Source organism: Xiphias gladius, chromosome 6 (assembly GCF_016859285.1).
Source record: "Xiphias gladius isolate SHS-SW01 ecotype Sanya breed wild chromosome 6, ASM1685928v1, whole genome shotgun sequence".
Classification (NCBI taxonomy): domain Eukaryota; kingdom Metazoa; phylum Chordata; class Actinopteri; order Istiophoriformes; family Xiphiidae; genus Xiphias; species Xiphias gladius.
The window spans coordinates 794,328-860,759 of NC_053405.1; the positions used below are offsets into that span (position 1 = coordinate 794,328).

A 66,432-nucleotide genomic window follows, 5' to 3' on the forward strand; every position below is an offset into this window, starting at 1 on the left:
AGCTCTTTTTTATTTCAGTCCAAACACCTGTCCTGGGGTTTTTTAATGGGCAGACGAAGTTCATGGCGTGTGCATTAAACGTCACCCCTGCAGTTCCATCCCTGCAGCGGTAGGCAAATAGCGGCTCGTGTGCCAAATGTGGCCCTCCAGCAAAAATATCCAGTCTCCTGACAGGAGCCGCAGTCTTCTCATACAGGGGGTCGTTTCTGTAACTGTAAGCTTGTAAATTTTGCTCCCCCAGGCAGTCGGGCTGATGGTTAGATGGTTAGAGGTCACAGGTTTGACACGGGAACTTTTTCCCCAACACAAGTATCCATTAAGTACGTTTGATAGATTTACAGTAGTTTACAGTAAGAGCTTGTTGGGTAAACAGCCCCGGCAGTGAGTCATGTAGGTGTGTGGGACACAAATAGAGGATTTCACTTTCTCACTCTGACACTGACTCCGAGCGTCGCTGTTTAGATTTGAGGCTCTCTGCAAACAAGGCTGGTGCTGATTCCTGGGATCACCCTGCGCAGCCAGCTTCACCGTTCTGATTCAAACCCCTCGGTGGGACGTTAGTCATTTCTGTCGTAAGACAGAAGCCCTGCAGCAGTCATCACAAACTGCTTCATATCATTTTGGACAACTCCCGGGAGGTTTCTAGGAAGGGAATGAAGCTTTAACGGCGGTAAAGTCTCATTTCACCAAATGTCTTGGCTCAGGAAGAGTCGAGTTGATAACACAGATGACACATCTGCTCCTTCTCATTCCCTTTAACATCCAAACAGGTTTTTCTAATTGGTGTTTTAGTCGCTGCTGAAGTCAAATAGTCCCAAACAAAAATTTAACAGTTAAAATGTGTATTTCAGACGCAGTGAACTCGGGGTCTGTTAAAATGAGAGGGTTGTAGTTTTCTGTAAACTTCTGTTGCTCCCGTTCAGGCGTTTGGCTCCGGGGACAGTTGCACCAGTCGGTCTGTCGGTTCAACACTCTGGTCCAGAGTCACAGATCTTTACATTAACAGAAGCACAGATGTTTAGATGCTGATGCTGCGTCCATGCTATGGGGTGGATGGTAAAAATAATCGGGGCTCCTACGTTTTGAGAGGGTTCACATCGCCAGACAGCTGAAGACGATCATGATTTGGTCGTGAGAGGGCTGAGAGTCTAACACCCTGTGTTCTGTTCAGTTTGGGTTTCATTACTTTGTCTTTTCAGGCACTTTGATCAAAGTCGGAGTTTTCGGCTGTGATTAAAACTTGATGTAAAAGCTATTCAGAAATAACTGCGATTACAATAACGTTAGACGGCTGATCTCTATGCATGCTGAACCTTCATACGTATGTAAGCCTAGCTGACAGTTTGTCCCAGTGGTCGCGCGCAGCAAAGAAAAAATCTCCTGCAGCTCAAAAATAGACTTTTGTTATGAAAGACTCGTCTGTAAAACAGTTTCAGGACACCTCCAAACTGCAGCCTCGGTTATTTCTCTTTGTATGAAATCTTAACCACCTTAGCCCCCCCCTCATACAGCAAAATGTGCCGGGGTCCTCGGCCAGAGCCTGGCCCATATACTCCCCCATCTGGGGTGATTCTGGCTGTTATCGTGCAGAGTTGGCTGCCAGTCGGGAAGATTTTCTGTGTGTGCACCAGAAGTGGTCCAGATGTGACAGTCATGCTGTATGTGGGACGGACTTGGGCCGGTAACCCGGCCGTATATTGACGGCACTGGGTCCTGGATGCATTGTTACGGCTTGTGGACTCGGCCACTGGTCAGGGCTTGTTTAAAGGTCGATCGTAGTGCAGTCACCAGGCACATGTGCACCAGCAGAGTCCAGAACACTGTCCACCTCCACTGCATTCACAATCAGTGTGTTTCTGTTGAAATAAAACTCAATGCTGTTAGGTAGGTTCTTCATTTATTCCTGCGTGTTTGTTCAGAATCAATAAACAGGATTATTGAGGAGATTGCTGGGAGTCACGCAGCAGCATTTTTTTGGTGAAAGTCTGAAACATTATGTAACAGTCAGACAGAGGCAGAGTGAACGTCTGGTGGCTCAGACAATGTTTGTCTGCCCAGATGTTAGAAATCCGTTGTTTATCTGGACTGAAGAGAGTCATAGAAAGTCCTCTGTTGTTCAGACAGTAAAGGAAGATGCTGTGTGTGTGATTAAAACAGAGTTAGAGTTCCGGTCTGGGTCTCTGTTGTGTCTGTCGGTCCTGGGTTTTCCCCTCTGACTCACTGTTACTCCTCTCTCTGAAGCTCTGCGGCTCCTCAGAATCACCTCAGGAATTCCTCAACGTGAATCTGACTCATTCAAAATCTCTCTGAATGAATACAATTCTTGTTTCTAAGGTTTTTCTCGTTTTTGTTTTATGTAGAAATTCAAAAGTAGTTGAGAATCCGCAGGTTTTCATTACAAATCATGTGAGAAGTGAAAATGAAGTCCTGCACAGCTCTTTTACTGTTTATTTAAAAACATTTAGTTTTCCGTGTGCAAAGCAATGAGGTTGTTTCAGTGATCCGGGAATGCAGCGGTGAAAGTGCTTCGCTGCTGGTGAAACTCTCCTGCTTCAGTCATCAGAACAAAAGATGCTCAACCGTGGTAGAAAATATCTGAAGAAGCCTGAAGACGTGAAAACGGAAGGGGAGAAGTCAACTACGACTCCCAGGGTGCATTTCACCGACAAACAACCAATCCCAGAGCCTCACATTCTGAGCTGAAGCTAGAGATCACACTCTGCAGAAACCTGAAGAAACATGCAGCAGTTTAAATCACCTCACGGTCTAATTCTCGTCACTTCTCCATAGCAACTGCAGCTGAGGCTCATGGGTAATGTAGTATTTAGAATCATCCATCAAACTGACAGAAAAAAACCCGATTTGTCAGAAACTAAGGGTAAATAATTCACAGCATTGCTCCAACAGAAACCTATAGTCTGGTCACATTAACCGGGAGAGTTTTTGTGTTGATGAACGTTGTAAAGAACCAAACAGGAAAATTTTTAATGGGAATTTACTGTGAGGAAAAATACCAGAGGAACCAGAGGCTCCTCACACTGATGGGTTTTTTTCTTGGTTCTCTTTTTACTCCAATGTAAAGACACATTTCCTTGCAAAGCTGAAACCAGAACAGCTCCTCTGGTGAGTGATGCGAGGAGCAAAAAGCAGGGAAGAAGAAGGCCGAGCAACTGGTTAGCAGTCAGAGAACCAAACAGCGCTGGCCCAGAGAGAAAAATACGGCCGAGTGGCTCAGCAGATGATGCTACAATGGTCATTTATATAACACGTGGCTGATCAGGAGGGAATGAGGGGCAGGTGAGGATCTGGACCTGAGTCTGAACAACAAGACACATTTATCAGCGACTTCCTTCCAGCTCACTCTCACGCTGATCACATGACTGATCAGATAGGGAATAACCAATCAGAGATACAGATCGACCCGACATCCGCCATGTTGAACATTCGCTTAAAGAATCCTACAGGTCATTCAGTGGTTTGTTTTTCTAAAACAACACGTGGAATTATCAATTTTAAAAAGTTCCTGTTCTGAGTGTGAAATCTCTAAATCTGCAGGAATAAACAACAACAGTCTGATTGATCTATAAGGTGTAAATATAGAAACGGGGACGAAACCACAGGAAACCAAACTCTGCTGAGACACGTTCTGCTGCCGGTGGACGAGGTTTTGTCAGAGAAACCAGATCACGAGGAGAATTTAGCTCCACGCTGACGAGAGCAGACAGAGGAGACGATCGGAGACTGAATCAGGTCAGATTTATTCTGCTCGTTTGTTCGCAGCTGCTAAATGAAAAAGAGACAAAGAGAAGTTGTGTAACGTCGTATCAAATTATTATTGATATACATTATTGAAGACAATTCTTATTGTCTTCATTATTGTGATCAGACCGTCTCTGTGTCCTGGAGGATCTGCTCTGAACCAGCTCCAGACTCTGCAGCTCTCTGACATTTCTCAGACTTTTAGAGTCAAAACTAGTTTGATCAGTAGTTTTTTATTCTGGCGTTTCTGAGTCAAATGAAGGATTTTCCAGACTTGGTTTTTAGCAGTCGGATAAATACGGACCCTGGTGACCGGCGAATGTTGGGACTTTTGTCCAGAGAAGGTTTAGTCTGGTTGTACCTTCTTCTTCTCAGGCACTTTGACTTGTCTCAGCTGATAACTCACAGGTGTGACTGATAACGATGGCTCTGTTGCATTCAGGTGACGCAGTAAACCATGACGCCACGGAAGCGAGTCAGCACGAACAACACCGGGATCCTGGAACTGAATTCAGACTGCATTCATTTTATTATGTACATCTGTGAGTTTACCACTGTCATATGTGAAAAAAGGCACAGGATGTAGAACAGCTACCAGAAAAGAACTACAAAGAAAAACTAAGACTTTCATGATGAGGCTTTTCTGGCATCTGAATCTTTTACAACGCTAACTATCTACAGACTTCACATTTATTTATAAAAATCCGTGTCAGCATTTAGTGGGTCCTGAGACTCCAAACCAGTTCAGTCCTTCACTCATGCTCTTGTAGACCGACCCCATCGCCAGACAGGAACATCAGTAGTGGACGGTTCTGTGAGATTTATCTTTAGAAATCTCCCTTTTTCTACAATATCCGCCCACGGAAACTGCAGTAGGATGTTATAATTGATAAAGAAACATTGATTGCTGGTCTGTGACGGGACGTGAACTCTCCTGCTTGAGAGTCAGACGTCCGTCCACCATCCTGACTGTGCGCCGCTCGCTGGAGCAGCCTGAGTCTGAATCTTCAGCCTTCTTTATCATCCAGTAATGAGGTCACGTGTTCATGGGGAAACGGAGCTGCTGGTTTCATTACCCGTCCCTCATCATCTGTTGAACTCTGCTGAACCGACAGTACGGACAGCTGGACGAGGAGTTAATTTCTTTATTTCTTTTCCTTCAGTTGTTTTGGAATTGCCCCTCTTCCCCTTTTTATACGTACTGTAAGCCCTGCCTTCCTAACTCTCCTGCACAGGCTGTGTTTACACTGCAGATTTGAATGCCTCTGTGTGCGACGCTTATCTTTTACATAAATGTCTTTTTTGAAAGTGCAGAGTAACACAATTAGCTTCAGCACGTCTCCTGCTGCCGAAAGCAAGAACCGGGTTGCTGTGACTCAGTTGTTTCTTCAGTTTGGTTTCAGGTGTTCAATCCACTTCATCCTCAGTGGAGACAAAGGTGGAGACGTACAGAGAATGAGAGGAATTAGGAATGTGTTACCTTATGCAAATGAGATGCAAACGGCATGCAAACGAGCGGATTAATGACAGCGTGCTGAGCCGGAGAGAAGGGAGAGAAACAGTGTTAACCTGCAGCAGATTTGCATCAGGCTGCAGAGACGAGTCCGAGCAGGACCAGACTCTCTCCTCGTGCTCGCTGCCGGGTATCAAGGATGCATCTATAAATTAAATGGGTGTAGTTATGTCATCTTCACATAGATGCAAGACTATTTAAAAAGCAGAGGATCTTTGTAAGGGCAAGAAAAAAACATTTTTGACTTGGATCCAAATGTCGTCTATTTAAAAAAAAAAATCATAATAACACATTTTTGTGGCTTGGAGTCAGCGTGCAGGTGTTACTCTTTATAAATGTTTGGTCTTCTCTGTCCGTCCAACACTTTGGTCCAGAGCGAAACATCTTCAGCATCTAACGACCAGATTTCCGTAAATGTGACTCCATAAACAGCAGGATTCTGACCTCGTCGACACATTTCTGTTTCCTGGTTGGGTCAGGAAAGACTGCGGAGCGAGTAATGGTTTCATACACGCTCTACGCTCGATTTCTAATTTTATTACTTGACTTAAATGTTGCTAAAGAGTCCCGACATCTTCTGAGGGTGAGATCCTGAAGCCCTGGATCAGCCAGAGACGATGTGGATCAGAACCTTTACAGACTTGAAACACTCCCCGGGAACAAGAAAACCAAAAAAAACCAACAAAACAGTTTCATTAAAGTCCTATCAAGTCTCAGCCTATCAGACCAAGCTGTGGTCGTTTGTTCCACCTCAGCTCCGCAGTGACTCCGCCCGTCTCTGCCTAAATGAGGCTTCTCTGGCTCCAGACATGTGGTAAACCCAAACTGCAGACTTTAATCCGTCTCTACAGAAACCAGAGGGGGACCACACAGTGTCTGCAGACTGGTTGCATACAGTCTGACTCCTACACAACATTTACAGACAGTGATTCAAGCGTCTGAGAGGTGTTTCCACTACCAGACCTCACTCAGAAATCAGTCGCTTTTATAATATTTTCATTTCTCAGACTCTGCAGTTTTCCCCGAACTTCCCCTTGTGTTTGTACAGATTCCAGAGTCAATTTTTCTGTCTGCAGATTTCCCTCCTTTTCCCTGCAGGGCTGCTGCTAACCAAATGGCAAACACAGTGTCCACATCACAGGCTGCAGGCTTCATCAACCATCAAACCTTTTCCATAAATGGATATTCTTGTCATGGCCAGGCTGCAGTCGCCCGGTCAAGCAGAGGCTGCTGCTGCCGGACGGTTTTCTGGGTGTTGCCGCTGCGCTGCATTCCTGCGTCCTGAGCAGCCGGAGAGGAACGTGAGGAATGCTGCAGGCATGTGACAACACTGACAGTTCGGCCCACGCAGACACGCAGCAGGGGATTAAAACCGTGTCAGATAGATGTGTCACACTCCTCTTCTGAATCTGTGCAACGCAAACAACAACCTGCGGCTCGGGGCCCGCAGAGGGGTCACAGGCTAAGTCAGTGCTTATCAAATCCCAACAAGTCAACAATTCTTGCACTGAACACGATGTAACTACATTTTTACTCAAGTGCTGCACTTAGGTACAGTCTGGAGGTCTCCACCTCCCGCTGCTTCATACTTCTATTCCGCGGTAAATGACACGGGAAACACAGGGAATGGCTTTTTTTAAGGGAAACCGGGCATGGCTGCTCAATGAACCTGTTAGGCCTCAATCATACTCCCCTGCGGACGCGCACACGGACAGCTGCGGGCACCACGGACGCACGGTTGTTGTTATTGTACTTCTTTCCAGTCCGCTCGGAGCAGCACACGCGCAGTTGGTGTTCTTGTGGTGGCGGCCGCGTGGACACGCCACATTGGAGGGTACACACGCGTCCGCACAGAGCCTCGCGTACAATGAATTACCAGTAAGTTCTAGTAGTAGCAGTTGCGTAGTTTAACTCCACAAAATATTTTTTAAGAAAATACAAAATTGGAATATGCTGTTTGCAAAAGTATTCAGCCGCTTTCACCCTCAGAAGCAGCTGGGTGGAACCGGTAGGAGATAACAACCTGAGACCAAAACAAGTTTGAGACAGTTCAGTGGGAGCAATAAGAGAAAGTGTGCATGAGTCACGTTCTCTGAATTCTGCACCAGTACGGCCAACACGGCATGACGGCAAAACCCATCGAAGATCTGAGTGGCATCTGGCCCAAGGTACCACGCTCAGAAATAATCACAACACAGTTCATCGCCAATGTAGCCCAATCCCAAGAGTGAAGGGTGGGTTTATAGTCCAGCAGTGATCCAGTTCAAGCCAGGTTTAGAGGGTTATGAAGGGTCTGTGCCGAGACTTGGAAGATGCCGTCTACTAGTGAAGTCCACGTTACTCACTGGATCAAAAACTGAGATTCAGCTCGTGCATAACAATGCACATACTGTGGATCGGTCCAGGGCGACGCTTTTCTAAATTGGACTTGCACACCCCCAAACTGCCCCACTCATGACTGCTGCCCCGTCGTACGTCTGTGCCGCACATCTCTACTGACCAAATCTCTTCTTTACCAGGCGATTCTCAGTTGCAGCGGCTAATGATGTAGCATCAAAATGTGTCACCTCCGTGAGGGCTGGGACCCTCGCTTGTGACCGGATGGATTCATGCTTTAGAAACAAGCTCAGTGTCTTTCTCCAGCTCTTGACGCCACCATTCACACATACCAGTGCTTCAGTTCACCGTCCGTAAATCTACTGTAAATAAAAAATGTACCATGAAGCCCAATTCTATCAGAACAAGAACCACTGTGACCACTTTACTGTAAGTAAACTAATAACGTGCATCATTTAGCTCGTTAGCTCTTTTAGCGTGCGAGCGGACGAGCTAAGAGAGCTAACGTTGGCCTTCACTCTCTGAGCTAGCTACATAGCAAACTAGCTACATCAGCTAAGATTCCTCGACACTATTCACACCATGGAACTACAACCAGACACGTCTTGAGGTTCAGTAATAGCGGCCGATGCGACCCAACGTTCTCGCTCAACATTTCAACTTACTTGTGTTGAAATTCACTAACGCCACCCACTTCTTCTTCTCCCTTGGTTTTACCGGCGTTAAAGGTCCATGCTGCCACCTACTGTACCGTAGCGTGTAACATGATGACTTCATAAGGAATACTGGTTATTACAGCTGGTTAAATAAAGCTATTGGAACATTGCTTGGCTGTCCTGGTTTTCGTTGCCCCCCCTCCGTAGGAACCCTCAGCAGTAGCTGTAGTAGCGTCTGTAAACCTCCTGACTCACTCTCTCTCTCACAGGTTTTCTATATCTGTGACAGCCGGCAGCCTCAGACCGGCCAGAAACATTTCACTGAAACCTCCACATGTTCTTCCAGGGTTTTACTTCGATTGTGTTTAGTCTTCTTTCCACACAGCGGACACTCAGACACTGAGACGTCCAGCGGTTTGTTGTAATTATGGAGCTCTTTCACTCAATTTGTTCCCATGAAAATCCGATGTCTGTCTAGTTTAGTTCTCCTGAAGTCTGTGGTTTAATTCTTAAGAAATCTCTTTACTCTGGGTTTTTACTCTCGACTTAAAGGCTCTAAATCTTTGCTGGGTTGCATGTGTTATGTGTTTTGAACCTTTTCTATTTATAGGTTTTTACTTGGCTTCTCTGTGTAGCCTCAACATGTGACTCAGGTAAAATATTCCAGTACAAGTGACCTCTGCTATGTTGGAGAGGACAGCTCTGATAATGCTTCTTCCAGCTGACCTGCTGACCCCTCTGCCCCCCCCCAGCAGGGTCAGCAGCTGGAGGCAAATTCACACCTTGAGTCCTTCAGAGCTCGAGAAACTATAAACACAGAGGCGTCGACTCTGAAACATCCACAGTGAATGTTTCCGGCATCTTGACTGAAACCCAATGATGAGGAGATCCTCTGTTCTGATCCCCTGAAAATGCTGCTCCAGCAGTTTTAATGTCCAGTCGACTAAATTTAACAAGCTCTTTCACTTTCGGGAAGAAAGGTTTCACTTTGATCAAATGTAGAGAAAACGAAGAGAAAATATTGTCATCAGCTATTAAACACGTGTCACACTCTTGTCTGAACCCTCTTCATCTGCTTCTCCGTGCACATGCGACTCTACCAACTCCACCTGCATTTTTCCGACTGGCCAAATGAAAGGAGAATTGGGATTTATGAACGCAGAAGCAGAATATTTCTTTCTGATACAATTAAAAGACAAAAGAGACACTTCTCAGTCAAACCACCACAAACTCAAAGCCTCTTAGTTATAATAATGATAATGATGATGACGATGTCAGAGCATGTAGAGGGGAAAGCGCTTCACACAAGGCAGCCAAATGAAAAAACGAATAAAATAAATAAAAGCAAATGCAAAAACCTGTGTAAAAGTGAAGGACATTAACCTGAACCAGAGTAAAACGAGGTCAAAATAATTCCTCTTAGTGAGGAGCCAAAAGAGACTTAAAGCGCCGGTCGTACATCAACAGTCGTGGGTGAGTGTGACCACAGGGATGGGTTTTTCTGGCGAGAAAATCAAGGATATTTAAAGGAGAAACTTGTGTTTTCATGAAGGCAACAGGGTAGAAATGACCTGATGTTCCTCTAGTATCGTCTGTACTTCTGTTTGGCAGGGATCCACTCACATTTATCTCTGTTTTCCACATCAGGATTTAAAAAATACGTTCTTTAAAAAATGTCTGAAGGTTTGATGGTTTAAGCTCATGATAGTTACACCTGCAGTACAGAACAGTTTGCTGAGGGTTTTATTATCTGCATCAGCTGATTACAATTGATATTTTACACCAGTGGTAGGAAAATAGTGGCCTGTGGAACAAAATTATTTGACCCCCCCCAACAAAAACTGACGTTTTCCATTTCATAGTTAGCATCAAAACTTTTGCATCAATTTTTCCATAAATCTACTGAAGGTAATAATAGATACGATCAATCATTTGTGTGTCAAACACAACTTTAGCAGTCTAACAGACACGGAGTGATGGGAACATTCTTTCAAAGGCAACAAAATGCTTTTCTCAGTCAAACATTAACAGAACATTTACTGTTTATTAAGTGATATAACTTATCAAGTGTATCTCAGTGTAAATGAGTTAGAGCTGAAACAATAAGCTGAATAATCAATTAGTCAATCCACAGAAAATGAATCTGAATATATTGTGTTAATCAATAATCAGTTTAGTCACGACAAACAGCTCATCAACTGTCTGAGTTTGTCTATGTCACATTTGACTGAACTATTTTGGGTTCTGGACAGTTGGTCAGACAAAACAAGTCATTTGAAGACGTCACCTTGGAAATTCTAAACATCATCTTCACTTCTCATTTTATAGACAAAGCTATGAATTGAGTTGAGAAAACAATCAGCAGCTTAATCAGTTCCTGGTCTCTTTTTAAATGATTGGCCATTAGTGCTGGGCAGGTCTGTTGGCCCACGGCTGAGCCCTGATTTCCATGATTCTCTCAAACTAACTCTGTGAATAATCATTTAGCTGAGATGGCCGAGGCAGTTTCCCGCCATGCTACGCCGATTAACCAGCTGACAGGGCATGGACTCTGTGTGTGTGTGTGTGTGTGTGTGTGTGTGTGTGTTAGACAGTGACAGCTGAGCGGTGTACGCTCAGCATGCTGGGAGTTCTGGGGGTCCCGACCTCTCTGACCTGCCTGCTGTCTCTGACTGTTTCACACCTCCTCAGGTAAACGAGCACAGGTGTTCAGTCTGAACGCCGAGAGGTCACGTCCCACAGACGACACAGCGTTGTCGCAAATCAGGGAAACCAGTCCTCAAAGCTATACTATACTTAACCTCAGTACTTGAGTAAATTTACTTAGTTAGGTACCACCTCGGATTTTCCCCCAGTAATAACTCCCCAGTCACCAGTACAGAGATTTGAGATTTTACCAGTGAATTTGGTTTCCCGACTTAAAATCTGAGGTTCTGTTTGATTTTAGGATTCATTTAGAAAAGATTAAAAAAATTAAAAGTCTGTTCAAAAGAAAACAACAGTTTCACCACCTGAAACATTTGGAAAAATAACTAAAACAAATATGTAATCGTTTAGTTAACAGGAGCAATGAACAATACATTTACAGTTGTGCCAGATAAAACTAAAAATTCATGTTCATCTGTAATTTTCATCTGGGCGGAGGCACCAAAAGATAAACGTCAGTTGTGGTGAATTCAAACCTTACACTTTGAAAAACAGACCTGATAACACCTTAATACAACAAGACCAGGTCCAAAAGGTCCAGTATCAGGCTGGACCCTTTATCTGTTTGCTTCTCTCCCACTCTCTGTGCTCACATACACAGTAATTTAATCCATCTGAATTCCCAATAAAGCTGGTTTTCATTTATATGTTTTTCTGTTTCTGTTGTCAGACGACAGAACAAGTATGAAACAGTGACTGAAACGTGGCCCATTGAGACGACGTGTTAACCAGCTGTCACTTCCGAGACGTTTCCAAGCTGCTGCTCTGCTGCTGAGATCCTGGTTTTATAACCACGACGTCGTCTGACAGAGTCACCAGACACACGAGTTAAAGACGACGGCTGAGCTGAGATTTCAGGTGTGATTACCTGTAAAATGATCAGCCAGAGAGAAAGTTGGAAGCTCATTCACGTCTGTGTCAGCTGACGTGAGGTCAGTTGGATGAGACACACAGAGACGTGTGGCTTAGGTGGGAAAGTCCAACCTCACGCTCACAGGTCAGTACTGGCGACTCTTCTACAGAAAGTAGATAAGGTTTGTCCAGAAAGTCGCTGGATTTGTCGCTGGCTGCTTTTTATTAAAAAAGTCACTCAGGGGTCTGAAAAATCGGTAAATCTGGCGACAAAGACGCTAACTTGGCAACACTGCCTGTGAACGGCCCTGATGACGTAATAGAAACTTTTTAGAAAGAGCTACGGCCAATGAGGAAACTCCAACACTCGGCAAGTCGACCAATCGTGTAACTTCATCACCCGGTCAGTCAGTCTGCAACAGAGGTTTGCATTTATCAGGTTAACCCTGCTGTTGTATTCCAACCAAAAATCTCAAATCCAGAGACAAAGGAAGTCAGTATGAATCAACTTCGATAAAGTAATAGTGCAGTAAACACTGGCCCAGAAGTGACATAGTGACAAAATGAAAGAGTCACCATAAACAGTGCTGGTGTAATTTGAGACTGTCCATAAATTCTGATTCGCTGTCAGGCAGCCTGCTTCAGAAGAGATGACCACAGACACCGAGAGCTGCTCCTCTTCCTCCTGACGAATAAAGCAGACGGAGAGGACTGAATGAAGCCTCCCAGCGGCTCAGACGTGTTCAGGCTCTAATCTGCAGCTGAAGCTCACAGTCTGTTCTCTCTGAGGTTTTATTGGCCGTCTGTCTGCTCCAGCACTGCAGACATTTTGGGTGGGCCTGTGTGGGAAAAAAAGCTCTGACTCAGCGCCAAACTCCAGCCGGGATTTATCATTTTTGTTCATGAAGATGACAGTAATTAGTGCGGCTTTACCTGCAGCTCAGGTGAACTCAGTCAGCTCCTCCTCACGCTGCATTTTTCTTCTACCCTGATATTAAAATACCTCTGACATTAAAATACCTGATTGTTCAGCAGGAATCTGCCTTCAGGACACCGCTGCACATTCGTGCAATCATATCTGTAACTCTGATGACTCCAAACTGACATTTAATAAGAACAAAGGCAGATTAAAGTCAATCACAAGGAGCAAGCATCGCTCCATCATTATGCATTAAAGACGTGATAAAATAATAACCAGACATCAAACTGCTTGTTAACACAGCGGTTGTTTGATGAAAATGATTTAACGTGCAATGAACGGTTTGAGAAACGAGCAACAGGAGACTAGTAGGAGGAAACTGCCAAACGGAAAGTGAGAAGGAGTAATGGCAGAGCCAAAATAAACACACAGAAACCTTTATTTTTTACCAACCTGGGGCCACAGGTGAACCGGGACCAAAGCTCGACGCTAACCGGAGCTAGCCACGTTAGCTGAGTGAGCTAGCTGTTTTCAAGACGTTTGGAGAACAAAAAGTCTGTCGAGGTTCATCTGAGGACACGTCATCCCCGTCTCCAGAACAACCTCGGTTTCCTGCCGAGTGTCTCTGGTCCAAACCAAACAATCCGGACCGTGGCAACGTTTTAAAATGTATCGGTACATTTGACATTCATTCATTTGCCTTCTGTCCGATGCGAGAAAATAGCGTCTAGAGGCTCAGTTCTTGTTCCACCTGACACAAAAGACTCAAGGCTGCAGGTGCATGAAGTAGAGCGAATTCTTTGAGACAGAGCCAGAGGAGGATCAAGAGACAGAGAGAGAGAAGGACACATCTCGTCAGAGGCAGAAAGGGACTCAGCCGTCCACCACTGAGGGAGCACGCATTGCTCAACTTTCCTGAAGAACCCTGGAATAAATCCCTGAGCGGAGCACACCCACCTGTAAAGAAGACTGCACCTTGTCCCCCTGACGTTAGCTTATTAGAGACAGCAGTCAGCTGTCTCTAATAGGGAGATTTAGGAATAGATTTAGGAATACAAAAAACCCTTTTGCACCAAGGTTATAGCATTTGTTTGCGACATTACATTTACCTCACTGCCAACTGCTGGTGTTAGCGTGACTCATTTGTTTTGGGAGTAAAAATAGATCAAACATATCAGTCTTGCAAATCTGCGGAGGTGTTCCCAAGAGATGCAAATATTTTTGATGCAGCACGATTGCATAAGTCAATGCAAAGACATGATCAAACGCAAACTAGCTCTGTGAGTTAAAGTGAAATGACATGCAGTACGGCAAGAACGAAGCCTGAATGATCTGTTTTTATCATCTTAAACAGTGTGTAGCTCCGTTTAAATTGCTTCAGTTTGAATAATGGATTTTATTTTAATGTAACTGCTAGTTTGGGCAAATACACCTGCGAGGAAACATAACTTCTGTTTTTCAAGGATCAGTGTGGATGTTTCACAGCAGAGAGCAGAGTTCATGTCCTGAGTCCTACTGGTTGTTTGGACCCTAAAACACTTTAAAGCTCAGGAACGATGGCGGTTTTGGTCCCATGATGAAAAAGTCAACTTGTTGAGTCGCCTAAAGTGAACCACAGAACCGTCATCATGCATTGGTTTGCTATGAGTGGACAGCCTCATTTAAAAATGTGCACTCAGCGTCCAGTTTATTAGGAACACCCCCTAAAACTAAGTCAGTCTTGTAATAAATCCTCCTTCATGAAGGTTCTAATGTTCAGTTCGTGTCCATTCAACTGTGTCATCATCATGGAGGATGTATTTAACCTACCGTCCTCTGAGGGCAGGCCAGATAACAAACTGCAGGGTTCAGGCTGGTGTACCTAATAAAGTCGGAGTTGATATAAAATAATTTCTCCATGCATGTACAGAAACAAGCAGGAGAGTGGAATACAGAAGGAACCAGTGTGACAATGTGTGGTGTGCTGGACTCCCGTCGAGTCCAGACTGCCAGCTCAGCTCTGAGTTTTCCTGCTTCGCCGCCTGCAGACGTAAAGACGCAGCTCCTCCGCTCGGGGTTGTAACGTTGGTTTGTCTGAGGACGCTGACGGTGTCTCTCCTCTCCCTCTGGCGTCACGCCGGTCTGACATTTGGACCCGGGCTATTTAAAGCGGACTGAAACGGGCCGGCTCTGCTCTGAGTCAGGGCTCAGAGCGTCGTCTCTCGGCTGCGTGAGTGCGTGTATCTGCATCTGTCTGCTGCTGGGCAAAGCCTGGAGTCTGCTGTGGGTGTTTTCTGACTTTACACTTGAATGTGTGTGTTCACTCTGCAGACTGACTGGTGAAACCAGCATGAGTCAAACTTGAGGCTGTGTGTGTGTTAAGGTGTGGGATCATATTCCTGCAGCTCTTGTTTGTTCTGGGACATATTTTTGGATGAGATGTTTTGTGTTGCACGCAATCTGCATATTTCCTTCTTCCTTCTGCGCAACACGCCTCGTCATGTGTGCTTTCACAACAAGCTGTGTGTGTGTGTGTGTGTGTGTGTGTGTGCTAGCTGTAACGAGCCGTGAAGCCAGCTCTACAACTCCTTCACACTAAAGCCACAGTCCATATCTCTGCTTGCTTTTCTTGTTTTGGACGTTCTGACACGAAGACTGGCAGAATTTTGTTCTGTCTGGTGTCCCACAGGTTCATGATCTCTACGTGTACGAACAAATCTCTACGAAATGAACTAACTGAGCTGAATCACCACTTTCACTGGCTGAATCAGTGTTTATTAGCTGTGGAATGTTACTTCACAATGAAAACCTTAGTAAAAGACCATGAAAACCACAAAAACAATCATAATCTGATAACTGGGTTCTAAATAATCATGAACAGTGCTGCGAAGGCCAGTTTGTACTGACCTGAACGTAACAGCTTGGACCACAGACTGAATGTCTTACTGAACTGAAGACAGCCAGCGGGAATAATTCGTCCTCCATCTCCTTGCGTCTTGACTGTTGTCATGCGCTTTTTTCTCGTTTAAGCCGAGATGCCACGGCACGTCTGCAATTAATTCAAAGCTACAGCTGCACATTTTCAGACCAAGACTTCCCTTTGTTCTCATAGCAGCCCAGTGCTGGCTTTGTTACACTGGTTTCTTGTTAAATTATGACTGATTTTAGAATCCTTCTCATAACGGTCCACCAGGCCTGTCAGGTCATCAGGACAAGGGCTCCTGATTGTCCTGCTCAAAGTTCAAGACTCGTGGAGACCAAGCTTTTGGCTTTTTGCTCCTGGACTACGGATCAGTCTCCCTCTGGAGAAAGGGATCTTTATACCTTCATCTGCTCCAAGCACAGCTCGGGCTCCGTAAACAGTCTACTTGAGTAGCATTGGAGGCATTTAATGTACTCCAGCATGCAGATTACTGACGGTGCAGGTTTTCTAAACAGTTGTTAGGCGACAGCAGGATTACATTTTACCAGCAACGTTAGCTTTTGTATTTGCTGACAGCAGACGTTTTCCTCTTCAGTCGGCATTTTAGTGCATTTCCCTCATGTACACCTACTAACAGGGGCGTGTATAGAAACATTTTTATGTACGGATTGTGACTGAAAGACTCAATCCACTGTTATTTCACAACAACAACAAGCAGGTAATGGGCGTAATATTTACAGAGCAGAGCCGTCCCGCTGTAATCTTTGTTGCTGTTCGTGCCGTCCACTCTCATATTCTGGATCTGATTTGGGCTCGAACATGTACGGATGGATCTGAGAAGTGGTCATTTGCAACCGATTATGTTCTGTTGTAGTTTTACAGCTTGCTTTCAGAACCTCCACACCAGTAAGAAGAAGAGGCAGTGCTCACAAGCGCCGGTTGTGCTGTCGCTCGGCAGGCTTCCGGGTGTTCTGCCAGCCAGAGGAAAGTGGGCTTCTAAGGAGGCCTGAGCTAATATTGCCTGTTTCAGTCAGAGGCTCAACTGTGGGGCTGCATAACAGGCAGTTTGAGATAAAAAAAAGGCCTTTTTTTAACTGTGAATCATGTGAAGCTACTCTAGTGGATTCCCAGAATAAAAATATAAGGCTGGAAATGAGCATGATAGGTCCCCTATTTTCCTTTCTCTAACTGAATGTAACTGTGCTGCCATTTTGGTCAAAAAAGAGACCCTCCTAAAAAATCTATTTTGGTGACTGGTGTGATGGATGCTTCACTCAGTAGATCCAGGATCTGCTGTGTTGTGCTGTGGTTGGAGCCCCTTCCTCTGAAATGGGAGCAGCGTGCAGGGTGGGGTCTGTGGTGACTGGGGTTTGGTTTGGGACTGGTGGTTTGAGGAGGATCTCCAGGGTTCAGTTAGGAGAGCAGCTGTTGTGTTTGTGGGTCAGCAGGCGGGGGTGTGTGTTGGGATGGGGGTGGGGGCTCTTGTGGTGGTGGTCGGGGGTCTATTTTAGTCTATTTTTAGTTTTGTCTCCCCTCGATGTCCAACCAACAAAAAGAAAATAAAAAGAGGGGCTGACTGTGTGGTGCAGTAGAGGACAGCAGGGTGGGGGGTGGATGGGTGGGGTTCAGTTGAATGATGGTTGGTTGTTTGGGTGAACGATGGACAGATGGGGTCATGACGGTATCTGGGTGGTGTTGGTTTTGGTGTTTTGTCCTCTAAGATGAAACAGTTTGACTCTGATCTAAAGGACCAATATTCTCCAAAACAAACACGGAGCGTGAACACGGAGAGGTTCCCGGTCTACAGTCCACATCTTCATACGATGCGGTCGTACATTTTGGGCTGTGCAGACGTTTGCAGGTGATGAAAGTTATGTCGCATGGACCCTGGCTGTAACGTGGCGCTGCCAAAACAAAAGACAGAAAATCGACACTGCCCCTCGTTTGTTCAAATTCCTGATACGATACATGTCCACACATCCGCTCTCAAGACTGTGACACTCCAGACTGTGGCTAGTGTCTAATGTCACAGAGACAGGTTGGAACGAAGGGAGCGATGGCGGACGTTAGTCGAGCTGGTTTGGGTTTCAGGTAAGGCCTGCATCCTCTTCTTGCTGACTGACAATACGTGGCCTGTTAGCAGAAGGAAGGAAAGCAGAATGACCGACCTAAATATAAAGTGTCCTGCCACTGCTCCCTAATTTTTGCTTGTCTTTGATTTTAAAAAAAGATTTAAATGATTTTTATTGTGTTTTTTAAGGACTTTGTAAAAATTCTGTGTCCTGCTGTGGGTTTCTCTGTGGGTCAGGTGTGTTATTGTCTGCAAGTTGAATGGAGGCGGGACTCCGAATGAAACCAAAGCTTCACCTCGTGAATTAAGCCGCACACCACAGAAGAAGACGCGGGTGTCGTTCCAGCTGGAGAGGACGGACGGACGGATCTGAGCCGTCTTCATCCTGCTGTTAGTTTCTGCGTCTGAAACAAAGAGCCACAGATGGACAGACTGTCTGATTGGCTAACGGTCGCTGACACTGCCGCCATGTCATTAAGTGGGCGGGACCAGGTGGTCTCACTGTTCTCTGGTTAAACCGTCAGCCAGAGCCGTTGTCGGGGGCAACACACAGTTTGGAAACGCAACCACAGACGCAGAGATGAAGGAGGGTGATGCAACTCGACCTGCAGCAGGATGACGGAGGACAGGCGGCGCGCTGTTTTAAACAAACTGGTTGGCTGAACCTTTCTGTTCTTTCGTTTCCATTTTGATGTGTTTAAGGCATCAATCTTGAAGATTTTCTTTTAAATAAATGTCTCTTAAATCAAAATCCATCATTAAAGGAGGTAACACAGTGGTGACTGAGCCTATGGTCCAATGATGGAAATGTTACAGTATTTAAATATTTGCAGTTTTGACAAACTGGGTGTCTGTGGAGATATTCCCAGAAAAGAAGCTGTTACTGCTAATGCAAACCCAACATTTCCTGCTGCTGCAGCTTCACATTAAAAGCATTTAACTGGCGAAACACACTGACTTGACCTTTATTATGAAACGGTCACAGGAAATGCAGTGTGTTTTTCGGTGAGCTCAGCTCTTACCGCTGCTGTTCATTAAACACACGTCTACGAAACAAGGCAACGGTCGTTCTGGTCGTTTCTGGACAGAGGATCAGTTTGAAATGTTGCATGGACTAATGGAAGAAGAAGGAGCTGCCACAGTGGCAGGCTGCTCACCTCCACCTCCAAGCCAGGTAACCAGCTCCTGTCACTGTGCCCTGCAGTTCACAGACTCTCAGAATGATGGAAAACAGCCAGTTTCTGCCTGACGTCTTCATTAGAACCACAGCAGTTTGTTCTGCTGCCCCCAAAATTCTGGTTCCTGAAGTATTAAACCACATCTGCTGTTACCACCAGGAACTACAGGTGTCGTCAAATCGACCAGGACTGAAATCCTCCAGACTGCCACTTTAAGTTTGCCAACTTCTTCTCCAAAGCCTGGAACAGAAGGCCAGATGGGTTGTTCCGTCAGTATCTCTTCTGATGTCTCCAGGACTGCACAGTGTAGGTTTTCGCTGGTCAGCACTTGGTGAATTTTGTTTTTAGACAACGATGGTCTGAAGACTGGATTGTGAAAGATGTTTTGGTCGTTTATTCCATTTTTGGTCCTGGCTTGTATTGGAGCAAACATAGTTGTGACCAGATTACGTTTTCTATTGACGCAATGAGAAAATCTTAAATTATATATAGTGCATATGTACATGCTGTGTACAGTATAATACAGTAAAACGTTCACTGGCATTTTACCACTACTGTACCTGTAGGTACCCAGTATTTACAGAAATACTTAGAGTAGCATTTTTTCCCCTTTCCTTTAAAGTACCCAGTTGTTTCTCTCTTGTTCTCCATAGCCTTGTTTGCTTCCACTGTACCTCCATATGGGACCTGATCAAACAACGCAGTTGGACTGTAAAACGCAGGCTGGATTCCCACGTGTTACCCTTTATTCTTTATGGAGCTTTTTTGTTGATTTTGAAGTAAAGTTTTAAGAGGTTTTAGATACATTTTAAGTTTGCTTGTAAAGTTTAATTTGGTGTTTATAGGTTTTGGATTTCAGTGAGTGTTAGGGAGCTTTTTTTCCCTTTTTTTTAAAGTTTTTAAATGAAGCTTTAGTGTGTTTTGGACTAGTTTTGTTTAAGTTCTTGTTGCAGCTGCAAAGACAAACACTGACTCACACTGAGCCTGCAGGAGTTCAGGTGCAGTTACTGTAAATACAAACACGGTGAGTCAAAGCAAATTCTACCTGCAGGCCGAGCACACACACGCACACACACCCACTGACTGAAATGTCATCAGTGAAACGGCAAGACCACAGGGAAAGCCGTTTCTCCTTCTGACCTCCGACCTCCTCTGGACTCTCTGCCTCTGTCTGACTTTGTCTGCCGTCAGTAACGTGTAACACGATTGATCGGGACGTGTGCAGGGTGTTTTTTATTTATCACGTCTCGTGAGCTGTTTTCGTGGGTTGTTTTGTCGCCTGTGCGAAATTCTCGTGTGTGTGGGTCTGGTGTCATGTCAGCTGCAAGCGGTCCACGTAGTGTTGGCCACTGGATTTCACGCATTAAATCTGAATATCCCCGCTGTCCATCAGCGTGCAGTGAAGCTTTACTGTCCTTCCCAGATCACACAACCAGTGAAGCAGGTTTCTCCTTCATGTCAGCCACAGAACAAGGTCTCAGAATAGAATAGAAGTAGGAAACACCCGCCCGTAGTTTTGTTTCCATGCAATGACAAAGTAGTTTTGTACAAACAGGCCCAAACTTCTCACTAGTCGGTCACTGTCATTTTTATTTTCTTTATGTAATATGTGGTCAGAGGTGGCTACAGCTAAGTAAGACACAAACTAAATTCCATTCACCTCCATTTGATTAGGTGGAGGCAGAAGTCTGCAGCTGCTGTGCATGTTTTCAGGGAGGAGGCTAACGCTATTGGTTCAAACAGCAGGAGGAAGCCTGCAGCCCCCCCCCCCCCCCCCACACACACACACACACACACACACACACACTGAAAGACGTCCCAATCGTTTGCTAATACAGTCCCAACTTTAGCATGTTAGCTTAGCTGCTGATCCTCCAGGCTGACTCGGTGATCCTGCACAGTAATGTTCTGATGTATGTTTTCAGTCCTGTTCCTCCTCTGCGTGTTAACTGCAGAGTGGGATTCAGGATGTGATTAGCTTAGCTTAGCATAAAGCAGGGGGGAACTGTCAGCCTGTCTCCGTCCAAAGTTCAAGTTATCTATATCTGTAAGGACACAAAGCACACATGAGCTATTGCTGTTAAATCCCAGAGCCACTGGGAGATTTAACTGATTCATGACGATACCTGGTCTGTGCCAGATGAGTGTCTGGATTATGCAGAGACACTCCTGTGTGTCCTGCAGGACCCTGGTTCTTAGCTTTAGCCCACAACAGCAGCCAACTCTGAGCATAAAGATTATAATTACAGGGCAACACTTTACTGCAGGTCCCCCTAAGTATAATTTATGATCAGTGTATAAACATGTAATAACTGGTCTATAACAGACTGTAGTTCAGTTCAAACCCAGATATCAGAGCATGTTTCTGAGTTTGTTAACGTCCAGTGTTTGTTCCACATATTTTCTATTATTCCATCCTGTGTTTTATTGTGTTGTCGTTCATCGTCTGTTCATCCAGCAGCCTCCACTGATGGAGGAGTTGGAGCTGGTAACAGAGACGTTAAGAGACACTGAGATCTGGTCACAGCTGCATCAGAGTCTTTTAAAAAACCAGTTATTACGTCTTTATTTTCTGATTATACAGATAAATAGGAGGACTGAAAATAAAGTGTAACCATAATGGTTACTGGTCAGGTTGGGTCTGGAACTGATTTAGAGATAGTTACTGGTGAGGAGGCAGTTTGACACTGGGCTCTGTGGGTTTAGGGCAGGTACAGGTGTGCAAACACCTTAAGGGGCGACGCTTTATCAGCAACATAATGAACATACACTTAACATAACGTATGAAAAAGTGAATTTAGACACTGATGCAAGGGTCAGATCTTCAAACCACCTTTATGTGTGTGCAGCGGCTTCATTGAGCTTAAGACTGACTGTGTCATTATTCCTAACTGTAGAGACACAACTCTTTGCAGCCAAACGTGCACATTACCGAGGGAAAATCGCTGGTTTGTACAGTCGGAGGCTGCGACAAACTCTCTCAGGCAAACGACTCCAAAGCAACAGACGCTCCAATCTAACTGCACTGACTGACCTCTAACTTGGCCTGTTATTATCACTCATGGTCAAAACATACATACAGGCCAATGATAACAATAACACAATGCACATAAATGATGACACAGCAGCTGAGCCGAGCAACAACACGGTCAGCTGCTGGTTTGCTGCTGGTTTTGGGTCAAATGCACCAGGTCCTGCGTTCCTTCTGCCGACAGCTAGCAGTCACGGGTTAGACACATCACAACTAGACTCCTGGTTGGCTGCTGAAACTAACCGCGTCTCCTATCGAGCCGGGTCATGCAGCTAAACTTTCTCTGTGAGCAACCCATCAAAACATGGGGTCAAATGGGGTCGTTTGTGCATGAAATGCATGTGTGCACTTACAGGTATGTCTGTTTTAGTTCGATAAACTTGTTCGATATGCAGGAGTGGTCGCTCCTATTTTTAAACGTGGTTATAATGTTTCAGCGATCTTTCCTTTTTGTTTCAGGTTTGCAGAATGGGGGGCGGGGGCTGTTGTAAACCTAGTCTGCATAAAATGGCCTGGTTTCCAGCAGATATTTTGCACATTGGACGCCAGCTCCTCCCAAATGAATGTCCCGGTGTCCTTCGGCAAAAACCATAAATCTTCCAGTGTGCGTTTGTGTGACCTGAATAGCAGCTGCTCCTCTGTCGGTGTGCCGTGTCCTCGGGATGAAACGGGTATAGAAGTGCCGCGAGGTAGGTTCACAGACCTGCGGTAACATAAAGCCTGTCGCGTGTACGCAGGCAGACAGGTATGGAGGCGTGACGTCACAGATTAGTAATATGGAGGCAGATGACGATAATGTTTGTTAGTGGGCCCACAGACGGGTTTGTGTGTGCGAGAGACTCCCAGCTGCAAACGTCAGTATGAACATGTGAACGCTCGGGCTTCTTTTGAACGACGTGTGTGTGCACAAGATGACAGCAAAGAGAGAGAGTGAGTGACCTCCAGTTACCTGCAGCCGTTTGTGTTTCACACTCACAGAGAGACATCATGTTCACTCTCAGTCTGATGCAGATGTCAGAGGACAGCTGAGCCCGGCCGGATGTAAACAGACTGTCTCTCTCTCTGATCCGGGTCCAGATCCCAGAGGCCTGTTGCATACCAGGAGGCCTTGTTTCCCAGAAGTCTGCAGGGCTGAGGGGCTGCAGAAGGCACAGACTGTCCACAGGAAACAAGCAGAAGATTCTCACCACAACACAGAAACTGAAGCAGCGCAGCCCAGCGTTTGAGAGTGTGCAGTGTTTCAAAAATGCGAGAAACTTTAAGCATTAAAAAAAATCAGGTATTATGAAACGTGTTTGGACCTGCAACAAGATCAAGACTTTCAGCGTAAAATCCTGCCAGGGTCCCGCAGACTGTGGCTCGGAACAACCACTTCTTAAGCCCTCGGCATGCTCCGCGTGGAGACCCATGCGCCATCTGCTCTGCCGGCGTGTGAGCGGCTGTGAGCGGCCGTCCGAGGTGATGATGGCTCAGCTCTCTGGCTTTGTGACCACGGCAACCTTTAATGCGAACATGCTCTCGTGAGCCGTCGGCGGAGGAGTTGTCACTGCTCTCTGCTGTAGTGGGTTCACACAGGGAGGCTGCTGCAGAAGAAAGCAGGAAACGCTGCACGTGAAAGTTCCTAGTTGAACCCACTGTATAGCGTGTACAGGTTGTTTTCTGTTTGCTTTGATTGATCGACTGGTTTTCTCATTACCACTGGGTCTTGGATGGAGGCGCAGCCGCAGACTGAAGAAGTGTTTCAAATCTCAAGAGGCACGCCCCACGTCTGTGGGAAGGTTTATGGGTGCGGACATGTTTTTTAGAGCCTGCCACGAGAGGCATTCATGGGCCTTACCTGAATGTGCAAAGTCTGTCCTGAGGGTGGCGCTAGAGGAAACATCATGGAGCCATGAAAAGCTAAAGGGTTCATCCTGTGGAGAGCAGGACAGAGATCTGGATAATTCATAGAAACCTGCACTGCAGCTGTTAAACACCACTTCTCTGGAGAAACTGAACATGATCATTTTTATGTTTACAGTTTACAAGGACTAAAAACGATGATGGATTATTGAGGTCACGGCTGGAAAAAATGTCTGGAATATATTGATGATTGAATGCTGTGAAAGCAGCAACTGTGAGGAAAATAGTTATTAACGATTGTTTTCGCAATTGCTGCATAAAATTAAGTGGCCAAAAAGTAAATGTGCGTGGGAAAAGGACATAGCAGTAGTAAATTTAATATTTGTTGTGTATAAGTATTCATTGAACCCAGTTCTCTCTCTTCCACTCAGTTAATTGTGGTTTTATGTGTCCTGGTTTGAAGGAATCTGTCTCTGAGATTTCTGTCTCCACAACAATACAATGGAGGCGAAAGGAGTTTAGTTTGTGCTGCTCACATCGTTTAATGTCGGTTACATTTAAATCAACAACATCTCTCTCGGAAGCAGAGTCCCTGTTACTCTGAAAGCCCGCAGATCACACTGGAGACTGTTTTCATATGAACTAGTTCCTACTGAGGAAATCGTCTCTATAAAAACTGTTGAATGTAAACAGACAGGTGTTTTGGTGCTTTTCACACGTATCAGACGACAAACATGACATTTCATTTTCTCCTGGTAAGTTGGATTTTCCTGTGAGATCAGGATGGAAATGGTGTAAAATGTGTGTGTCTAGTTTGTAACAGAGAATAGGAATAAAACAATGCTGTGAATGTTTAACATTGGATGTCAGCCAGCGTCTATTCATTCCTCCTGTTGAAAATGAAAAGTGATAAGACGATTAAGTAATACCACATTTCAGGCTGCAGCTCATTGTCTGCTTCCAGGCGTTTTGACTTTTGTCCTCTGGTTTTTCTCCCCGTTTGTCAGCAGTTCGTTTGTGCTGCGACATCTGGACGATAAGGACACGGAGGAGGAGAGGAAGTGTCCACTGTTTCCAGGACAAAAGACTATTGTGACTCCTGAGTCGACCTGAGAAAGTCTGCGACGAGCGGCGGTGAGCGTTCACATCAGGACAACAATGCACCGCCTGAGCAGCAGCGTCGGCAGACCGCGAAGAGAATAGACGAGAACAGAGCACGAGGAGAGATCAGAGTCGGAGTCAAGGCTGCCGCACTCTCGTGTGTAACCAGGACAAAGGCAGGAAGACGTTAAGACCTGAGACAGAGCTGGGAGAACTGGGAGAGTTTTGTCTCTCACCAGTATCGTGACACACCTGGGCAATTAGTGGGTCAGACATTAGAGTCAAAGTCACAGTCAGAACTTGGTCAGACATTTGCCAAAACATATGTTAACTCTGCTGGGCCGTCTGTGGTAATATGGGATTTAAATGTTGGTTTCGTCCCATGCAAACATCTATCTGAGTGAACAGAAGACGACCCGCTGCTGGGACACTGAAAAGTCACACCGGTGAAACCGGTATGTTCCTGCAGCGCACTGAGGTTGTTTCCTCGACTGCGCCGTTTTGGTGAAGTGGAGGGTGTGGAGACGCAAATCCAGCAGCGCGCTGCAAAAGCACACATGAAATAACACCCAAACACCGAGGGGTTGAAGATTAAAACGTATAATGTAGAATATGGAGACAATATCTTCCAGAAGTCAGAGGAAAAGTAGACGGGGGATGTTGGGCCTCTGTAAATAATATCGTAAAGATCACAGTCTGGACCTGCTCTATATGAAAAGTGCCCTGAGAAAACTTGACTTAAATGGATTCCACTATTTATAGTATTCCATCAAAAAGAGTTCACACACGATTGGTTCTCTGTGGCTTATATTAGAAAGTCGACCAATGGAAAACTGCCAGACCCTAGAAAGAGTCAAGGTCAACATCGACACCAGCCTTCATGGTCACCTCAAGCACAGGACACCAGTCCTGGGGGGCTCATTCTCAAGAACGTGCTGAGGATGCAGTATTTTTAGAGCAATAAAAATACTAAATAAAGGGATTAAGGATGAGTAAGCCTATGGTGAAACTGCAACTTAGTTTAAAAAATTAAGGTCTCTTAAAGGTATATAGTGAGGGATGGCTTTCATGGTTTTTTATTTTGGTTTTAAGGGGTTTCTACTTCCTTAAAGGCCCTTAAACGGTGCAGATAATGATTTTTACATCAATACCTCAATGTATCATATTCTTGTCATTTATCAACGAATTATCCCCATTAAAATCCTTTAATTACAACATAATTAATGGGTAAATTAAGATAAAAATCAAGGGATGCAGAACATGTCCCCCAGTGACACAGTTTGTGGAAACAGTGGAGCTCTTGGGCTCAGAGGGATCAGATCCATCAGGTTGAGGATACACAAACAGTACTTGTTAGTAGAAGATATTCAGTCTTGATTTGGGATTTGATGACAAACCTTTTCCTGTGAGCCATCTGGAGTCTGACCACTTTCTATTTATGCACCGGGAGAGAACAGGAAGCTGTCAGCAGCCAAAACATCGACCTCTGGATGTCACGACGGTTCCCAGGAGGAGGAAGAGGAGGAATCCAGTCAAACACCACCACACGTTTCAGTGAGTGGAGGATATAGCGTCAGCTAATGTAGAGAAACGACTCTCTTAGCATCAGAAGACCCCGACCCAGTCTGTAGTTCTGCACGGTCAGGGAATTTCACACAAATCAATGATGAGATTTAGCTGTAGTTTTTACAAGAGAAAAGCTGTAACTATGACTTTAGTTGCAAAATGTCTGTCTTCCTTTTCCCTCTACAGCTCTGTCACGAAAATCAGACAAAAATTGGATGTTTATTATACTGTTGACATTGTTTTTTAGGTGCTCTGGTAGGAGACTGAACTGAAACTTTACTTGCTACACTTTCTACACTCGGACTTAGAATTGATTTTCAGTTGAGCCGCAGCTCATCTTCTGTCGGCAGCAGATGGTTGAAGGAGTGAAAGGCTGAAGAATAAAATCACCTCCGGCATGTTTATCCTATTTGGTGATAATGAGGGAGGTCAGGACTGTACAGGACTGATGGGAAACATGGTCTTAATATATAGAGACATTAACGATGACAATACAACCAGCGGCTCTCGCCGTCACGCTCTGATTGGCTTGCAGGCCGAAGCTGGAACATTAAACCGACAGATGTTAAAGATGAAACTCGGAGCGGATTCCAAACTCTTCCTGACCACTCGCAGCTCTGCAGTCTGTCATCAACACGCTGATCCCAGCTGGTTAATTAAAAACAGACGATTGGCTGCTAATTGGGCGTCTTCAGCCTCCACCCCCCCATCCCTCCACCCCCCCCAGCTCGTCAAAGTCTGCCGAGCCTCGCTGGACCAGCTGCTGCCTGTCTGAGACTCCCACAGCCTGAACACATGGAGCATCAACAGCAGTGAAGTTTCCCTGGAGAACAATGACAGTGACACTATGATTACTGACTGCTATTTTATTTTGTTGTATGTAATTTATTATCGTCTCTTTGGTGCACTGTGCTGTTTTGTCAGCTATGTATTGTATTTGACCGAAACTGTGTGTGGGACTGTAGCCAAAGTCAAATTTCCCTCTGGGACAATAAAGTATATTTTATCTTATCGTAGTTATTATTACATTATTCAGCGCTGAACAAATTCACAGCCTTACCAGACTGCAAAGCTGCAGCTCTGTGCTTCCGTAAATTTCCACCATCTTTACAAAAAGTGTCACAGTAAAACTAGAGGGGCGTTCAGCAGAGCGCAGACCTCCGACATGAGGAGCTCTATCAGAACTTAAAAACCATAGGAATAAGGACTCAAATGCACAGATCAATAGACAGTTCAAGTTTTAAAAAAAAATCAAGGTCTTCACTTGGCAAAAGGTTCGGTGCAGATCAGGCAAACAAAACCAAAACAGCGCACGGCAGAGGGGAGGTCAAAAAAGGAGAGAAACTAATCCAAAACCAGGAAAATGCTGGAACACTCGACTGAAGGGACAAAGACGAACTGGCACCATGGAGGGGGACCGCAGAGACTAAATACACGAGGAAGGAGAAGACAATGAGACACAGGTGAAACCAATCAGGGAGGGGCAGACAATCACAGTGGCAGGAAACACACAAGGGCAGGAAGTGGGGATCTGAAACGAGAGGAGAGGTGAGCAAACATAAAAAGAACAGAGGAAGTACTGCAACATATGAAAAATAAAGAAAAAAAGACCCTGGAAGCTGAGTGAGACATGACCAGTGCGACCAGTTAAACATAGGTCTGTTGTGGGCCATAAATGTGATTTTGTTTCTGTTCCCCTTGAACAAGGGGGTGATATGGATAAAATGAAAATGAATAAACCCGAGTCACATTTTACATTCGATGATTTTACTGCAAAAGAAAAGTGTATATGTTTCAAATAATAGTTACTACATTTACTAAAACGAGTTATCTATTTATTAGGGTTTTAGAACAATGACCCCTCAAAAACAGTTGCCCCAAGGTAGGGTCAAAAATGAACAGCGGTGGAGCAGCATTTCCTGATGCATCGACAGCACAAATCAGTGTAATAGTCTCTCCTCGCTCGGCCGATGTCACAAGACAAGACAGGACAGTTGTCTCGTCCATGTGGTAGATCACGTGGACGGAAACTGTATCTTATATACACCATAAAACACATTCCTTCATGAAATCAATGATTTAGCTCAGTTTAGCCGCTGAAACAGTTTGAGTGAGGTTAGCTAAAAGCTCAGGCTAACAGCTAGAATAGCTTGTTTCGGGTCAGCTAGGGGCAAATTTTACCGCTAAGGCTACAAAACAGCTTGATTTAGCAAAAAGAATTTGGTTCGGGTTAATTAATGGTTGCTCAATTAAACAATAAAACTCTTCCTTTAATTACACTTTCATCTACGCTGGGAAACTCCCAATTAACAGTAAAAGTGTTGACCGGAGTTTTTCAATTTAAACTCAAACAACCTCCTCACCTTTACTTCTTACTGTGTTTCTGTCCTATTCACAATTTCTTTCCTTTCACATTCCCTGCACTGAGCTTCTTATTTTCTTCTACAGACATTAAATTGAAATAATGACAGAAGAAAAAGATTTAAGATGTTTAGACTGAGAGAGAGACAGGTTTTTATTCATAGGTTATTAATCACTGTTGACTGGACTGGTTAAAGGTGAACCAATCAAGTTAGTAGTGAACTAATTAGGTCTGGTGGGGTTGTACTGGAGCAGGTCTCAGGTCTGTGTGTCAGCATGTCTAATAGAGTTGATCCGAGCCGACCGCCTCTCATCTGCAGATGCTGCTTCATCATTATCATAAATGGCAGACGGGGAGTGTGAACTGTGAAGTGCCGGGGAAAAAACGGTCTTTTCTGGATCAGCTCTGATTATTTGGAGCTCAAGTCATGCATATTGAGTTTGGGTGGATGGATATGGATACCCACTTCACCAGATCTGTGAAATGCAACCCGCAATTTACTGCACACAAACTTTGTTTAATCAGGCCGTCTTGGTGAATTAATAAAAACCATTACAAAAGTCACAAAAAAACACCAGATAATAAATCAAATAAAATTAATAAGGTGAATGAGCAAATCTACCTTGAACGCAGTTCATTTAAAAGTCGCAGAGCCAAGATTAGAGATTACATGTGGGACATCAGAGGTTAAGAAGTTACTGAACCGTGTATCATAGTTACAAGGTTTAAATGGAAGAAGAAGTGTGAGGTAGATTCTCCTCTGACTGAACACCTTTTCTTTGTAAAGAACAAACTGCTCACCTGGACTTTTTATCTATCTATCTGATCAAGTGCAGATATTAAAGTCGACTGAACAATAGTTTTAAAGACTTAAAACGCAAACAGCCTTTAATTCTCTACAGGAGGTATAGTTTGATTTTTAAGTTTTGAGTTAAATGTTGAATACGAATGACTGTCTGCTGTCATGATGGTGTCTGCAGCACAGTCAGACACAGTGGTGGATAAAACCGTATCATCTGCATAGAAATACACAATGAAGTACTGATTAGGAAACAATAATGTCTTGTATGTAGAATGTAAACAGAAATGGACCAAGCATAGACCCCGGTGGCACTGGATTGCTGATGTTAAGTGGCCCTTTTTGGTGATATACTTATACCCATGCATTAGGACATGGAGGGTTGTAAATTTATCTGCATATTTCTCAAGCGACACTTGTGGTTTTAGACCCGTGAAGACTTGTGCTTCAGCTCTCTGCAGACATTCTGGGTGCACTCATCCAAACAAAAAAATAAACTAAAAAAATGAAAAAACATGGAGGAACTTTAACTATATTTTACTAATCAACTCCTACTGAACTTTCACTGTTAACACTGGGTCGCAGCAGAAAGTTTAACACTGTCCTCTTCATTAATCATTTTTTCTGTCCATTTGCTTTTGTATTTTAAAGTTTTATGACTGTATTTCCTTTTTAATGTTTTGAGTACGTTATGCACAGCAATTTGAATTGCCCGGATAGATTATATGGTCCGCACTACATTTCCCACGAGGCCACAGATGAACGAACAGACTAACTGTTGAAGCGTCTCCTCCAGTTTTGCAGCTTGTTGCATCAGTGCAGGAATGTCTCTGCGCGACAGTCTGAAACTTTTCGAACCCTCCCTCTCCTCCCTCCTCCCCCCTTTCTCCTTCATATTTCCAGCCTTTAAGAGGAAATCCTCTCCCTCTCTTTCTCTCCGTCTTCCCGCCGCTCTCCCTTTGCCGTCTCTCTTTTTCTCTCCGCCTTGTAAACAAACTGTAACTGAAACCTGCAACCTCCTTGTCCTTCATGTCTGTCTACCAACAGTTTGAAAAGTGAAATGAGCTGAAGCTTCTGCACAACACTCCGGAGCACGGTTGAGCCACTCGGACCTCTGATATTATGTGCTGTACACCTCACAGTCAACATGCGTGGCGGCTCCTGCCCCTGCTCTGGCAAACAGCAGCCAGTCTGCACTGATCTGGTGATTTACAAGTCACAAGGTGTTTAGACATCCAGGTTAAAAGTGATCTGTCAGGATGGTTCGATGCTGGTCAATGACATGTATTTTAATGCTGGTTAAACTGCACCAAGCTTCCAGTTCACATGACTAATCAGCGTAAACAAGCACGGAGGTAAAATAGGTCCCGCCTGCTTTCAATACACCATAAATGGTGATGAGATTTCCATCTCGTGTCTCACAGACTGATGCTCTGATCTGATTCTCTGTTTCCCAGCATTCAGTTCCTACAAAAACAGAGTACAGTGAAGACGTGTATGGTTCTTGGTTAAAGGAAAAAGTCGACAGTGTCCGTGGTGGCATTTGCATCATGGGTTATTATTCCTCATGCTGCAGGGTTACGGTCATAGGGTGGGGGACGTCTCGGGGACGTCTGGTGGTCTCCCCATCTCTTCCTGCAGGAGTCATTGGCGGCTGCAGCTGGGAGTTGTGTTGGCTGCTCTCATATTAGCTCAGAGCACTGGATTCCTGTCTGATGACATGATGGTTTTCCAGGACAAACAGTCCTCAGGTTGGTGTTTCACAGGAACACACAGAGCTATGGAGAGGCAGGAAAGGGCGGGAGAGACACTAGAGGAAAGGTCGTGGCGGGAAGAGTGTGCGTGTGTGTGTGTGTGTGTGTGTGTGTGTGTGTGTGTGCGTGTGTGTGTGTGTGTGTGCATGCATGTCTGTGTGTGTGTGTGTGTGTGTGTGTGTGTGTGTGTGTGTGTGTGTGTGTGTGTGTGTGTGTGTGTGTGCATGCATGTCTGTGTGTGTGTGTGTGTGTGTGTGTGTGTCTGTGTGTGTGTGTGTGTGTGTGTGTGTGTGTGTGTGTGTGTGCAGGACCAGAGCAGCACATCCCGCGCTCTCGGCCTGATCTAGGTCTCTGTACGCCTCTGACTCGTGCCTTTTGAATCCACAATTGGCTGCTAGTGTTTCCCAGACAGTGTCATCATCCTTGCCCATATATGGAGTTGTTGCTTTACGGTTTTTTCTTCCACAGTTTTCAGTAACTCCTCTGGTTTCAGTCTTTCCACCAGATGCTGAGCCTGCTGCAGAGGTTTGCTCCCACTCAGACAGAGGAGGTCCAGCACTGATGCTGGTGATCAGGTCTGATCAAAGACGTTGGATGGGGGCTGAGGTCAAGTCCCTCCACACCAAACTGGGAAAATCATTTCCCGGTGGAGCTGTCTTTGCGCACGGGGACACGGTCTTGTTGAAACGGGAAAGGCTCAAACACGAACTGTTGGAAGATCAGTTCAGAATCAGAAACTGTCATTGTACACTGCAGCCTCCAGGCAGAACGCACCCGGTCCGAAAGTACACTGTCCACATATATTTGTCCATGTATTATCTTTATATTAGGAGTCGGACTGGGAACGTTTCTGATGTTTATACACTCATGTAGCTGCAACTCCCCGGGACAAGCTGCAACAACGAATGTGCAAAAAGGCCTGACCTTTGGTGTAGTGCTAAAACAGCACAAAACCCCCCCACACACCTAAAAATGCATTTCAGCAGCTCGAGACCAGCTGAAGGTGAAAAACATTCCCCATTATACAGTTAATCGTGCCAAACGTTGGGTGAGCATGTCCGTGGAAGCCCAAGCCCGACAAAGACCTCAAAGTTGTACCTTTAAAAACAGAACCTGAGTAAATGTACACGGTTACTTCCCACCACTGATATGAATACTGAGCCAACAGGGAGGAATCAAATGATCTTGTTTGGTCTTATCTTAACACATAGTGTTCCATTTACAGTAGAGTGACAGTTGTTCTAAAATACATCAATATCAAGGAATAGAAAACAGAAATGAAAGTCTGATGAACAGTGGGGAAAACAGAGGGAGAGCGAGGCAGACAGAAATAGAAAGGAGAGAGAGAGAGAGAGTTAGGGGAAGTCCTAATTCCAGAGAATCATGTTCACTTCATTCCTGACATTCCTGAGTTGTTTGACCTCGTCTCCAACAGCCTTTGTTTCAGCCTCCCTCTCTGCTCTGTGAGGATCTTTCCAGTAAAACATTGTCTCGTCCAAAACACACTTTCCAGAAGCAAAACACACACACACACACTGAGCCAACAAGCTGTTTCCTTATTTGGTCACTTAGAGAATGACCAGTAACTGATAAAAAAGTGGAAAAAGCATCTCAGTTGCCGATTAAAAAAGGGGTCATTTTGTTTTCTGCTCAAACGACCTTTAAATCCAGGAACACACAGGTTCTTTTTACGCAGTGGAAACAGCTCAGGATGTAACTACGAACATTTTTTAGTAAAGTTGGATGAAAAGGACAAAGAGTTTTTCTTTTGACCTCATATGTTGTCTGGGTGATGACATCTGACCTTTTCATGCGTCCTTCTTATCTGGACTTTGAATCTGTTTATTCCAGTTTTGTTAACCGTCCGATCTTGAGATTGAGATGTTGTCGGAGATAAAAGACCTTCCTGTGCTAACACTCATAGTTCCTCAGTGCTGAAAAACTCCCAAAGCTTCCCAGCCCGCAGTAAGCTAAGGGGGTCAAACTTGCGGTGTAAAAATTCCGCGGTCGGCAGCAGGGTTAACTGTGCTGTTTGTTGTTGAACAAATCAGAGCGCGGAGAATTCAGCCTGGTGGCTGCTAGTACGTAGCTTAGCTCTGCCGATGACCAGCTACGCTACGCATTCAGTCCGAGGGCTGGTGGTCCGGACCTTAGCTCTGTTGATAACGAGCCGTGGTCCGTATTGACGAGCTATCGAGCGACTGTACCGATGAATTACGTAATTCATCAAAGGGTCCGATAAATCTGGAGCCCCCCATCCCAACTTGTTTGTTGTGTCATCTTCCTGTTTGTTCTGTTGAAGTGACTCACTACCGCCCCCCACTGCTGCGGAGTCGGTGGTGAAAGTGTTCTCACCCAACTATTTTAGAAAAAGTAGGATTTTGCAGCTGAAAGGAAAGTGACGCGGCTTTGGTACATTATTTCTGAAAGTCCAACTTTTGTGTTTTATGAGAAAAAAAAGGTGCATTGGGGCAAGAAGTACCCAATCACAGAGCTTGAAATGCTGTCACGTGAGCCGTGGAGGATATGGTTTAAAGAAAAGCTGGGAAGGTGAAACCCGAATGAGGAAAACCACGTCACAACTCTACCGCAACACGGCCTCGTCCACTCGTTCCCTCCTCCCTCGAGCAACAGCAGCCGGTAGTTTACTCACTGCTGAGAGCGAACGAGGTCTCAGCAGGTCTCACACCTGCTGATGGTCATCATTTAGCGTCGGCTGTAGGATCCAGGCCATGGACGCCACTCTGTTTGGTTCCACTGGAAGTTTGGGGGGCAGGGGCGGGATGGTAAGTTTGAGTTGTGGCAACAGTAACTAGGGGGGGGCGGGGCTTAGTGAACGGTCAGTCGGCGTCACTTTTACAGTAATGAACTCTGTGTGTATGTTTGACTGCAGCCTCTGGCTCTCACTGTAGGGGATACGCAATACACAGGGCCGCGTGTGTGTGTGTGTGTGTGTGTGTGTGTGAGTTGGGTTACATTAGCAACCGGACTGTGTCGTCTCCCATGGCAATGGAGCGTTATTTGGGAATCCCCAGTCTGTTGCTGCTGATGGAGGCCAGCGGAGGGAGGGAGGGAGGGGGCCTGCCGCCATGGGACGACCCGGGCTGGGGGGGGGGGCTGTAAAAAAACCCTTTAAAAACACCTTCAAAGTGTCTGGGTGTTGCTGAGTCATGAGGAGAACTGCTGCCGTTTTTACTGTTTCCATCAGTTTCTCCTCTTCACACACACACACACACACACACACGAGAAAACATGTTGCCTCGTTGCCATGCCAACTAACAGAGCAGCTCTCGTTTTTGACCTGTAAAAAAAAACCCTCCGGACTCTTATTTTGGTGACTCTCTGGTTACAAACGCTGACAGGTTCTGACCTGCGGGACGCGTCTGTCCAACGCGGCGGTCCTCAGACAGACATGTCGAGGTCCAGCGGTCAGACCCTCAGTAAATGTCTTCATCTCCTTCCTGCTCTGCAGAGGATGGACCCTTCAGATTTTTATGACTTGTTGTGTTAATACTTTGTGATGTTGAAGTGTTTGTTTTTACTCTTAGACCAGCGAGCACTTTGGAGAAGCTGATGGGGAGTAAAGATTAAAGGATATGAAATGAAATATTTCATTTAATTTTACTTTAAATATCAGATGTTAACAGATTCATCTCCACGACAGCTGAGCAAACTCCATCTGCTAATGAACATCATGCGATATGGTTGAAAGAGGGTCCAGAGACGGCCAGTAAGTGGACCTTGAGTTGGGGTTTCATTTCAAGATGAACTGAAATGAAACGCTGACTCTTTGACACGTAAACAAATATCAAGACATCAACTCTTTAATTTAAAGTCAACCAGTTTTAGAGGCTGAAAAGTTTCACTCAGTACATAAATAAAATAAATCACACAATAACTCATGCATGTCTGTGAAAAATGATGCCACGGTAAAGGAACCGTGCTTAGAAAAACTTCAATTATACTAAGTTTCAAAACGGAAACTTTTCATGACTAAACATAAATAACTTTTAAATATCGACAATCTTAAATCTATCCCCTTCCCATTGAAGCGTTTAAAAACAACTTCCCAAATAATGATCGTTAATGAGCCTTGAAAAAATCCATTCGAGATGTGAAGTGAACAAGTGTCTCAGCGGCTGAGAGACTTAATGACACGAACCAGTTTAATCCTCCAGTGAACAGTGAAAGAAGCCAAACTGTCTGAACACACTGCTGTCAGAGCAGACACACACCAGATGTCTGAGCAGATTAACGCACACACACGCACACACACACACACACACACACACACATGGGGGACGCTAACTGAACTCATTAATCCACACGACGACTCTCTGATTTGATAAAAGGACGCGTTAAAGACGAGTCAGGATGAGTTTAACGAGACGCGTCAGCAGAACTTTCTGTTTTGGTTTCTGATGAAAACTTTAAGTTTGTTATCACACTGTTAATGACACGAGGCTACTCTGCACTTTATCACTGCAACATTCAAACAGGATCAGGATCTGGTGCAAGGCCAAAGGTCACGTGGACATTACTAAATCAACATTTTGTAATCACTTTTTCAACTGTATTTTATTGTTTTTATCGTTAAACCTATTTCATTCTCTTTACTCTACATTTGATTTATACATTGTTGATTTTTTTAATCTTGATTATCTTTTATAAAGCACTTTGTAGCTTTGTTTTGAAAAGTGCTTTATGAATAAAGTTCATTATTTTTATTTATCATTTTTTCCATCTTTGTCAGGTTCTGCACCAATCAAGGCTTCATATACATTTATTTGAGCGGGAAAACCCAGATGTTTGAGGAAACACGTCTTTAAGCACCTTCAAGTGAGGCGTTATTTGCATGTACCAACACAACAGTCAGTCCACAAACCACCTCTTGAATAAGCTGTCTTGGATGATCTTGGCCAGATGTCTTGTATCACTTCAATGTGGACAATGTCAGACAATCATCACAAGGCACATCGCCACCACACTCTGAACCTGACTCAACAATCACCATCCAAACGTGTAGAAAATGTGGCTCATGAATGTAGGTGGTGACAGGAGATGCGGAAGGTCTTATTTGATGTTGTTTGCAATGCATTCTTTGTATCTTGGCTCCCTGATTATCTGGAACTATCAAGATCCTACAGGCAAAATGTTTTATTGCCAGAAAGAAACTGGCCACTCACTCGGGAGTTCCAAAAATACTGGGATGCTTCAAGTTACCCAACTCGTTTGGTAATTCACGATTGAGAAACTCAGCTTCTTCATGGCAACTAATACACAAATGAATATATGTTGTTTTGCTTTGTTGCTTCTAATGGTTATGAATGTTTTTTTTATATTGGGGGGGGTACTACGGAGTAGGACGTCTTTTTCTGTTTTGCGCTGTTTTGCTTTGATCTTATGTGAATTATCTCCTTCGGAAAAATAGAAAATCAATGAATACATTCAGTCACAAAACCAGACCAGAACCTTAGAATCAACCTTCACGATAACATCTTTTTTAACAACTGTCTTTCAGACTTCAGCACTGAGCCTCGTTGTTTTCTGTGTTTCTGTGATCAGACAGTGGCTGGTATTTAAAGGACAGTTCAGTAGTTTTTAATTGCAGCCTGTGGGTGAGTTCATGTGTCAGTTAACTGTTTGTGTCCAGCCCGTTTCTATTTTTAAACCAGAATAAACACTATGGGCTAAATCTGTTCTCTGACTCTTTAACTTCTGAAAAACAGCTTCAGGGGACAAAGTGACTGCTGATTGGCTCTGATAGCCTTTCTTCTGTTCACACACACACACACACACACACACACACAATGACAGGCATTGATGGGACTGCATGTGACACTGTGACTAACCAATCACATGCATTACATAATGTCAACGTCCCGTCCTATTTTCACGGTCCGGCTCCTGACCTGTGACTCCTGACTCAGAGCCTCTGCAGGGACTCGAACTGTGGACTCGGGCTGAGAAGATGTTTTTTGTCTCATATTTTAACCATCTCTCCAAAGCCTCACCTGCGAAGTTAATGACACAGTGGGCCTCATGCTCAAAGCATTCCTCTCCCAAACCTGACTTTTTTCTGTGAGGTTTGTTCATTTGTTTGAGTGTTCCAAGTCAGATTCAAAGTCTGTGCACAAACTTGTCTTAAATTACTATTTTATCCTGATGAAATCCACCTGTCATGGATGGATTATCAGAAAATGGGCCCCTGGGCACAGACAAGTAAAGGACAACACACCCCTCCTATATCAGGACGCCCAGACTGAAAGAGACACTAAAGAGGCTCTTCGTTGACATTTTGAGTGTAATCGCGGTCGCTTTGTGTCTCTTTGTGGTCGTTTTGAGTCCCTTTTTCGGGGTTTTGTGGTGGTTTTACATGTCTTTGTGGTTGTTTGGAGTAGTTTTGCGGCTCTGTTGTCGTATGGCGTCAATTTGTGGTCGTGTTGCATCTCTTTCTAGTTGTATTGTGTCTCTCAACTGAGCTCTGTGAATTTCACACAACAAATTATTAACAATCATTTCAATCAGAGGAACAGTAGGCCTGTTTGGTGACCCATCAATGCCAACTCTTCATGAGGAGATTTGATCGTTAACATAATCAACAGCCACTTCCCTACACATCCCAAATCATTTTTCGTGCTGATCACTGTAGGCTGCAGAAACCGAGGTCCTCCGGTGGCGAGATCAGCTCAAAAATGCTGTTGATCTGTATCAGAACATACAGAACTAAAGAAGCAAAAGCCAGGATCTGGTCCAGATTATATCCCTGTTCAGAGACACACTTCAGCACATGACTGTTCTGATCTGGTGCTTGAATAGTAAATGCATCAGTTCTCATCTATTAACCTCTCTGCTTAATGAAAATGAAAGACTGTCAGATGGACATTGCAATGTACTACTTATATGCAGACGACACCACTTTATACGCCGCTGCCTCTTCTCCTAATGCTGATGAAACAAAATGTTTGCCTATCCTGCCTGCAGGAAGCAGATAAAACACATTTGATGTCTGGTCTCAAGGATTTTAATTTTTCTCCTTCTGTGAGGTTTTTGTTGTCTTTATCTTGTTGTGTTGTTTGATTCATCTGAGATCTGCACTTTGTGAATGGTGTTTTATGCGTTTTACCTTCCTTTGGTAGTATGACTAGTATTTTCTATGTTGGTTTCATGTCACAATATGCAAACCAGAACAGATTTCATTATTCAAATTAAATAATTCAAAATGATTAATTCATTTAGTTCATTTCTTGAGAAGTAATCAGTATCAATGTTAAAGAAAAATACATCTCAGGACTAAGAGCAAATCTAAAAATAACTGAAAAGAGCTTCTAGGGGGCTAGGAGGCTGCGTCTGAGAGTTGGATCCAAAAACAAGTTAGTCAGAGAAAACTATCAAAGTCAGAGACCATAAAAATGATCAGAACAAAGACAGTGACCCACAGAGTCTCAGTGTCTGTCAGAGTCATGAGACCATGTGACTCAGTGCAGAGTTAACCTCATTAATGTAACACAGGCACACACAGACACACAGCTCTGTGTTCATGCAGCCAGGGGTTAACGTGTGTACGTTTTCAGATCACATGACGGCTCCTTCGTGTTGCTGTGGAGCTGCTGTTGTCACCAACAGTCGCTCACTGTCTCGCCGCTCAATAAAGCATTTCAGCCCGACAGCCGGTCCCTGCAGAGCAACGCCCCCACAAAGCCGCCTTGCTCCCCCGACACCGACGCTGCCTGCCCCCCTGAGCTGTTCTGAGGTCAGCGGTAATGTCATCCCGCTCTGAGGTGTTTCCCTCTGCAAAGAAACGCACGGCGACCGCGAAGGAGGCGGAGGAGGAGGAAGTCCCGTTGCTGCATAACCACGTCGCCGAGCACCAAGCGAGGTCCAAGCCGTCGGAGGATTCGGTCCGGCTCCGAGGGGAACAGCAACACGTGCAGCGTCCAGCTGGGACACATCTGTGCTGAGCAAATATTTCTGCCTGCCCAGCAACCGCAGCCCGGGAGGGGAAAGTTTGAAAAGAAAAAAAATGATTGGATGCCATGGACTTTCCTAGAGCAACATGCTGATAAACGGCATGTCTCAGCAGAGATGGAATTCGTTGCAGGTTTCTCCTGAGTCACGGCTGTTATATTTCTGCCCTTTTGTGTTTTTGTATGTGTGCATTTCTTGCCGAGTCTCCACTTCTTACACTCGTGCAGGAAGAATCCCAGACAGTGAACATGTGTCAGAGTCAGAGGGTTTTATTCACGGAGTTCAGTGAAGTCGGAGCTGACTCAGCCGATATGGCAGGAGCAGTGAGTGGACCTAACAGCGGGGTTTCCACGTCCTGCATCCACTGTGCGCCCTGCCGTCCCTGCTGCCGCGGGACGACTGCTGACTGCCGTTCACGAGTGAAAGCAGACTTGTCCTGCAACGAGCAGTGACTGCAGAAGGTCCGGATAATAAAGCAGTGAGAGAACAAGACCAACGGCCAAACACACGAATAGAGATGAAGACACGATGAATCAGCCCATAATGAGTTCAGTCGGATTTTTGTCTGCAGCAACAAGTTTACCGCTGCTGTCTGAAACACACTCCTTATAGGGTTATTTCGACATCCTGTCAGTGTGTGTGTCTGCGTGGTGATTCATCAAGGAGAAAGCCCTCAGACGATGACATCACCAGCAACATCTGGAGACGGGAGAGAAAGTGTGTGTGTGTGTGTGCAACGAGACGGCGTTATTACAGAATCTGTCTGTCTGGTTTCACTGAGGTGTATTTTGGGACTGTAATCACGTCTGTTCTCTGTGTGTGTATTTATTGTAGGGTTTTTTTTGAGAAGCTTAACTTTTTCTTGTGCAGTTTTGGCCCATTAACTACAAACTGTGCTGATTCGTTTCGGCATAAGAAATAACAAATGATGTTGTCACCCTCATGTTTATTTGTAAATCAAAGACGAACAGATAAAGAAAGAGCATCTCTGTGCAGCCCAGTGTATCGAGGAATCACACGCGTATTGGACGATTCAGCAGCTTATGATGCAACTAGTGTGTCCTGGCGTAGCGAGGCGGACACTGAGGGTGCGGAGGCACAGCTGGCTTTCATGCTGGACACCGCTGTGAATGTCCCGTCTGAATCCGACCTACGTTTGCTTCTTCAACCGTAACAACAATAACCAGATTGTACCAATAATTGTAAAAAAAGAGAGTTTTTCAGGAGCGTCTCATATCAACAGTCTCGTGTGATGTGTGTGTATCATCAGACACGTTCCCACGGACGCCTCTTCGATTCTTCAGGTTTCCAACTTTGTGGTGGCAGAAGAAGTTTCCACAGAATCACGGTTGGTCAGAAGAACAGATTCCCATCAACCTCTGCTGCAAATCTTCATCAGCAACATATCCGCCCCACTCAAGTCTAAAACCTGGTTTTTCAACATGTCAGCCTTTCTTCAAATTTCTTTTCGTACTTCCACATGTGCAAACTGAAACTCTATAAAACCGTGTGAGAGGAAACTTCTTCTCCCTGCATGTGTGACTTCACTGAGAGCTGCTGCAGCCTCCTGCACTCGCTGCAGCTCCTCCCACGAGGTTTTTCCTAGAAATCCTTCAGCTGAGCCCCCAGGTACACACCCCAAACACACACACACACACACACGCTGCCCTGCAGCGAGCTGAATGCCTGGGCTTTGTCCCTCCGTCAGCCAGCCCACCCAGGAACCAGGCCTCTGTCTGCTCGCTTCTAGGAACTCCACCTGAACTCTGACTCCTGAGGTGTGTGCGTGTGTGTGAAGAATGTGGCCCACATTTCTGAGGAAGCCTCCCTCTCTGTTGGTGTGGATGAAGCAGAGAGGGAAACCCTCCCGGCCTGTGGTCACACCGGCTCTTTGGCATCTGCAGCCACAGGAGGATCATTGTGTATTCGGACACACGAGGTTATTCACGTGTGGTCCACCGGCAGGGCTCTGCACCAGCCGAGTGGAAGTTCGATCAGAGGTTCAAGCGGAAAGTCGCCAGGAAAGGCGGCGGCAGATGAAAAGCCGCGTTCGCACCAAGTGGAGCGTCGACCTGCTGCTGGCGCGGCAGCTTCGATCTCTAACGGCCCGTGGAAAGTTTGTAGTTTGCTCATTCGTGAGGAGCAGCAGTTGTGGTCGGTTTGGGTTCAGGTCTGTCGTACCCCACTACGTCCGTCTGACAGCGTTAGTTACTCCGGTCACTTCTCAGGTTTTGACCATTAAACACAGATGTTAAGACGGATTCTGACGTATTGTTACTTGCATAAAGCAGTTTGAATGAACTCCCCCTTCATCAGCTGCAACATTAAAGTGACACTAAGGTGAATCCCTCAATGATTATGATTCACTCGATTCCGAAATGGGCCGTCGTGCAGAGCGAGTACTTTTACCCAAGTAAAGTCTTGAAGGCAGGACTTCTTCTAGGGTGTGGTACCGCTACTGCTGCTAAAGTAAAAGTACAAATAGCACAGTGCAAAAATACTCCATTACAAGTAAAAGTCCTGCATCTCAGTTTCTACTTGGGTAAAATTATTTTCAATGTTGGCCTTTTACACGAAATGGAGTATTTTTACAGTGTGGTGAAAATACTTCTATTACTTAAGTAAAAGATCTGAGTACTTCTTCCACCACTGGTACACACATGCGCACACACATGCAGAACTGCTGTATACACTTTGTGCATTCGGTGACGTGTGGCGAGCAGAAACCAGATGACTCAGAGACGTCACGTTTACCCGCACCGCAGTAACCTGGTTACCGTAAATCCACGTGCACGCAGAAGGTCAGCAAACAGAGTTACACACAACCCCTGACCCGGTCATGGGGGAATGACTCGCTGAGTGTAACTGTAGTCACGGCACAAGGAGACATCACCCCCAGCTCTCATGTGGGCTGACAGCTGGATTTATGTGTCGGGGTAAAGTCGCTGAGCTCCACAGTAGCAGAAACCAGAGCTGGACATTATTTCCTCTCACAGCTGATAAAGGACGCTCAGGGACACACACAGGCACTGACCTGCTGTATTGTGTGCGGTTGCGGAAGGTCCGCCGGTCGTTTCGGTTTTGGCAGATTTGGCAAAAAAAGACAAAGACCTCGTGACGTCGCGCCGAAGACCAAAGTCAACCTCGCGGGAACAAACCAGCAGATACAGTCAACAGCTTCCTGACATCGCGCCGACAGGACGTTACGTGATGTAAACACACACACACACCTGCTGTTGATCTGCTGTTGTTGTAGGACAAAGAATTCTCTCCACTTTATTGCTCATAGATTTCATTTAAGATTGATGTCGTTTACTTCTGACACGTATTAAAAATCACACACTTTTCTTTGTCACTCCAAACTGAGCTCAGGTGCCTCCTGTTGAAATTTCACCGGTCCACCTGTGGCAAATTCAGCTGATGAAGAAGGCACACACACCTGTGTATATAAAGTCCAACAGTCCACAGTGCTCGTCAGACCAAAAACCAAACCATGGAGTCCAGAGAAACTGTCCGCACACCTCAGATGATGAGCCGTATCCTCTGTGGCTCCTCCTCCACGCGTCTTAGCTGTCCTGAGTCCTGTGGGATCTAATCCCTCGCTGGGTACCTGCCAGGTCCTCATTTGATCGATCAGTTGGCCTGGAAATCGCCCGAGATCAGGAAGGCCGCCCCCCTGCCCTTAGTCCTGCTCTGAGGACTGAGGAGGGATCTCTGCTGGACCGACACAGCCCTTCATTGGAAACCTGTTGGCGACTGGATCCCAACATCACTGCAGGTTTCTCCTGAGGTCTAGAACGAACGGAACCAGCTCAAGACCTGTAGATTCGATTTGTTTTCAGATTCACCATCCAGTTCAAAACGTCGGATCTGTAGGTCTGACTGGAAAGAGAAGCATCAAGAAGAGACAACTTTAGATGATCTGTTCTCTCTCCTGTTAATCTGTAACACGAATAACATCAGAGCGAGGAGAGTCTGATTCTTTCAGCACATTAAAACCCATTTTAACTCTTCAATCACATGTGAGGCTGAAAACCCCCCGTTTTAGTTTGATGTGAAAAGATGTGGGCCACAGATTCCAAGACTTTCTAATCACGACCCGGATAATTACATGATACGTTTACAAACAGAACGTCATAAATGCAAATTCAGATGATTATTAAATGGAAAAACATGTTGCTGCCAGTAGAAATGTCTCGTGTGCGAGTCTGAGCAGTGAAGAACATTTTCACACTGTGCTTTGACTGATCTGAGCTCAGAATAAATAATGAACGGAAGGTTTTTATTAATGTGCAAATCTTTGTCAAACAGCATTTGGTATGATTAGTGTTTGGACAGTACGTATACAGACTCCACACCGTCAGAGGTTTGAACACTTTGCCTCAGGTCAGCGGCTCTAGCATGAATGAGCAGCATACGAACATTTAACAGATGATACAAATGAATCCTGTTCGGCATTTGCTCCTATGAAGACACGTTTTCTATTATTCCCGCTGTGTTTGACTGTGTTGTCGTTCATTGTTCATCCAGCAGCCTCCACTGACGAGTGTCCACAGGAGGAGTTGGAGCTGGTAACAAAGACTTTAATAAACGCTGAGATCTGGTCACAGCTGCATCAGAGTCTGTTGGGAACCAGTTATTACGTCTTTATATAACGATTATAGAGGTTAAATAAACCGGTTATTAAGCTGTGTCGTCATCAGGACAGTTCACATGGTCTCATTTCTCTAAAAACATCTGTCCTCACAGTTTCAGTGAACAGGCCTAAGATACAAGGAAAAGACACAAGTGCAGTTAAGGGAACTGGCAAGTGGAGCCAGAGCGGTGGAACTTAATGATGAAACAGTTCCCACGTTCAGGACGCAGAGATTAGATAACCCGACTGACGCGCTGCTGAGGAACTCACAGCCTTACATGCAGAACCTCACTCAGACTTGAGCCAGTTTTATCGCCCCCCTCCCATGATCAGTCGCAGTAAATGTCGGTATAGAAGTAAGATGTCAAAGACGTGTTAGAGGTCATTTAGAAGCAGTGTCTTGCTGACAAGCTGATTTTCATGTCGTAAAAAGTCCCAAACCCTAAGTTCTCATCGAGTCCTCCGAATTAGAAGACATAATACAACGCTTGTCCCCGGTTTTCAGATCTCCAAGATACCTCATTCATGTCACCCCGCAGCTGCCGGTCTAGGACCTGTCAATAGCGTTCACGTCAACATCCAGACAGAACAGCCACTGGGAGGTGTTTCTGAAATCTCGGGTTATTTCCACTTGGGGCTGAATAACAAAAATGAGAGCTTCCGGCTTTGGTCTGCATGTATCTGCAACTCCACTTTATTTTAGTGTCAAGTTTTCCAGACTGAGCAAACAAAGCAGACTTAAAATAGTGAGAAAGTTAGTGTGTGTTAAGTTCAGTTCACACACACCCACACACACACACACACTGGGCTGTGTGTGCTACTGTGCAGTAACACACAGAGTCGGGGGCCGGGGAGGAAAACGTTGGCGCCACAAATGAGCATCCTGCCCTCTGGAGAGAAACTGTGGCTGGATTTGTCCTCCAAGGTAATTTAGTTGTTTAACTACCCCTCAACACACACACACACACACACACATATGCACACACACACGTGCCCGCACGTGCACACACAAGCATGCGCGCACACACAGTCAGCTGATACTACAGAGGAGAAAACAGTTTGTTTCTCTCTCACATGACTGTCATGCAGATTGTGTCATTACCATGGTGTGTGTGTGTGTGTGTGTGTGTGTGTGTGTGTGTGTGTGTGTGTGTGTGTGTGTGTGTGCCAGCTGACTTTTGCAGTAACAGGAAACGTGGTGATTGGTCAATGACAGAGCGGAGCTGCTTCCTCCTTCTGCAGAAGAAGAAAAGTTTCTTTCACAGTCACTTCAGATTTAAAGGCCTCTGTTTTACAGGAATGTTTTGATTTCCCCTAAACGCCGTCCAGACCAACGGCTCGAGGGTCCTGGTAGCGCCCCCCAGAGGCTGCAGTGTGTGTTCTGCACGACAGACAGAACAACCAACCGCCTGATGATTTATCTGTTACTGGAGTCTGAACTTTCCAGGAGCTAAACACGTTCAAGGTCAAGCTCTGTTTTATTGCCGTTGTCACACGTGCATTTATACTGTCACTGAGCACTTTATTAGGAACACCTCTATACCTGCCCATTGATGCAGCATGTGGCAGCAGTGCAGAGCATAACATCCTGCACATACAGGTCAGGAGCTTAACCACCGTGTGGCCGAATGAGCGTGAAGCTGACAAATCAGCAGAAATGACGTGATGCGGTCCTGTCAACATGGACCTGAATCTCAGAAGAAAGTCTCCAACATCAGGTGGAATCCAGGCCACGAAGACCTGCCAGTAGTGGTGAGGTGTTCCTAATAAAGTGCTCCGTGAGGTAAGTAAAATGTTGGTCCTCACGGACACTTTAGACGTGTGGCATCGTGAGGGACTCTGTGTTCGTCTGATTCGGCTGCTGAAGATCATTGTAAGATGAGACTTACAATCTTGAAGTGATCATTGATTCCATTCTGTGCCGTTCTGATGTTTTTGTGTAGTGATTGCAGTGGATGTGACCCCCCCGCCCTCGCTCCTCTGATCTCAGTGCATCATATGGTTCCAGTGGGATTTGATCTTTGGAAATACAACACAGAATTGAGTGTTGTTGTTGATGTGAGAGGAGTCCGAGTCCGTCACTGGAGCCTGAGCTGCAAGCGTCTGAAATCTGAGCTGGGTGGCATTTCCTCGACCGTCTGTTTCCCCGGGGACCCGAACGCAGCACCGGCGTCCACTCACAGTTTCCCGACCAATGACGTCGACTCGCTGCCCTCTGAGATCAGCTCGTAGGCCACGACCGCCACCACGTGACCCCGGTTAACAGGAACCCCGCCCCTCCCTCCACCCGGTCAGGGGGCGCTTGTTTTCCCTCTCTGGCTGTTTTTATTCCAGGCTGCGTTCTGACTCATTGCCGACATTATTAGTCGCCTCAAATACACTGCAACATGAAGCAAAGCTGCTATTGTTTTCCAGGGAATCCCCCCCCACCCCCCACCCCCAGGGCTAACACACACACACACACACACACACACACACACACACACCCTTCACCGTGGTGACTACAGCCTTTGTTTTCCAGTGACTCTCCATTTATTTTTCCATACAAGGAAAATAGCTGGTGTTGAGACTCGGTGACTCAGTTTGTGCTGATTGGTGAATGTGCGCACACACACATAGATGCAGACGCATACACATGCAGGATCCCATCGAGCTTTGTGATTTTTGTGAGTAAAGTCGTCGGAGACTTTTCTGAAATGTTGAGATGCACTTAGTGGTTCTTTTGTTCGTTGTTTTAAAATAAACTCGCTGCACATTGCGTTAGAAAAAAGCATCTCCCCTCGGCTCCACGGAGCTTTACGATCAGTTTGAGCTCGTTTCAGCTAAAGAGTTTCAGCTAAAGTTCCCCTCAGAGCTAAAGGAGCGTCTGGACTCAGACTCATCAGGTGACGCAGACACCAGATCCGGGTGAATCAACTTAAAAGCTAATCGTCTGTCCGTGGTCTCTACGTCAACTACTGGACACCAACATCCGTTAGTGCGGGTCTAGCTTGATGGATCCGCACAAGGTTTTCTCAGACCTGTAGGTGGTGCAGAGACTCCAGCTGCTCTTCTGTTTCTGACAAAGTAGCGGAAAGCACAGGTGTCACCAGATCAACCGGGACTGAATTCCCAGGGATCCTAACTTTACTGCTGTTATTAAAGCACAGCGCCACAGGTGACAAACAGAGGTGCGAGTGAGACGTGTCCTCTACTGTCAGGAACTGGCCGCAGCTTCGGTTCTGTTTCTTTACCCTTCTGTTACTTCAGTTTCTCTGGTTCCCTCTGGAATCATCCGTCAAAGAAAACCTGGTCCTAAACAAGTCCCTCGAGGCCCCTCCACACCCTACCGATCTTAGAATAACTACTGTGGACAGAAACGAGTCCCAGTAACGGTGATAGACGCGTGTTACGTGATCGACAGGTAAACACAAGATTCATTAATGTGTGCGACCATCTGTGGGCGACACGCAACCCCATCTACGCAAATAAACAAATAAACGGATCAACGCAAAGTGCACGAAGCTTTTCGAAAGCAAAATGTATGAACTTGAAGTCGAATGTATTTAAATGTACAATACTGATATTTTTCAAGCTGCATGTGTGTATTTGTTGATTGGACAGTGCATCTGCGAACAACATAATTCCCCCGAGATGGTCACACACACTTATGACTCTTGTGTTTATCAGTAGATCACGTAACACGCGTTTATCACCGTTACCCAGACTCAGTTCTGCACATTAACTACCGTTAACACACACCGTGTCGTGTGACTTTCCATCCATGCAGCTGATTGTGATGCAGGAAGCTGCCGCAGACACAGTCACACGCACACACACACACACACACACAAACACAATGTATGCAACTAACACACTCCGTCCACATGTTGCCAGGTTTTTTTCTTGCAGGATGAGGTCAGTCTTCAAAAATGAAGTCTGACATATGATGTCTCTCTCTCACACACACACACACACACACACACACACACTCAGCCTCTAAGTCAGGTGATGTGTTTACTGGAAGCACAGAGAGTCGTGGGGAACGCGGGGGGGGGTGGGGGGGGGGCTGCTATGGGGGGCAAGGATGATCTCATGTGATTGGTGACTCAGAACCTGATGACATCACCCCCTTCCCTCACACTGCCAGGGGATTGGGTGAGTCAAACAGTGGACCGGGCTCAGCTGACCAATCAGAGGAGGCGGCGGAGGATGAGAGAGAGAGAGAGAGAGAGAGAGAGAGAGAGAGAGAGGGAGCGAGCGAGACAGAGAGAGGGAGGGAGGGAGAGAGAGAAGGGGAGAGAGAGAGAGAGGGAGAGAGAGAGACAGAGAGAGAGAGGGAGGGAGGGAGAGAGGGGATGATCAAATGATGTCACTCTCACTTTGCTCTGCATTAGAAAAGAATAAAAACACATCAGTCATTTGTATTCATGCGTTTCACATGTGACACTGTCTGTCAGCTGCTGTTTCTATGATGCTCAGTATTGACTGATTCAATGTGACTCAGGCAAAACAACAGACACAAAACACAAGGGTTCACATATTAACAACAGAAAGTGTATCTGCTGCCAAGTGGCTGACATTTTAAAAAATGTGACTGACTGCCCAAAGGTTGGTGCAGCTGGTAACGTAGGAGAAAGACAGAAAGAGAGACCCGAAAAGCCTTGAAGTGTGAAGTCAGACTTGTCTTGTGACCTGTGTCAGTGTCTTAACAGCTCAAGGCTCTGGACAGAAAATGGGACAATGCATCAACAACAATCGTGCTGTGAAAGCAAAATCAAACTCCTTAGCTAGAAGTGAGCGGAGCACAGTCAGCTCACCTGTGGTTCAGGTGAGCTCTCGTCTGTCTGAGAAGCTCTGGTCTGTTCCGGGGAACCTGAAGCTCCTGAGCTCGGGAAAACAAAGACTGACAACAACCAGATTTCAGTGTTTACAGGACAAATACAAGAAGAAAAGAAAGTGAAATTCCCCCCCTCGCAGGTCCGAGTCAAACCTGGCGAGAGTACGGCGTGAAGCCGGCGGTGTCATGTTGCCGTTCGCTCGGCGCTCCCTGAGGAAGCTAACAGCGGCAGCAGCGCTAGCTCCTCCTCTGACCGAGCCCCCATCGCCGTCGTCGTCATCATCATCGACGGATCCAGGCCTCTGTGTCAGGACCGGCTGTGCTGATCCCGATGACGCCCGTTTACTGCGCCTGAGACAAATATAGCGAACAGAGCGTATCAACGCACGAGCACAGCTCTGATGACAGCAAAACATCATAGGAGTATTTCTAAATTTGATGAGTGTCGAGGATATTCAGCGGAATGACTTCACAAGTGAATGAACTCTACCAGGTTATTATCGGAGGATCCGGATCGCTCAGCCGCAGGTTCGGCTCCGACGCGGTCAGAGATGCGTTCGCTCCACCGGACCTTTACTGCTGAGGCCGTAGCCAGTGCGGCCACGATGGTAAAGACACGGTGCAGTGCAACACCACCACCGACTACAACCTCCGTAACGAACACTATGGCTGTGACTGTGGTTTCAGTTCGAGCTGAGACCAGAGCAGTTGTAGCGGACTGCATTAGACTGTGCTGGTCTACCTAATAAAGTGGCCTCTGCACGTACATACGCATGGGCTCACAACCACACAGTTCATCACCTGATTTCATGTGTGTTCACATTAGTTGTTCTTCATAGACACTTCCTGACTCGTCACGCTGACTGATCCAGTCTCTGAATCTGGCTTCAGTGTGACCCGCTGCAGCTGTGAAGGGCGACGGTCTCGGGTTTGAACACGATGAGACGACACGCCGTCGGCCCGTGCGCCTGGTGTGCGTTGCAGCTCCTGTCTGAGGGCCGAAGGAAAAGGTTCGGTTTCAGCTGCTCCCAGACAGAAGCTGGATTTATTAAGAACAGACTGCTGGCTGCTGCTGCCGTCTGCAGCTTTGCATTTCTGGCCGACAGCGAGCCGGACCGAGCCAGGACACACACACACACACACACACACACACACACACACAGTAACATACAAACTGTCTGACAAACTGGGTTCAGACTGGTGTTGTGTTGTGAACTGTACTGTCTGGACAGGGGTGGAGTCCTGACCTACTGACTGTCTGGGAAAGTCCTGCTGGATCTGAACCACCCAGGACCTGATGAGTTACAGTCCTTCTAAATTATATTTTCCTGGTTCCAGACTGAAGCATCTCAGCAACTGTTGGACGGACTGTGATGACATGTGGTTCAGACGTTCAAGTTCCCCTCAGGATGAACTGGAATATCCTCTGACTTTTCCTCTAGCGCCACCATCAGGTCAAATTTAATTTGTCCAATACTTTGATTTATGAGCAAATACCTGCAGAACTAATGACGTTCCCATCAGCCTCAGCGGGGTGCTGTGTTTACAGCTAATTGGCTAATGTTAGCATGCTAACAAGCTAATCTAAAATGGTGAAGATTATACCTGCGGCATTGTCACCGTTAGCGTGTTAGCATGCTGATGTTAGCATTTGGCTGGTGGCTGTGAGGGAGACTGATATTGTCTATGGTTGGTATGTTTTTTCTTCAGCAGCCGTTTAACGTATTCACACGAGCTAATTTCCTTCCTGCGACGTACTCTTCACCGTTGCGTGCTTGGTCCGCAAACTGCTTACTCTAAACAATTAAGCCTCTAGGTTAGCGGTGCTGTTTGCAACTTTTACTCATTAATATCAGCTCGGCTCTTCACTGAAAAAGCTCCTCCTCTTCCCCCTGCAGTTAAATTTGCCGTGTCACGTTACTGGAAGCCGAACCCTTCCTACTGCTGCCACTTCACAGAACAACAGGACGGCCTTCATCGTAAAGAAGCTGCAGGAAGCGAACCATATTTGTCTCTGAGTCTAGTTTTGCATTTATATCATAGTTATGACTAGAAAGCGCGTCTTAAAGCTCTGATATGTCCGACCCGGTGACATGGGCGCCTCACATCAGCCGGATCCCGCTGTTCGTCGTCGTTGTAATCCTCAGTCGCCTCAGTGCTGCTCACAAGTCATAGACCTGGAGCCTTTCCATCTCTACCATCCAGCCCATACAAAGTGAACCTGGCATAAAAAGAAGCAGTCATTTTCTGCACTTTTCTCCAGGGGACCAGTTTCATATATTCGACCCGACGCCGGATGAAGACTTTGGACTGTTGTCTCAGACAACATTTTTTTAAGTCCAGTGCAAAGTTTTTGTCGTGTCTTATCGTGTTTTTTGTCATTGACGTATTAGACACTGACCCCCCCACCCCTAATCTCATCAGTCTTTTCCTGACAGATAAACCCCCCCCACTCCTTCCTGCAGATCACTTCAGTTTCACAAAGACAGACTTTGAATGTGGCTTAGATCAGTCAGACTCCAGATAAGACGTGTAAATTGATCTGCAGTTTTCTTGATCTTTCGCTCAGTGAGAATAATTTGATATGAATTCTGGGTAAATTAAGACTTTTTCCTCCAGGTCAAAACCCAGTATCTGTCTGGGCCCTTTATCTGTTTGCTTCTCTCCCACTCGCTGTGCTCACATACACAGTAATTTAATCCATCTGAATTCCCAATAAAGCTGGTTTTCATTTATATGTTTTTCTGTTTCTGTTGTCAGACGACGGAACCGGCATGAAACAGTGACTGAAACGTGGCCCATTGAGACGACGTGTTAACCAGCAGTCACTTCCAAGCTGCTGCTCTGCTGCTAAAATCCTGGTTTTATAACCACGACGTCGTCTGACAGAATCACCAGACACACGAGTTAAAGACGACGGCTGAGCTGAGATTTCAGGTGTGATTACCTGTAAAATGATCAGCCAGAGAGAAAGTTAGAAGCTCATTCACGTCTGTGTCAGCTGACGTGAGGTCAGTTGGATGAGACACACAGAGACGTGTGGCTTAGGTGGGAAAGTCCAACCTCACGCTCACAGGTCAGTACTGGCGACTCTTCTACAGAAAGTAGATAAGGTTTGTCCAGAAAGTCGCTGGATTTGTCGCTGGCTGCTATTATTAAAAAAGTCACTCAGGGGTCTGAAAAATCGGTAAATCTGGCGACAAAGACGCTAACTTGGCAACACTGCCTGTGAACGGCCCCTGATTAACGATATAAATATGGCTGACTGCATCAAACCACTCAGCTCCGCTCACTCCAGCAGAAAACTTTTGCCTTCTGGAAAAATTCAACAGCCACAAGGATTTTTTTTGTTTTGATTCGGAAAAAAAACGGTGACGGTTGTAAATAACAGTAGAATATTTCCACCCCCATGCTTAAGAGTTGGCAAAGGGAGGTGGGGTCCCTGGCTTAGGGCGCCTAAACCTTTGTAGACATCTGTAGCTGTACTGATTAAAATAGAGGCAAAGTGTATCTTCTGCAAATGATGTACGTGAGACATAACAATGAGTGTCAATTCTAACTTCAAGAGAAATTCTTTAATCAACATATTTTACAACCGGCTCCTGAACCTATTAAAGGCTCAGGGCCCAGAGGTGGTTTGCGATTATGGATGTAGTCTCTGGACACTCTCCAGTTCCAGTTTGTGCTTTCAGGTGAGATGCAGGTTGTTGGGGGGGGGGTCAGTTTCTGGAGATGATGTTTCGTGTTTCAGGTTTGTGTTCGTGGTTTTAGTTTTTGTCGTCAGTGGTTTAACTTGTGTTGAACAGATTTAGTTCTGACACTGTTCTCTGTTATTTATGACGGAGGGACACTCCCCGCTGTTTGTTCCCAGGCCCCTCTCTCTCTCTCTCTTCTCAGTGTCTGTCAGGCTCTCTCGCCCCCACTGTGGCTCTCTCTCTTGTGTTTTTCTCACTGTCTCTCTTGGTGTCTCTCGTCCTGTCTTCCTACTTTCTCACAGTCAACCCCCCCCCCCCACCCTGTCATGTGATACTGGGCACCCTGCCTGCTCCCACACACACCCACACACCCACACACACACACACGCACACACACACACACACACACACACACACACACACACACACACACACACACACACACGAACACACACTAACACACAGTAAAAGCTCCTGCCGCAGGCAGTTTGAGAGGTTTTGGGAAAAGTCTGTCTCACAAATCACTCTGTCTCTCTCTCTCTCACACACACACACACACACACACACACACACTCACACACGCACACACACGCACACACACACATGCACACACACACTCAGACTGTGTGTGTTTGTTCTTCCCAGTCGGTGTCGGGTTTCCCTGCTGCAGCAGCTTCATATTTGTTGTGTGAAGATCGGACTGACTGACTGCTGCTGCTGGGAAACTCACACACTCATTTATAACCTTCTCAGAGAAGAAGTACAAGGAGCAGCAGTAGAATTTCAATTTGCAGTAGCAGTAATTTTTCATCCTCAAGTGGTCACAACAACAACAACAGTCCTTATTTACTACAAATAACATGAGTGTACTAAGAATGCATGCATGTGTGTGGTATATGATACACACATGTACATGTCAGTGTCACCAGATTTGACTAACCTAATTTCAAAGCCTCAATCCTGCCCCATCACAAAATTAGCCTAGTTTTTACCGTTTACTGCTCCGGTTCACTCTCGCCGCTCTCGCAGCGATGTTTTCGGTGAAACAGCTGTAAACAGCCACCGTCCACAACCTGGTCAGCAGCAAACAGCAGACGGACACAGTCAGAGACCAGCTGGTGAACACGGTGGAGCATTTAGCAGCTAAAGAGCCAGATGTTTCCTTCGGGAGCTGGTGGAGACCAAAACCAGAGCTAAAAGAGAGGGAGTGCTGGACTTAGATTCACCAGGTGGGACAGACACCAGATCCAGATGAAGGATCATGTTGCTCTGTAGCTGCTGGACGTGGAGATAAACGGCTGGTTGATCACGAGTTGAAGGTGATGATATATCAGTGCTGTGTCCCCTACTTGTTCCTGCTGAAAACAATGTGGAGAAAAACATCAGTTATTTGGTGTGTGTGGAACCTATTGAACTCTGCACAGGGCCCAAATCAACACAAGCCAATCAAACCACTTTTTAGCTGCCAAGTCAAATAAAACGTACTCAGCTTGGTTGGAAAAACAGGCAGTTTAGCAACACTGAGGCGACGTACCAGCATCAGAGTAAATGACAAACATACAGCATGTTCTGTATTCATGAATTTCTCATGTTCTCTCCTTTTACTGAAATGCATTTCATTTTGAAATTGTCGTAACTCTGAGTTTTAAGATTTTTGCTCTCTCTGATTTTGCACACGTTCTGAATATTTGATGGTTGTAAATATTTATTTGCTTTAAATTTTACTTGTGATTTTGTATGAAAATAAACATTTGGCAGCTCGGCAGATCCATCTATTAGAAACGATTCCTCATTATGCTGAAAAGAAGAAAAACCGTAATGTTGGTCACACTGCATTTCACACAAACTGTGTCTGCTGCTGCAGATTAGAAGCATCAGTCCAAACCAGCTTCTAGGAGACGGGGCCTGTGTGTAAACTCCCTCATCTCCTCCTCCCTCGGTAACTGCCATAACATTGAGCAGAGACGTCAGACAATTATTCACGAATCGTCATTATTCTGTGTCATCGCTGTCACAGTCATAGAACAGTAAATTTTGCACCTGTGAAATGTGGCGAATTGCACTGTGGGACTGTGATGAGAAAACAGTGCAGATGTTGGACTCAGGTAAACACAGGCAGAGACTCCAGTTGCAGACAGGTCCGATCAGGCAGAAGGAGTGAAAACACCTGTGCGAGTGTGCAGAGCCTGTTAGGTGGGATAAAGTTCAGGTGTGAAAGTCTTGATGCATTTCAGTGGCCAAAGGAATAGAAGGGAGTTGGGTCTCTGTGTTCAGAGGATCCTGTTGTGATGCCCCGAAGGAAGAAGGTCAAACGTCTTCTGAAGTGATCACAGTTACGACAGTTAGCGTCAGTTGAGCCTTAGCGATGATGATGACGTCCCGAAGCCGGGCTGTCTGCACCTCGGCGGCAGCAGGACATGTAGACAGTGGTGGAGGAGGCACCCAGATCTTCTTCTTAGTTAAAGTAGCAACAACCACAGTGTGAACATACAAAAACAGTAAAAGTCATGTTTACTTAGGCAAAAATACGAAGGCCGCGAGCGTAGAACCACGATAATAGAGTTAAAGTACCAAAGGTAAAAGTACTGATTGGGCAGAAAGGCCCAATTATTGTATTGATTGGAGGCGTCAGTGTTGGAGAAAGGGGGAGGACGGGTAAGAAGGATCTGCTAGTTTTCCTCCGCTTCCTGCTGCAGACCTGATGTGAGTTCAGAAGAGGTGAAACCTGCGGGAGGAGCCGATGATCAGGACAAACCAGAGGGACGAGCTGGACCGAGAGGACACTCACAGAGGGGTGAATAGAAAGAGAAAGGGATGGAGGGATGGAGGAATCTGCCTGGGGCTGCAACAGTAAACGGAGGACTGTAAGGAGACAATCAGACAGGATGTGAGAGTACAGGAGCCTGCAGGGATCAGTTTCAACCGGCTGCTGTTACCTGCAGGAACAAGCTTCGAAACATGTCAACTCAACAGATTCTCTTTGCACTGTTTTCATATGAAGTATTTCTAAAGTGTATGCTGCAGCTCTTTAACCTAAAAATATGAGACTAAAAAGTGACTTTCAGATGTTTTAATGGGAAACTGCTTCCATACAAATCATTTATAGAATTAGACGTGTGTTGAAAGTGTAGACAACGCTGAGTTGTCGGCACATAAACAATGTTTGTGTTTTTCTACATAATCCTATTTACTTATACAGATTTTTTCATTTTTAATTCTACGTTTTGTTTATGCAGTTTTAGTGTGAAATACGGTAAATCTGGGTTTTATTTTGGTCCCTAGCTTTACAGGCCACATCCTGTATGCAAAGCATGTCAAGCAAGACCTCAGTATTTTAGGGATTATGTTTGGTTTTTAAGTCTTAGAGTCATCTGCAGTTCACTGTCTTTTAATTCATGATGCACGGTGATGCCAAACACACGTTTTCAACATTTGGTATAACGAAGTTACAGATCAAACCAACTCAGCTACTGGAGGCTCTTTTACGCCGTGCGATTTTTGGCAGGTGACAGAGATAAAAAAAACTTTGGGCGTTCCTCCAAAAGGCTTCGACCTGGATCTCACAGTGAGACGTCTAGGGACAGACGTGTCTCCCGGAGTCAGAAACTTAGGATCAAATTCTTGCAGTGTGACTGCTGCCACCACCCGCCATTACAAACCGACCAATCAGAAAGGAAACTAGAAGGGCACTCGGTGGAGCGCGTACCTCCGACAAGGTGAAAAATGCTCCAACCTAACGGGAAGCGATTAAAAAAAGAAAACCTCTGGGATTCATCGCTGATGGGTTCTTCCCTGGGCCCTGCTCCATCCCTCCACCAAGTCTGGTGCAAACCGGTTCACAAATTTTTATGTAATCCTGCTGACAAACCAGCAAAGAACCAAACAGAACGTCCTCGGCGGAGACACCGACCAATTCTGTAAAAGCCATTTTTGAATAAGGTTGAGGGGAAAAAGGCCTTTGGTATCAGGGCGTCTAGGGTTTATAAATGTAGGAAAAACCGGACAAGGCTGTGTTCTCAGAGCAGCGATGCAGATCATCAACAGGTGGAACCATTTTACTACAGTAGAGGGATGTTACAGAATCTGGTTATTCACCAGCAAATGTTTGTTCTTCCTCATAAAGTTCAGTGTATTTTGTAGAAAACCCAGCTGTAATTTCTGAGTAATGACTCTTCTGGAGTTGCTTAAGTTTTTTGACCTTTTTCTGACTCTGGTGCAGCTCACAGTCTTATCACCAAGTGCTCCGTGGTTGTTGAGCTTCCGCCGTGTGTCTGTTGGGAGTTTGTGGTCGTTCCCCGTTAGCACCCGAAGACGTGGTCATTAACTCTCTGACCGGTGGAAACAAGCAGCAGCTGAGGAAAAACATCTCTCGCTTCATTTCTGTGCAGAAGAAAGGGCCAAAACATTTTTTACTGCGTGACTCACTGGAAGAGTTGAAGAGTTTCTTTTCTGTTAAATAAACTGTGTCACGGTTCGTTCTGATTATCAGGCTGTGAAACGTTTACATCTTCAAACACAGAACATATCTGGAGTCATCAAAGTCTTTAAAAGGAACATTTTCATCCTCAGGTCAAACAAACTTGCAGCCACAAACCTGTACTTTAATCACTTATCAGTAGATATCATTGTGAAATCCCACATCTGTCAGCAGCTGCACTTGTCTCTGCAGAACATGACTCATTGACAAACAGGGCGAGTGTGTGGTGTAGAGGAGCAGCAGACCTCCTCCCTAGAAAAACACTCCGGGAGCAGTTCACAGCGAAGCTCCCTGCAGAAAGTCCTGCGTCACTCCCTCTGCAGCCAACATGGAAATCTCACCTTTTGTGTTTGAGGCCTGCAGGGACTCTCTGGGTCACGGTGCGAGTCCTCCGGGGGCGCTGCAGGATTTGCATACAGGTACAGGTAGGGATCCTCTGCTCTTGTGTTTCAGGTCTTCGTGGACCCCCAGTTTTGGGTTGGTGACCCTTTATAGAGCCCGGGTTGCTGGTGGCATTTGAGTGGAAGCTCCTTCCTGCCACAGGAAGGAAACAAAATGATGAAGGGTTCAGAGCGACGGCAAGATGATGAGTTTAGTAACCGGCTTCTTTATCATGTCTTATTCTTCATGTTATAATTGTGACTGAGTAATATTTTTGTCTATTTAAATATCATCATTTCATTTATTATCTCATAGTTCTGACGTTGTTTGTAAATTTGACTCAAGGTAAATCTAATACATTTACTAATTACTTTGACTTTGCATCTTAACATCTTGATTCTCTAAGAGCATTTATATTTTTGACGGTCTACATTTCCTCTACTTTTTCTCTTTTCTTGGCAGTAATGGGCTTCCATACACACTATGAGCAGAAAACACTGACGTTTCCTCCTATTGGTTTTTAGTCCTGAAGAGACAAAGAGGGCTTCGACGTCTAGGGACAGACGTGTCTCCCAGAGTCAGAAACTTTGGATCAAATTCTTGCAGTGTGACTGCTGCCACCACCCGCCATTACAAACCGACCAATCAGAAAGCGACAGGAAACTAGAAGGGCACTCGGTGGAGCGCGTACCTCCGACAAGGTGAAAAATGCTCCAACCTAACGGGAAGCGATTCGTCCCTTTGACAAGTCTGAGAGAAAAGTGCAAATTTAAGAAAGTTTAGAGAGACATAACTAAACCAAACTAAACGTTATTTTTTCATCATCTCACTACTGATCAGATTGATCAGAAATCTCTGCTTTAGACTAACAGAGGTTGTACAGCAGCATGTTGACCATTCAGCTTTTTTGTTTTTTTGGTTTGAATTTGCAGGTGATCCTCCAACCTGCAGCATCTTTGGTCTTCATGGCAGCTGCGGAGGAAGACCAACACTGACGGGAAGAAACTCATCATCTGTCTCTGCAGGTTCATTTTAATAGGAATGGACTGAAACCATTGACTGACTGGAAGGAAGGAAATCAGTTTAAAAACTAACGGAGGATTTTGAAAAGCATCAGCACTGACCTGAAGTGAATTTTGGAGGTTTTGAAGTTAATCGGGGGACTACAGGAACGCAGACTCCTCCAGTAGGATTCTCTGAACATTTTTTCACATGAACCGACAGACGATGTTCACACTTCTCTCCCCACTAATGTTTCCACGGGAAACCAGTTCACCCCTTATCCCAGTTCACCGCAGCCCCAGTGCTCCACCTCAGCTCCACCGAACACACACACACACACACACACACACACACACACTGGGAGCCTCTCTGTCCGTCTGTGTTCCCATGATGCAGTATGTGGGAAACAGACTCCCAGAGCACAGTTCACATGGACCCGAGAGTTTCAGCAGAAAAGTAAACGCACAGCAGTTGTCATCCACCAATCACAACCGGCGCTGTAGTGATGTCATCAGTAACCAGCCAGATAAGCCCAAATTCAATTCACGTCATAATTGACGTATTATAAACATATTAAAGTGGGATTGCGTTGGTAGAAAAAGAACATAGTGGATATTCATTAGCTGTTTCCTCGACCTTAAGGACAAAGTTTTCACTCGTACACAAGACATGAAAATCTACTGATCAGACTGTCCTGACGTGTCCTGATCTCATTCCTAGTCTCCAAAGGATGAACTCGACCCTGTGATCTTTCATCTAGCGCCACCCTGGGGACAAACTCCTCTCCTTTTCAGACACTAAGACCGGATAAATCATCAGGATGTGTGTTCGTGTTGTGGCTGTTTCAGCAGTGTGACATGGATCTGCACTCGTTTTGACAGAATGAGCCTGGGACCGGGGCTGACTCGGGTACAGGTACACAACCACGGGGCCCATCGATCTTTCCAGTTCCTGCATCCTTATGGTATCACAGTTTCAAGAACACAGACAGTGGCACCACAGTCTTCAGACCCCTTCACTTTATTGTGTTGTAGATTTAATTGTAAAAGGATAAAATTGCCATTTTTTCCCATCAATCTAAACTCAATAATCCATAATGACAAAGTGAAAATATGTTTTTAGAAACTTTTGCAAATTTCTTCAAAATCAAAAACTGAAATCTTTCACTAACTAAAGTATTCAGACCCTTTACTGTGGCTCCAAACCGTGGTCAGGTGGATCCTGTTTGCTTCAATCGTCCATGATGTGTGTCAAAAAGTGGACTCGCCTCCACCTGTGGTAAACTGGACTGATTGGACTTAGTTTAGAAAGGCAGTAAAGGCCAGTTCTAAAGCTCTGCGTGTTCCCAGGAAGTGTCCTGGTGGTTCCAGACTCCTTCCATTTCACAGTTGCCTCAATCACTGTGAAATGGAAGGAGTCTGGAACCAACAGGACTCTTCTTAGAGTTGACCATCGGGTCAAATTGAGTAACCGGGCAGGAAGGACCTTAATCAGAGAGGAGGCCAAGAACCCAATAATCCGTCTAGCAGAGCCTGAGAAGTCCTCTGCAGAGATGGGAGGACGAACGTCTCAGGAGCTCCCATCAGTCAGGCCTTTAGAGGCTAGATGGCTTAGATGGAAGCCAATGTGAAATCCAAGCCTGCATTTAAAGGACAGAGAGCACAAGGAAAAAGATCCTCTGGTCTGATGAGTCAAAAACTGAACCATTTGAGCAGAACTCCAGGCTCTGTGTCCGGTGGACACCAGGCTCTGCTCATCAGCTGGCTGATACCACCCGTACGGGGAAGCGTGGTGGTGGCAGCATCGTGGTGGTGGTGGTGGTGATGGTGGTGTTGGGGGGGGGGACCTATGGTTCCCCGATGGTGGTTATCAGAGCAGGGGCGTCCCTCTCTGCCTTCAAGAAGACCCGTCTCCCCTGACACCTCTAACACCCTAATGGGGTCTAACTAGCACCTACTGTGAACTTCCTCACCTGATCTCTCTTTGAACAGATTTCAACAGAGTTCTTAGATCCTGGATGGTGGAGGATGCAGTTTGGGAAAGATTGGGATGAAAATGGCAATTTTATCCATTTACAATGAAATCACAATGAATCACAACACAATGAACTGAAGGGGTCTGAAAACCTTCTGAAGCCGCTGAACTCCAAGTTCATTATACCGCAAAACTAAACGCTAATCTGTAAACAATACGAAAACCAATGTGCAACATCTAAACACACACACACATAATAAAACCTGGCTCAGAGCAGCAGAGAAACAAGACACACGAGCTGCTGGGAACTGCTACTGAGAGTGATTATTACTCGCCTGCACGGGAGAGGGGAGGAGGGGGAAGATGGGAGGAAGAGCAGAGGGGACTAGACGGGATGAGGAGGAGGCAAAGGAGGAGAGGAGATGCAAGAGGAGGAGGCAACGAAAAGGAGGGTGGGGGAAGAAGAGGAGGAAGATAAGAAAGGAGAGAACTATAACAGGAGGAAGAGCAGGAAGAGGATGACCAGGAGTCGTGCAGCAGCGTTTAGGTCAAACTCTTCCGAGAGCGAAGCTGTTCTACAACCTCTGTTTTCTATCTGCACTAAGCCTTCAGAATTTTAAAGCAGCCTGTTTCCAGGTGCTTTAGCAGAGAGCTCTGTCCACAGTCAAACACCTGAACAACATAAAAACAACCTGAGTGAGACACACAGCCAGCTGATAACATCTGTATCATATGGTCGCCATAAATTTAGACTTTAGATGTTATGGTTTTACTTTGACTTTTTTAGGGAGATGTCTTTAAAAGCCATTTTTCCACTCCTTTAATGCATGTTCTTTTTTGTATTTTGTTATTAGTCCAAATAACTAAACTAAACTAAACCCCATCATCGGAAAACGTCCTCAGTGGATTTAATGAGAGCAGCTGTGCTGTGTGATCGTGTGATAGAGCCACATTCAAAGTGATCGATCACAGAGAAGGTTTGAGGAGGCGGCAGCTTCCTTCGTTGTTCTGTACAAGCTCCGTTCAACAGTTGTGCACTCTGGAGAGAGCCTTGGAGAAGCTAGATCTTTGGGTTAGAAAAATGTCATTTTGCAGACAAAGGTGCAAGTGGCCATACTGGACCTCCTTCAAGAAATCTATAAAATCACGCTGTGAAAACAGCGTGGAAGGTGTCTCTGGTAGCGACGAGCCGACAGAGAATTATCAGCTGTGATTGGCTGAGTAAACTGGGATTTTTACAGGCAGGGTTGATGGAGGTTAATGAAGGTTCGTGGATGCTGGTGCACATTCCTGCTGGTTAAGAGACAGAAAATCCTTCTGCCAACATCTGCTCCGAACTTCATTTCTTCCCTTTCTCTCTTCCCTGAGGGAGTGAGGTGAAACAGAAAGTGTCCCAGTGTTTACTCAGTGTAAATCCAGCATGGAGGTCAGTGTGTAATATTAATCAGAGTGTATTTATGTTTCTACGTGTTTGCGCAGTAAAGTTTACCTGGACAGATCTTTGGAGGTAAACTGTATCCGAGCTGTGCAGAAGCTCTGCAGGGATTTTCTCCGAAGCCCGACCAGAGACACTAAACCCCGTCACTGAGAAACACGCACCTTCCACGAATCCGTGTGTGCGTGAGCGTGCAGACAGCCCGCAGCAGAGAGGCAACGGTTTCTGGGAACGAGCAGGGAGCTGCTGCAGGTTAATGGGAACAAACACGAGGCTCAGGTCTGTTCTGTCTGTAACTGTGGCTGAAATCTGCACGTCTCATTTCAGATTCAATATCGGCCCCATGACTGGCTGGACGTGGTCGTGTGGTTCATCAGGCTCTCAGTGTGTATTCCTGGCATTTCTGTTTTTAGAAAAGTATGCAGGGTTGGATTCTGCAGGACACACAGGCTCTTAATGGACTGTTACACTATGCATGACCAACAACGGTCACAGAGGCAGCCAACGGCTGCAGCAGACTGGTTTTGGTTTGCTGGCATTACCGAGGAGGCTTCTTCTATGGAAAAGCTTGCGGTGTAAGAACGCGATCGAGACGACATCATCATCAGTAAAAAAACGGGAAACAAAACTCATTTTAAACCAAAACTAAGGTCCCTTGAACATGGCGTGTTTCTCTTGGCTTAGTTTTGACAAAGGAACGTCTGATTTCTGTGATTTCAACAGGGATGTCCAGACATCCGAAGGGGCAGTGGCGGCAGCCCCGCGCTCACTGTACCGTCCCCGGGCCTCCTCCGATGTCGTCACACTGTATAAAACCAGAGGCAGGTCCTCGCGGGTCGGCATACACTCTGGAGATCCCGTATTTCACTCTGCACTCACATCACCTTCGCCATTTGCTGTGCAGTGACAGAGTCGGTCTGTGGTCAGAGAGTTTCAGTTTCTGCTGTGGTCGACTCAGACTGGGGAGAGAGAGAGAGCGTGACGTGTGAGGAGGCTCCTTTCTGTGGTCCAGGTTCACAATGTAGTCTGTTTACAGTGCGTGGGAGGTCAGAGGTCGGGTTTTCCTGCCCAGAAGTCATCACTGTGGTAATCACCGCCGAGCTGACCTCACACACACACAGAGCTGGTGTGTGCGCCTGCTTCATGTGAGAGGGAAATTTATGCTTTTGTGTAAAACCCTAAATTCGTTTTCATGTTTTTGTTTGAAATATCTGAAAACCACATTCGATTGTATGTAAAACAATCACGTGCAAAAAGCAGTTTCACATGAGATAAACACACAAAGGTGAAAAGAGAGGGAGACCTCTCGTAAAGAAAACCTCCATCTCACGTAAATGAAATGTAACGAACATAAGAAATGTGACTGACGCGTTCACTCTGGTGACCTGACACCTTCAGCCGAATGAGTTCACCTTCCTTCCTGTGACTCTGCGACCAGCCAGACTTCACTCACATTACCACAGATTTAACATTTGCTCTGCTAAACTCGAAACAGACTCTCACCCGTTCCGCAGCTACATCTGCTCGTGAGCACGCGGGCTCATTTACATACAGACACGCCCGCAGAACGCCAAATATGGTCAACACTTCCCTCCGAAAGTCCTGCAGTCTGAACTTAGAGTTAACGTTGTGGACGACAGTGGGAAGTTAAAGAAGAAGATCCGTCGGTGCCACAGACGTGGTTACGACAACCCAAGGTGGTGAGAGCGCGAGTGGTTCGCCGTTCGCCAATCCTCTGCGCAAGCGCTCGCGCCTGTAAGAAAAGAAGCTGCACCTGTTGTCAGCACATTAAAATACAGCTCTGCTCTAATAACATCTGGCAGCTGATCGCCACAGTAATAAACGATCATCCGTCAAAACCAGCTGTTTTTTCAGTCCAGAGGTAAATAAAGACACAGGATGGAGACAGAGTCACTTTACGTGATGGACAAATCAACATTTACAAAACGCAGAAGAGACACGGAACCACGTCCCTGCACCTCACAGATCACAAATTTGTTTTCATTTGCTTTTTCATTGTTGCACTTTTACAGCAAATATACCTGTCAATTAAAGTGACCGATACTGTAGCAGAGCAGTTCATTATTAATACAGATCGGTTACAGCTCCACGACATTAACGATCCTCTGGGTCTCTTGTCCGAAGCAACAGGTGCTCAGCGGCGCAGTAGGGAACGTTTACTCTGAGAGAAATGATTAGCTCGTTCGCCACATAAAAACCGAAACGCACGACTTCGGGAGTAACACACATCCACTAACTCTGTGGCTGACAGTAGAGGGAATGTGTGTATGTGGAATTCATAAGATCGTACCTGTCCGGTGCACCTGGTCAGGACAGTGTGCACGTAGCTGATAAACGGAGCCAGGCCCCGGATGTTCTCGTCTGTTTCCATGAGGTTTTCATCTACAGACAAACTTTAGGGAGATTTCAACTTTTCACCTGAAACCGCAGGTTTGTTTATGCACAAACTGAAAATGAATAAATACAGGTGCATACATAAGCACAGGTGGACGGAAGCACAATTTGAGACGGTGAAGCATGAACGGAACAGCTGATGCAAGCATGAGTTCACTGCTCTGCTTAAGCTAATGCTGCCCTTCACTTGACAGATGTGTTTAACTTCTCCAACACCTCTGTGACCGGGAACACAAAGTCACATGGTGTCTGACTGTCCTCCTTTATTGGTTAAACATCATCACTTTCTAATCACTCCGATTCCAGTCTGTACATTACAGAGGGTTTGTGTCTAATGGCTTCAATAAAGGAGTTTTTAACTGTTCCACCAGATCAGAGAAAGAGACAGCAGTCACATGTCAGCAGATAAGAAACAGAAACATGCATCTGTGGAGGGGTGAGGAGGGGTGAGGAGGGGAGTCATGACCGTGTTTGTCCTGCAGGAGGCAGAGATGTGACCATATAAGGTCAGAGCGGGAGGAAGTGGGGACTTCTCCGCAGAGTCACGTGACTTCCAGTCACAGCCATGCTCTCTCCACAACACACACACACACACACACACACACAAGGGGCATCATGCCAACAGTCGAGCATGTCATGTGACGTTCCGTCCGTGAACTTCTGCATAACAAAATTTCTCGGTGTCATTAAAAACCACAGTTTATTGTCATTTAATTAAAGAAAATGAGGGAGAGAAAATCTTTCATTATTTTCTTCTAAACTCTTCATCAGGATGATAAGTGTTGAAACTGCTTCTGTTTCACTGAAACCACAGTCAGTCTGTGATTAAATGTTTGATTCGGATCAGTAAGATCTCAAAATCAATTCTAAAACCTACTGTGAGCCAGTGTAGGGAGGTTGAAACAGGTGTGATGTGGTCGTGTCTCGTGTGCTCTAGTTAAGAGCCCAGAAAAAGCCGTGAGTGTGGTAATTATGAGTAGAAAAACATTCACTGCAGGTAGGAAAGAATATAGTGGCCACTGTCAGGAAAACACGAGGACAGATTTCAAGGATGAAGAGAGAATAAAAGAGAAAATGTGAAATATTTCAGGAGTGAAGTCATATTTAATGTGAACTATTTTGACCTCTTCTGGTATTTTCATTTTTTCTGGGAATATTTCGAGTTTATTCTGAAAATCTCCCTCACTGGCAGCCGTTACAGTGCATCGTAAAGAGAGGAGGCGTTTTCGTGCTTGTTTTCGGTTACTAGGGGGATGTTGGTGATCCTGAACATCGGTCTTTGTGAGGACCGGAGTTTGAGACCTGGGAAATATAGCAATGTTTAGAAAGTAAGGAAAGTTTAACTTGGCAATGGGTTGAAGTTCAACGTGTTGTTATTTTTTATCGCTGAGAGTAAATCATCGTAAATCACGAGTGATAAAATCCACCCAAAGAACTGAAGATCTAAAGCATGTTTGATGGCGGGTCGCTGCAGCTGTGAGCAGTAAATGTTCAGTCTTTCTCCTGCAGTGGAGGCTGGATGGTTTCAGAAGTAGAGGAGGAGGAAGCCAGAGTGAACACACACACACACACAATGACTGTATGTATGTGTGTGTGTGTGTGTGTGTGTGCCCGTGTATGTGTGTGTTCAGTGTGAGGTCAGCTCGGCGGTGATGACCACAGTGATGACTTCTGGGCAGGAAAACCCGACCTCTGACCTCCCACGCACTGTAAACAGACTACAGTGTGAACCTGGACCACAGAAAGGAGCCTCCTCACACGTCACGCTCTCTCTCTCTCTCTCTCTCCACCTCTGAGGCTACCTCAATGATCTTTCCTCTAGCGCCACCCTCAGGACACATTTTTTAGGATGTAGCTAGTTTTGTCTGTAATGAAATCTGCAGCCTGTAGCCACAGGGCTGGGGGGTTTATATTTCTAAATATGCAGATGACTCCCCGTTGTTTGTTCTTTTATCATTCAGGGATATCGGGCCTACGGACCAGGTTCAATTAATTTATCATTTTACATTTCACCTGTGGAAGTCACAACATTATCAGCAAAAAAACCGAGACAAATGTTTGGTGTATTTTCTGCAGAAAAAGCCCAGAGAGAGAAACTTCCTGACGGGCCCTTTGTTCCCGATTAGAGGCTTAACATCGCAATGAAAACAATACACAGGAGTACCGGCTGTAATAATAATATAGTATTATATTCAATGATAGGAATAATATAATAACACACTACAATTCATGCTTCATTATTGTTAAATTAATTACTACGACTGCTACGATTATTTTGTTTA

The 66,432-nt window shown here is 45.6% G+C and overlaps 3 long non-coding RNA genes across 3 annotated transcripts; 2 read left to right on the forward strand and 1 right to left on the reverse strand.

The window, feature by feature from the left end:
• The first annotated feature begins 3,380 nt into the window (after positions 1-3,380).
• Positions 3,381-6,319, forward strand: LOC120791093. Its single transcript, XR_005707603.1, has 3 exons — positions 3,381-3,464; positions 3,556-3,750; positions 4,202-6,319. It is a non-coding gene; the product is annotated as an uncharacterized LOC120791093 (long non-coding RNA).
• Positions 6,320-11,872: 5,553 nt separating this feature from the next.
• LOC120790394 lies at positions 11,873-27,406 on the forward strand. Its single transcript, XR_005707540.1, has 3 exons — positions 11,873-11,968; positions 17,953-18,369; positions 24,774-27,406. It is a non-coding gene; the product is annotated as an uncharacterized LOC120790394 (long non-coding RNA).
• A 25,936-nt stretch (positions 27,407-53,342) lies between these two features.
• On the reverse strand, positions 53,343-62,020 carry LOC120790459. The gene is made up of 3 exons (XR_005707550.1): positions 61,790-62,020; positions 57,285-57,477; positions 53,343-53,824 (listed from the first exon to the last, which is right to left on the reverse strand). It is a non-coding gene; the product is annotated as an uncharacterized LOC120790459 (long non-coding RNA).
• Positions 62,021-66,432: the final 4,412 nt, after the last annotated feature.